Here is a 72089-nt window from a genome sequence, read left to right on the forward strand (position 1 = left end):
ACTAGCATTGTCCATATGTCCAAACTTTACTCTAAATTTTCTCGTGGACAAATATTTGATAATCAAATATATGCATATCACACATAATTTGAAAATAATAGATCGAAAACTTACCTTAATATTTTGAAAACTGAGAGTTTAAATCATCAAAGAACATATATTTTATTCTTAGTAGTTTAGTAAAAATGGTACATCTAAAACCTTTAATATCTTCATATTTATGATTTCGATCAGATCCGTATTTACCATTTTTGACATTTTAAACAATATTTTTTTGATCCCTCCCAATGTGCCTACGTACCCTTATTTATAGGGATCAAGTTCTCGTACTTCAATTTGATTTAGGGTTATATTTCTTTGGGAGCAAGTAATTTCCACGTATCCGGATCTTTTTAAAATTAGGTTTCCGATGCAATAATATTTCTCGACCGCCTTAAGCATTGGACTCAGTTTCGTGGGCTGTTCATCGGATCGGGCTCAACATGTTTTAGGTTTGTTGATAAAGCATTCTAGCACAATATTAATGTGGCCTTCAGAGTGTTAATTGATCATGTTGATCCATATGGGCTCATACAAGAATAACCTTCAGATACGCATAACAACTAGTCTAACCATTGAAAGCATATATTAGTATATATAGCCGTTGGATGGTCTAGTCTTTGGAAACATTTTAGTCAATGAAAATTTCTATATCCTTCGGCAACATCTCTAATCTTTGACAACATGTATCAACAAGTCATTATTCATTTCAAATAAGCCCATTTAAATATAGTCTTTAGAAGCGAATTATAATCCAATTCATTGTAAATAAATTAATTATATTTCTTGTATCAACATGTCCCCGGTATTTTTTAAAGATGGCGACTTCAATAAATACTCAAAATATTTCGTAACCTTTATATTTATCTTCAATCATCCCATTGAATCTTGAAGATAGGCAAGACATCCTTATTTTGGCACAAGCAACAAACTCATTATATATAACAAAATTATTGGACGCAAAATTTGTTTGGACTTATGAAACACACCAAATACATGATTGTATCTTTATATCAGAGTGATATTCATGATCCGTGATTTATAGAATGTTGTTAACTTTCACGGTGGAGAATATTTTTTGTTTATAATGGTTTTCTCTTTTTTTATCAGTGCTTTGCTTTGTAATATTGACCAACCATCGGATACAAATTGTTCTCATCTATTATAACATTGATTGGCCATTAAATTTTACTAATTTTCTTTATTAATCTTCTTTTAACAAGTTTCGGTATTAATTAACATGATATTTGTCTTTACCTTTATATGTGTCTTGAGTTACGGCCGAATTAGGGGAGATTTTTTTTGTTTGAATCCGATGACATATCTTTGTAGAATATGGTAAGTTCAAACACCACTAATATTTTTTATTTAAAAAGGAGGATTCTCCATGATTTTGTCACTAGAACACAAAAGTGATTTCATTCTTACTTTTGCTCTCTTCACCCGATAGCAGATTAGTACATGTAGAGTTGTAGCATTTATGATAGTTATGCCATGGCGATGTTGTAGTTTAGTGTATTAGATTAATAATTGTTCCTAATATAAACTTTATTAAGATGACCCAATTATTCCTTAAAAAAATGTTGCTGATATGAACTTTATGCTTTAGAAAAAGAAATGAGCTCCTCCATTACTCTTCACGAGGCATGATAAAATACATTTTTAATTCAAAAAGTTCTCTAAAGCTCCTCCAAGTGTTTCTTTATAATGATTTTTGTATTAGCTTAGGATATAACATCAATTAACATTATAATCAATATTCGTATTGGATCATTTAATTATAATCAACGTTGATCCAATGACTTCGTAACCGTGGCATGATTGAATATTCTAACTAGTTGAAATCTGGCTAAATTATTTCATTTGTCTCTGAACCATTATAGTGTTGGAAGCAGTTTTTCAATTCAGCTTATGCTTCCAATCCTTAAATTTTTGTATTTGTAATAACCCGAATTTTTGGGACATTGTAATACGTTGAATGAATAGTAATTCTGACGATCGATCAAAAACTGTTGTGACCACACCATATACGAGTATCTAATTTAAGTTTCCAAGATGATATTATGATTCTATGTTCCAAATGAGTGTATGTAGAAGTCGTTAGTTCTCAAAAAAAACTGATATTTCAATTGACCAAATTTTACGAGTTATCGAGGATAAGAGGATTACACCACGACCAAGAGAATTATAAGAATTGGAACAAAATAAATTATGACCAAGTACGAGTACTAAAAATGGTAAGGATTTATGAAAAAATGATTTATATCGTGAAGCGCTTACGAAGATTAACTGGATTTAAAAAAGGTGATTTAATTAGTAACCATTAGTTAACAAATAATTAAGTGAGGATTCTATGCAACTTCCATGCAAACCAAACAAGTACAATGTTAGATATATTTGATAATGTCATGGCTAATATGTTTTATGTTTAGCTTTCAGATCTTACTGAACAGGATAAATCAGTACTTAACTGTTGATCAGTACTTATACTGGAAGTCAGGACTTAAGGATATCAGTACGTATGTTATCAGGAGATAATCATCAGAAGATAGATATCAGAACTTAAATGCTGAAGGACAATCAGATAAGGACAGTAGCTGATTAAAGGAAAGAAGATCAAGATAAACATAAGAAGAGATATGCATGAAGAAGGAATTCCGTGAAGAATGGAATACTTGGAAGAAAAGATATCTGATTGATATATTTTAGGAAGCAGAATTATATTCCATATCAATTAGCGATTATCTTGTAACTGTGTAGTATATAAACACAGACATAGGGTTTACACTATAAGTGTTATCATTATTAGAAAAGATTATTCATTATAACCCTAGCAGCTCTCGTGATATTTATTCATCACTGAGAGGTAACAGTTCCATACTGTAACAGAGTTTATTGTTTTAATAAAGTTTGTTTTCTGTTACTTAAGTTCTTAAAGTTCGATTTGAGTGTACTATACACTGTATTCACCCCCTCTACAGTGTGTGTGTGACCTAACAATTGGTATCAGAGCTACTCTGTTAACACACATACAGTTAAAGATCCAAACACAATCATGTCAGACACAGAAACTCCAACTAAGCCTACCACAACTGAGGAACCACCAAAGACATAAATTCAGAGTCGGTATGAGACCATCAGAGTCCCCATACTGAGACCATCTGAATATCCCATATGGAAGGTAAGGATGACCATATTCCTGGAAGCAACAGATCTAGAATACCTTGATAGAATCAAGGAAGGCCCTCACAAACCAACCAAGCTCGCTGTTGCAGTTGCAGGTGAAGCAGCAAAGACCGTACCAAAGGAGAAGAGTGATTATACTGCTGAAGACATAGCATCAATTGCTAAGGATGCTAAGGTACGACACTTACTGCATAGTGCCATTGATAATGTAATGTCAAACAGGGTAATCAACTGCAAGACTGCTAAGGAGATATGGGATGCTCTGGAAACAAGGTGTCAGGGAACTGACACAATTAAGAAGAACAGGAAGACAATACTCACTCAAGAGTATGAACACTTTGACTCAAAGATTAATGAGTCATTGAATGATTTATATGATAGATTTGTCAAACTTTTGAATGATTTGTCATTGGTTGATAAAGAGTATGATATTGAAGATTCAAACCTTAAGTTCCTGTTAGCTCTTCCTGAATGCTGGGATTTGAAGGCAACGACAATAAGAGACAACTACAATCTTGATGAAACAACTCTTGACGAAATCTATGGAATGCTCAACACTCATGAGCTGGAGATGGAACAAAGAAGCAAGAGGAAAGGAGGAAAGTCAAGGACAGTTGCTCTTAAGGCTGAAGAAGAATTCCCCAAAGTAGCTTCCTCAAAGAAAGACAAGGGTAAAGCTCTTTTCATAAAGTCTGATACTGAGTCATCAAGTTCTGAGAGTAAGATGACTCAGATTCTGAAAGCTTGCCTGAGACTGATGCTGATGAGGAGATGATGAAGCTGTGTGCTCTTATGGTGAAAGGAATCACAAAGATTGTATACAGGAAGTTCAGGAAGGGAAAGAAGTTTTCCAGGAAAGGCATAAGTTCTGATAAAAAGAATTTCAGAAGATCTGAAGGCAGAGGAGGAAAGTCTAACAGAGGAGATTACACCAATGTTAAATGCTATAACTGTGGTGAGAAAGGCCACATATCTCCTGACTGCAAGAAGGTAAAGGGTGACAAAGGCAAGGCTCTTGTCACAAAGCAGAAAAGCTGGACAGACACCTCAGACTCTGAAAGTGAGGAAAACTATGCATTGATGGCAAATGCTGATAAAGAAAGTGCTGAGAGCAGTTCTGAAGCTGCTGAAACAAAGGTACCTCAGACTACTTATGCTTTTCATACTGATGATATTAATGAGTTGAGAAGATATCTTAAAACCATGTTTGTTAGCTATAGAGATCAAACTTTAACATGTGAAAGATTAACTTCTGAAAATCTTGCATATAAGAAAAGAAATGATTTCTTAGAAAAAGAGTTAGTCATGTTCCATCAAACTCAGAAGGATAGAGATGATGCTTTTTATGTTAGGAATGAAGTGCTAAAATTAAATGAATCTCTAAAAACTAAGTTAGAAAAGGAAAGAGAGATTATCAGGACTTGGACTAACTCTGGCAAAACAACTCAAAATTTGCTAAGTAGTGGAAACTGGAAAGAGGGCTTAGGTTATGGAGAAGATAAGAATGATAAAGGAACTGAAGAAATTAATCCTGTTGTTAAGCAAAAGCCAAAGTTTAAACCTGTTAAGTTTGTAACTGTAAAGTCTGAAAATGAGAAATCAGAAGTTAAAGAGGAATTAACTTCTGACAAACTAAAACAGGAAAAGACAGCTGAAGTGAACATAGGCTTAATGACAAAGAAGCAGCTTAAACATAAGCTGAAAGATGTTAAGAATGCAAACAAGGTAAAATCACCTAGGAAAAATAGGAATGGAAAGGAAGGTGTGAATAAAAGCAATGATTATAAACCTGTTCCTGATGCTCCTAGGAAAACATGTCATAACTGTGGAAGTTCTAACGATCTGGCTTCTTTTTGCAGGAAGAATAAGAATATTAACTCCTTACCTTCAAAATCAGAAGTTAAGAGTCAGTCTGTTAGATACAAACCACAAAATCCTTGTTTTTATTGTGGCAGTTTATGGCATTCCATTTATACTTGTAAGGAATATCATAGTTTGTACTATGATTATTATCAAATAAAACCTTCTTTGAAGAAAGTTTCCATTGTTCCTTCTAGTGTAAATTCTGATTCAAAGTCTGATAGTGTAAGTTCTGATAAGAAAAATGTTAACATAAACTCTGATGTTAAATCCGCTGCAAATGTTAACAAACTTAATAAGGCCAAAAGATCCAAGCAAGTCTGGGTCCTTAAAACTAATAATTAGTGGTCTTTGTGATTGCAGGGCAACAGGAAAAATATTCTAGTTCTGGACAGTGGATGTTCAGGACATATGACCGGAAATAAGGCCCTGCTATCAGACTTTGTGGAGAAAGCTGGCCCAAGTGTTTCTTATGGAGATGGAAACATTGGAAAAACATTGGGATATGGCAATATCAATCTTGTAAATGTCACAATTAAACAAGTAGCTCTGGTCTCAGGACTTAAACATAACCTACTGAGTATAAGTCAAATCTGTGACAGAGGTTATCATGTTGATTTCTTTGAAGAACACTGTGAAATTGTGAGTAAATCTAAAGGCAAAGTTGTTCTGAAAGGATACAGGCGTGGTAACATTTATGAAGCTAAGCTTTCAACAAGTACCGATGGTTCTGCAATCTTTCTAATGAGTAGAGCATCAATTGAAGAAAGCTGGAATTGGCATAAGAAACTCTCTCATTTAAATTTCAACAATATAAATGAACTGGTCAAGAAAGATCTTGTGAGAGGATTGCCAAACACAGTATTTGCTCCTGATGGTCTTTGTGATTCATGTCAGAAAGCCAAACAAAGAAAATCTTCATTCAAGAGCAAGACTGAATCATCAATTCTTGAGCCTTATCATCTAATACATGTTGATCTATTTGGTCCAGTAAATATCATGTCTATTGCAAAGAAGAAGTATGCGTTGGTCATAATGGATGAGTTCACCAGATACACATGGGTGTATTTCTTGCACACAAAATGTGAAACTGCATCTATCTTGATTGATCATGTCAAACAGCTGGATAAAATGGTTAAAGATTCTGTGAAAATTTTAAGGAGTGATAATGGCACTAAGTTCAAGAATTTGATAATGGAAGAGTTCTGCAAAAGCCATGGAATAAAGCGGGAATTTTCTGCTCCTGGAACTCCACAGCAAAATGGAGTTGTTGAAAGGAAGAATAGAACTCTCATTGAAGCTGCACGTACAATGCTTGAAGAAGCAAAGCTTCCAACCTATTTCTGGGCTGAAGCTGTGCAGACTGCTTGTTTTACTCAAAATGCAACACTCATTAACAAGCATGGAAAAACACCATATGAGATGGTGAAGAAAAAGAAGCCAAATCTGAAATATTTTCATGTATTTGGATGCAAGTGTTTTGTTCTCAAGACTCATCCTGAACAGCTATCAAAGTTTGATTTAAAAGCTGATGAAGGAATCTTTGTTGGATATCCACTTTCCACAAAAGCCTTCAGAGTCTATAATTTGAGAACAAAAGTGGTCATGGAATCTATCAATGTCTCTTTTGATGACAAGAAGATTACTGATCTTGAAGATTTCATTGACCATGATCAGCTGAGATTTGATAATGAAGACTCAAATTCTGATACTGAAAATCCTGACAGTCTAAGTCCTGATACTGTAAACTCTGATGGATTAAACTCTGATGTTATTGACACTGTGGTGACTACGTCAAAGGAAGATGCACCTATGCAGGGGGAGCATACTCAAGATCCTACCACATCTCAAGAAATATCAGAACATGCATCTGACTCTTCAAGTTCTGATTCGTCAAGTTCTGATAAGCCAAGTTCTGATAGTGCTGAAAATCTAAATACTGAAGAATCCACTCAGAGAGCATAGTTTCAGGGGGAGCATCAGAAAATGAAAATGAAGATAGCATGCATCATGGGGGAGCATCCAGTTCTAGAGAAAAACCTTCCATCTGCAAGGAAGTGGACAAAATCACATACACCTAATTTGATAATTGGAAATCCTGTTGCAGGTGTCAGAACTAGAACAGGTACTTCAAATGAATGTCTTTACAATTCTTTTCTCTCTCAGACTGAGCCAAAGAAAGTGGAAGAAGCTCTTCAAGATGCTGATTGGGTGCAAGCAATGCAGGAAGAGTTGAATGAATTTGAAAGAAACAAAGTCTGGACCCTAGTGCCAAGACCAAAGAATAGATCTGTTGTTGGTACAAAGTGGGTATTCAGAAACAAAACTGACAGTGATGGCATAATTACAAGGAATAAGGCAAGGCTGGTTGCAAAAGGATATTCTCAACAGGAGGGAATTGATTATGATGAAACATTTGCACCAGTTGCTAGGTTAGAAGCCATAAGGATATTTTAGGCTTATGTTGCTCACAAAAAGTTTACTGTCTTTCAAATAGATGTGAAAAGTGCTTTTCTCAATGGAGAATTGGAGGAAGAGGTATATGTTGAACAACCTCCAGGTTTTGTAGATACCAAACATCCAGATTATGACTACAGGCTTGATAAAGCACTTTATGGACTTAAGCAAGCTCCTAGAGCATGGTATGAGACTTTAGCTCAGTTTCTTCTGGAAAGTGGATTCAACAGAGGGACAATAGACAAAACACTGTTCTACCTCAACCATGGAAAGGACTTACTTCTGGTCCAGATTTATGTTGATGATATCATTTTTGGATCTACAAATGACAAACTTTGCAAGAAGTTTGCCAAACTAATGCAGTCAAGATATCAGATGAGTATGATGGGGGAACTTAGCTATTTTCTGGGCCTTCAAGTCAAGCAGAATGAGGAAGGCACTTTTATTTATCAAACCAAGTACACCAGAAACTTGCTGAAGAAATTTGGAATGCAAGATTGTTCAAGTGCATCCACTCCAATGGCCACTGCTACAAAACTGGATAAGGATACCGGTAAATCAGTAGATATTACTGACTACAGAGGTATGATTGGCTCTCTACTCTATCTAACTGCTAGTAGACCTGATATCATGTATGCTACCTGTCTTTGTGCAAGATTTCAAGTAGATCCAAGAGAACCTCACTTAACAGCTGTAAAAAGAATCTTTAGGTATCTTAAAGGAACAGCTGCTCTGGGATTATGGTATCCTAGAGAATCAGATTTTAAACTAATAGGTTACTCAGATGCAGATTTTGCAGGGTGCAAAATTGACAGGAAAAGCACAAGTGGAAGCTGCCAATTTCTTGGAGGCAGATTTGGTTTCTTGGTACAGCAAGAAACAAAAGTCAATTTCCACATCAACTGCAGAAGCAGAGTATATTGCTGCAGGAAGCTGTTGTGCACAGATTCTTTGGATGAAGAATCAGTTACTGGATTATGGGTTAACATATTTCAAAATCCCTATTTACTGTGATAATCAAAGTGCTATTGCTATGACAGGTAATCCAGTTCAACACTCTATGACAAAGCACATCAGCATCAGGTACCACTTCATTAGGGAACATGTGGATGAAGGTACAGTGGAATTGCATTTTGTTCCCACAGATCAACAACTGGCAGATATCTTCACAAAACCACTATGTGAAGCTACTTTTACAAGATTGGTAAATGAACTTGGAATGGTTTCAGGTTCTTTCTCTAAATCTACTTAGACTTGTTCTGTGTTATCAGACTTTATGCTCAGTATTTACAGAATTAATCTCATTGTGTATTCTGTGCTTAATTGATAAATGTCTTTAAGTACTGACTGTTGTCTGATATATGTTTCTAGACTCTGATAAGTGATATGTCTGTTCAAGTACCTATTCAATCCTATGAGGATAACTGTGCTAGATACTGACCTAGTGGTCTTCAATAAACAAATGATTCCATGTAAGAAGTAATTATTTCAGTGGAAATCTTATGACACTAGCAAATTCTGATAATTGAGCTTAGTTAAGTTTACTTTGTATATCTTATTACTAAGTCACAAATTAGAATAATGCTACTCATCTGTTAAGTTCTGATACTAGTATAACTGCTGAATGTACTAAGTGCTGATAAACCTCACTTATCAAAAGAAAAAGCAAAAAGATCAACGAATAAAATCAGGTACTCCTTTGAGATCTAGAGTAAAAATATGGAAGGGACGACCCAAGTGCATTGCTGGTATTAAGTAAATATGCATTAGAAAAGCAAAATATTTTCTTGGTGACTTTTCACACTCTATGATTACTGGAGAAATACTCTGATAATAGCATAAATTCTGATAAACAGTCGTGACTCACTTACACTGAGAAGCCACTGTAAAATAGAATTGCAAAAGATGCATAAAATTAGCACAAAACAGTTGAGGTGGACTCAAGCATAAACTCATTCATCAGTAGGTTTCAGGACAATGACAGCTCTTTAGTAAAATTTTAGTTATGCCTTATTTCTAAGATGTACTGAAGTGAATCAGACTTTACTCTTTGTCTGTTATTTAGCTTAATGCACACACTAATCACTCCATCTGAATGATGAAAATTTTTGTGGTGGTCTATGTTATTTTAGATAAACAATCATTGTGTCATTATTGCACAAATTCTGAGGACAAGTTCTAGTTACACGTTCTGATGATTAAGTTCTGACGTCTATAACTCAGAACTTGTATGAGGATTTACTAAGTTGGGCATTCCTTTTTCGAGTTAAGAAATTATGTTCTGATGACAGTTAAGTTCTGGTATAGGTCTAAGTTCTGATTTCTCAGTCTAATCCTTTACTTGGCTTATCTGTGAATAAAATTTGGTAACAGTCTCAGTTCGAACTAGAATATGTTGAAGTGGAAGATTAATAGTCACTATGATTAGGAATAATGGTATTCATCCTTGAACAGTCCACTGTTTCTTGTGTCTTGTGCGGTCTAGACCATGATTCCACTTTCCAATGACTGTTATTCTTTTTTAAAGTCTAGGGAGACGAGGTAGAATTAATTCTACCTGTCAGCATTCAATTTCTTTACGTCTCCTGGCATTCTCTTGTCTATATAACCAACCACTTCACATCAGTCTTTCCATCACATTCTTCTCACACACTTATCCTCCTTTTTCTTTCAAAAACACAATGGTCAGATACAACATGCTTTTTGAACTACCAAACCTTCAATATGGAGCTAAGTTGTGCCGAGTGGCAGCAAGAATGGCATGTCACAGCCATTCCTGAGGAGATATGGGACTCTGTCCCACAGGAGGTACTGACACGCCTCCTGTTCTTCTATATGGACTACCATCGCCATCTGGAGCGATTGGAGGAGGAAAGGCTGGAAGCTCTCCGCCAGCAAGAGCGAATCATCCGGCTCGCCATTCTGTTTGTCGAGAGTAGGAAGAAGAAGATGACTTAATCTCGTCTTCTTCCTATTTTTCTTCATCATCAGCTTTGTCAGGCTTCTTAGCTAAGACTAAGGCTGTTGATGTTAGGATTAGAAGCTTAGAGAAAATCTTGTATAAGTATTGATGTAATTTCCATTTCATAAATGTATTGTCTTGATATATTAATGAAAGTTGTTTTTACTTCAAGATTTTGTCTTTGAGTTATTTTATCTTGTGTTGATAAATCCTGATTGATATTCTGATGACCATATAACTTTTGTTTTATATTAAGTTCTGATTCATTTTCAGCACTTACATATCTAATTTATCTTGGTCATTTTCATGTGATGTATTTTCAGAATTTCAATGATGCAGTGAAAAATAATTCAATCAGTGCTAACGGTTTAAATTTTGAATTAAAACTGTTTCTCTTGATAAATGGAACGGTTTTTCCTTGAAACTAGGCAACTGGGTAAGTAATGATTCCTGTTTTCTCAAGCCCAGTAACTGTCCGTTATTACTGCATGTATGACAGGTGTCCAACGGTAATATTTTTGTTCAGAGTATAAGTACAACAGAGAGAAGATTTCTTTAATCTTTTATTTTCTTTATATTTTATCTCTCTCCTTTCTTTTACTCTCTTTCTCTTTCTTTCTCACGTTGGTTTTTCATACAGACATTATCTCAAATACCTAACAGGCATACTTGAATCTCAATATTTTTTCACATGGCACCAAAGGATTTAATCATTGATGGAGATAAGTTTGTTCCAAACAACTATGCTGCAATTCTTGATCATGCTGAAGCTCCATCTGAATTGCATTTTGTGCAAGATCTTCTTGCACACAGTGAGATTGGGTACGCATTAACACAGCCTGAAGTCTTTTCGAGTCAACAAGTTCTGACGTTTTGGCGGACTGGGCACTTTGATGATGGTGGTAAACATGGCACTCCCAGTATTGTTTTTGAAGTGGGTGATTCATCTTATGTAGTCACTCCTGGTACAATACGAAAAAGCTCTACATCTCCCAGAAAATTGTACTTTTTCAACTCCATAGGAATCAGCACTTCAGGAGTTAATGGCTGATTTGGGATATGAAAAGAGTTTGGCAAAGCTTGGGCAGTTAAAAAGGGCTAATATCAGAAGAGAATGGAGTTTCTTCTTTGACTGCATCACCAAAGCTTTTGGGAACAAATGTTCGAATTTTGATGCTATCCCAATTCTGAGTCAGCACATAGGGTATGCTATTATTCATCAAACTCATTTTGATTTTGCAACTGGAATAATTGGTTTTATTGGGGATAGGATGACAGAGAATAGAAATATTGTCTATTTTGCTAGATTCTGTCAACTTCTATATACTTTTTGTACTGATGAACCTCAATTAGTCAGTTCCTCAACCCCATCTTTTAGAGTTGCAAAACGATATTTTAATGATCTGGTAAATACTGATACTAAGAAAAAAGTGGTTAGACCATTACAGATTCCTCAGTCTGTAAAACAGATCCTAGTAAATGCTGATCCTGATACTTATAGATCTGTTTACTTTGATTTCCAACCAACCACAAACACCCAAAAACCATCATCCTCGGCACCTACCACTCATTCTACTCAACCTACCCTCAGGAATTATCTCAAATCCTATCTCTCTACTTCACAGACTGTTCAACCCTCATCCTCCAAGACAAAGAGGACAAAAACTATTCCTCAAACATCTCAAAAGAGAAGGAGGATTGTATTGAGAGATGAATCTGATTCTGAGGAACAGGTTTCTTCTAGAGAACCTGTTGTAACTGAAGCTGAGAAAGAGGTTTCTCAGAAGGATTCTGAAATTGGGGGTTCTAGGCTTCTCAAGAGGCTTAGACGAATGATAGTTCCTGAAACTCCCAAGGAATCCAAATCAACAAGGAAGTACAAGAAATAGAGGGCACAAAGGCCAGTTTCAGATGATGAAGAGGAAGCTGCTAAGGAAGGGGATCAGGAATCTTTGATCTCACAAGACAAGGAATTTGCTCCAGTCACTTCTTCTCCATCAACTCCATCTCAGGAAGCTATATCTGACAAGGCTAACTCACCATCTGTGTCTCTTGTTGATCCAGGCACAAGTGCTGAAATTGATATTCAGAACCTGGTTGTGCCTGAAATACTTTTCTTAGAAGCTCCAACAGCAAATAATCCTTTCACAACACCTGTTACTGATGCTGTTCAAACTCCAGAGTTATCAACAACACCTTCTGTGCATCAAGATGCTGATGATCAGACTTTAGGTGAGCATCAGGATTTGGCTGTTGATCAGAACTTAGTATCAGATCAGCAATTAGAGGATGCTGAAGCCTCCATTGCTACTCACACTGTTGTCTTATCAGAAGATACTGATTCTTTTAAGTTCTGATGCTGCAAATGCTGGAGATACTGGTGATGCTGCTCCAACTGTAGATGCTGATGAAGCAGGTCCTTCAGGACATACTCCTCAACAGACTCTTCCTAAGTCTGAACTGGTAAGGAGATTTGTTATCAGGGTTGCACCAGCACCAGTACCTTGGAGTGAAACTCCTGCAGGTCAGGAGTGGACTAAGGAATGGAACTCAGTTTCATGTGTTCCAAATGCATTACATCTTGCTGAGCACTTGACTAAAGCTGATGAAATGTTAAATTCTGATGATTTTAAAACCTAGCTTAGAGTCACTGCATTGAGTACTAAACATCTACAAGGTCTTCATTCAACTACTCATGCAGAGCTACACAAGATTCAGGAGAACTTTATCAAACAAGAACAAGTTTGGAAAATTGATAAGAAAAAGTTCTTTCAACCTACCATTGACAGGATTGCTTATATTGAGAAAACTCAAGAGAAACAACAAGCTCAGATTGATGACATTCTGACAAATCAAGCTTCTCAGCAATCTCAACTTACTGAAATCCAATCCTCAGTGGAATTACTTATCTCTCTTTTACTACCTGCTGATGCCAAAAAGGGGGAGAAGGTAATTAAGTCCAAATGCAAAACTAACAAGACACTGCAAGGAAAGGATGATGGAAATGATGATCAAGGATACTCTGGAATGGGTAGCGGTCATAGTCAAGGTAGAAGGTTTACATCAAGACAAGCTAGTCACAGGACAAGTTCTGATACTGGGAAAAGAATAAGTTCTGCTGCTGGTAAAAGGATAAGTTCTGATGAACTTCTAGATCTTGATGAAGAAATGTCAAGACAGTTATTTCTTCAAGAAAATCCAGGAATGGACTCGGAAAGTTTAAAGGAAGAAGAAGCCAGACTGTGCATATTACACTCAGAACATTTCTCTAATCAATCAAGCAAAAGACATGACTCCCTATCAACTATTCAAGAGAAGAAAACCAACTTTAAACTTTCTGCATGTCTTTGGTTGCAAATGTTACATCTTAAGGAATCAATCTGATCACAAAGGGAAGTTTGATGCAAAGGCTGATGAAGGTATATTTGTTGGTTATTCTGCTGGAAAATCTTATAGGGTCTACAATCTAAGAACCAATATTGTCATGGAATCTGTGCATGTTGTGTTTGATGATAAAAAGATTGATGGACTAACAGATGAGGGACACCATGAAGGACTCAAATTTGACAACATTGAGATATATTGTGATGATAGTGAAGATGAGAATGATGAAGAAGGCATCTCAAGAAGAATTCAGAATCTGCCTTTAGATAATGCACAGAATGTTGCATCCGTTGAAAGTCATAATTCAGCTTCCGTTAAAAGAAGCAATGCAACATCCGTTGAAAGACAAAGTGCATCATCCGTTGAAGTTCATAATGAAGCATCCGTTGATCACAGTCTGTCAACGGATAATCAATTCACTTCATCAGTTGATAGGACTCCCAATTCCTTTCAAAGGATTAGCAACTCAGGGGGAGTTTCAACCAATCAACATTCTATCTCACATCATGACAATACTGAGGCAACCTCTGTTAGATATATTTGATAATGTCATGGCTAATATGTTTTATGTTTAGCTTTCAGATCTTACTGAACAGGATAAATCAGTACTTAACTATTGATCAGTACTTATACTGGAAGTCAGGACTTAAGGATATCAGTACGTATGTTATCAGGAGATAATCATCAGAAGATAGATATCAGAACTTAAGTGCTGAAGGATAATCAGATAAGGACAGTAGCTGATTAAAGGAAAGAAGATTGAGATAAACATAAGAAGAGATATGCATAAAGAAGGAATTCCGTGAAGAATGGAATACTTGGAAGAAAAGATATCTGATTGATATATTTTAGGAAGCAGAATTATATTCCATATCAATTAGCGATTATCTTGTAACTGTGTAGTATATAAACACAGACATAGGGTTTACACTATAAGTGTTATCATTATTAGAGAAGATTATTCATTGTAACCCTAGCAGCTCTCGTGATATTTGTTCATCACTGAGAGGTAACAGTTCCATACTGTAACAGAGTTTATTGTTTCAATAAAGCTTGTTTTCTGTTACTTAAGTTCTTAAAGTTCGATTTGAGTGTACTATACACTGTATTCACCCCATCTACAGTGTGTGTGTGACCTAACAACCTCATCTAGAGCTAATCTACCATCTCAAAGGAAATGGACCAAGAATCACCCTTTTAAACTGATCATTGGTGATGCTACATCTAAAGTGCAAACTAGAAGGGCTACTCAAGATGAATGTCTGTACAGTAGCTTTCTATCACAGGAGGAACCTAAGAGAGTAGAAGAAGCTCTTTTGGATCCAGATTGGATTTTAGCAATGCAAGAGGAGCTAAACTAATTTGAGAGAAACAAAGTATGGAAGCTGGTACCCAAGCCAAAGAACAAGAGTTCTATTGACACAAAATGGGTATTCAGAAATAAGATGGATGAAAATGGCATTATCATAAGGAATAAAGCCAGATTGGTTGCTAAAGGTTATTCTCAACAAGAGGGAATAGATTTTGATGAGACATTTGCTCCAGTTGTCAAACTTGAAGCCATCAGAATCTTTCTAGCCTATGCAGCTAATGCCAATTTCAAAGTCTATCAAATGGATGTCAAGAGTGCATTTCTAAATGGGGAATTGGAGGAAGAAGTTTATGTAAGCCAACCTCCAGGATTTGAAGATCCAAAATTTCCAGACTATGTGTATTATCTGTTGAAAGGACTCTATGGACTAAAGCAAGCACCTAGAGCCTGGTATGAGACTTTGTCAAAATTCCTTCTAGATAATCACTTCACAAGAGGTACTGTTGACAAAACTCTCTTCTTTAGAAATGTTAATGGCTCTAAAATACTTGTACAAATTTATGTAGATGATATTATATTTGGATCTACAGATGATAAGCTTTGTAAAAAGTTTGCTAAGTTAATGCAAAGTAAATATGAAATGAGCATGATGGGAGAGCTAACTTATTTTCTTGGTTTACAAGTTAAACAAGTTAGTGGTGGAATTTTCATTAGTCAAACTAAATATATTTATGATCTTTTAAAGAAGTTTGACTTAATGGACTGTTCAACTGCAAAAACTCCCATGGCCACTACCACTAAGCTTGAATTAAACAAGGCTGAAAAGTATGTGGATATTTCAAGTTATAGAGGCATGGTTGGCTCACTTTTATATTTAACTGCTAGTAGACCTGATATAATGTTTTCTACATGTCTCTGTGCTAGATTTCAAGCTGACCCTAAAGAATCTCACTTAGTGGCTATTAAAAGAATTTTCAGATATCTCAAAGGGACTCCAAATCTAGGAATTTGGTACCCTAGAGAGTCTGGTTTTGATCTAATTGGCTACTCAGATGCAGATTATACAGGCTGCAAAATAGACAGGAAAAGCACAACAGGCACCTGTCAATTTCTAGGGAACAAGCTTGTGTCATGGTTCAGCAAGAAGCAAAATTCTGTTTCTACATCAACAGCTGAAGCTGAGTACATTGCTGCTGGTAGTTGCTGTGCACAAATACTATGGATGAGGAATAAACTATTTGACTATGGTTTGACTTTTGACAAAATTCCAATATTCTGTGACAACACAAGTGCCATTGCCATTACTGAAAATCCAGTGCAGCACTCAAGAACCAAGCACATTGATATCAAGTACCACTTCATTAGGGAACATGTGATGAAAGGTACAGTGGAACTTCACTTTGTTCCAAGTGAAAAGCAGATTGCAGACATATTTACCAAGCCACTTGATAAATCAACAGTCACAAGATTAGTAAGTGAGCTAGGTATGCTTAATTATTCATAATTTATGTCATCTATATAATCTACCTTGAAGCCTGAATGAATTTGCTGCAAGAACAAAGTTGGCTTTAAGTAAGACTTATCCTATCAACGGATATTCCCTATCCGTTGAAAGCCAAAATTGTTCTATCAACGGATGTTCATTATCCGTTGAAAGACAAATACATTTCTGGTAATTTTATCCTTCAATGGATAAAATAGTGTTGATCATCAACGGATAACTATTTACCTTATCCGTTGAAGTGTCACATCAGTTACTTTCAGTAAGTCACAGCCGTTGATTCTTTTCCTTAACCGTTGATACAGATATGCACTGTTGTATGTATTTGTATTAAAGGTAGGTTACAGAATTTCTACAGTTTTCTTTCCTCTTAAACGGCTGTAATTTATTTAAAAGTATCGTTTAATCATTTTATTTTCGTTTTAATTCAAGAAAGTATAAAAGCCCAATTGAACTCTTATTTTCACTTTACGCTTTCTAGCAATTTTTATTCTCCTTCTCTCCCAAAATTCTCAAGTTTTTCTCTGCAACCTCTACTCACAACAATGGTACCAGTAGTCAAAATTATGTCTCAATCTGGATTTGTTTATGAAAAGAATAATTTCGTAGCCTTGGTTGAAAAGAATGAAGCCCATTCTGATTATCACAAGATGATGGACTTCATCAAAAACTGCAAACTAAGCTATGCAATGCTGGAAGCCCCAACCATCTACTGTGAGGTGATTGAGGAGATTTGGACAACTGCAGAGTTCAACTCCACAGATATGACTATTGTCTTCTCTCTCCAAGGTAAGGATTATTGCATTAACTATGATGATTTACAGTCTTGCTTTAAGTTGCCTGAGAATAATGCCATGACACCACACACTGATAAAGATGTATCTGCTATGTTAGATTCCATAGGCTATGCTTTTGATTCTGCTAGTTTAGGTAGTATTAGAAGGAAAGGCCTTAGGAAAGAATGGAGTTTTCTTGGAGATGCCTTTATCAAGGTTTTCTCTGGGAAGATTAGCAATTTTGATGCCATAACTTCATCTCTTGTTAATATGCTCTATATGCTAGTTTCTGATAGGTACTTTAATTTTAGCAACTGTGTCATGCTAGAATTAGGTTCCAGATTAGGTAACAAAGCTAATAGACCACATAACATCTACTATGCTAGATTCTTTATGTTATTGGCTAACCATGTTGCTGAAGGATTGGTCATATCCAATGAGAATAATAAACTAAAATGCTGGGCACAAGAGAAAAGGGTCCTTTGAGACCTTGTGAGAATGAACCTCAATAGTCAGGTGCCATTGGTATATTTGCCAATCATGAATGCACCACAGGTAAGTGAGGTAAACACTTCTATAACTCCTATCATTTTCAACCCCATTGTTTCTTTGCCTTCTAGTGTGGCAATGGAATCTGTGTCTTTGTCCAAACAGGTTCCTACCAAAGCCACCAAAATTAAAATTTCAAAACTCAAGTCAAAGAAAACCACCTCTGTTGTTTCTCAAAAGACAACAGTTGTAACAACTACCATAAACCCTGAAGGGAGTGAACAGGGTATGAGTGGTGAGGGGAGGGGTGAACATCAAAAAACCCCCCAGGATAAGGTGGGAGAGGTGAGTGGTACCCAAGCCAGCCAAGCCATAGTCTCTCAAAGACTGTGGTGGTTCAAAAGGAGTCAAACACATCCCTAGTTGCATCCTCCCAAAAGGGTGTAACTATTAAAAATAGTCCCCAACCAGGGACACAGAACAAAAGAGGGAGGGATACTGAAACCACACATTCACCAATTAAAGCCTTTTCAAGGAAGAAGAAAGCCAAGACCCTAGTTTCCACACAGGGGGCACACACAGCACATATACATCCACATGTATCTGCGCCTTCTCAAATTCAGCTTGATGTGATTCCAGCAAATGTGGAGTCACAGCCCCATTCTCTCATAATAGAAACACACCAATCATCAAACTCTCCATCACCCTCTCTGGATGTGGATATGATATTCACATCAATTCCTGATTCTCCCTCATTAAAACTCAGGGAGGAGCCCCACTCAAAATCTGATGATCATCATCTTTTAGATGATTTGTTGGATCATCAGCCAATTCTTTCAGATATGGTTGAAGAATCTGTGTCACCTTACTTAAAATCAATTCACACAGATTCAATAATTATGTCACTTTCTATATCTACATCTTTTCCTTCTTCAACAGATATCTCTCATCCGTTGACAAGTGGTTGTTCTTCAAAGATAAGCTTAACAGCAGTTATCCGTTGATACCATCAGTTTCCACTTCAACGGATACTCTCTATCCGTTGATGGTCTCTACACACTTAACAGAAACAATTCCAACTGTAGAGGACATGGTTACTGTACAATCACTTTTAGGTTTGAGGGAAGGGAGTGATCTTTTGAGTGAGAGGCTGGGTTGCTCCCAGGAAAAAGGAGAGGTTGAGAGTCACCATATGCATGCTATTTCTTCCAGCATGGCAAAAGTGAGTGAGGGGAGTGCCACCTTAGAAGGTGAGGGTGAGGGTGTGAGGGTGTGTGTGAGCCAGGGGGAGCCCCTGATGCAAGAAAATAGAGAAAATGAAAGAAAGGCAGGTACAGAAGCTATAAGGGTGGATCCAGCCATTGCTAGTGAGTCAATGAAAGTGGATGATGCAGAAAGGGAAAGACAATTTCAGCAACATTACAAAGTTGTAATTAATAACACTTCCTTGGATGCTGACACTTTTACTCACCCTGTTCCAGCCTATCAATTGTTGGCTGCTCAGGGCAATGTGGAGGCAGAACAGACTTTAAACATTGTACACACTTCAGAATCTCTTCTCAGAGACAAAGCTGCTGTTAACAGGCTGCCTTCTCAAGCTGGTGAGCCATCTGAAGAATTTGGAGTAAATTCTAATGATGCTGACTCTTATTCTTTGGATGAGAGCATGAACTTAGGGGGAGTAGCAGGCCCAAGTTCTGTTCCAGATCTTCCTGAATGGGCATGGGCAAAAGCATCAACACCAGGAGAGTTTGGTGTCACTTTGGTCAGACAAGTCATGACAATTCAGAAGGCCCTTCAGGAGACTACAGATGCTGGTACCAAGGCAATTCTTCAAGCTCATCTGGAATCTCTGCATCTTTTGCAGTTGCAGCATTTCAAACAGAATCTAAGTATGGATGAGCTCAAACAGGATATTGCTGATCTGAAATCCTACAATGCTGAGAAGTTGGATTCAGTCATACCTTATGGTACTATGCAAGATTTGTTGGGGAGACTGAGGAAAGCATCTGATGCTGACAAGAGGCTGGCCAGGTTGGAAGATAGAGTTCAGGTCATTGAAGACTCTATGGTCACCATTCTTCAGAATCAACAGACTCAAACAAATCTACTCATGCAGCTGGCAAAAGCACAAGGCTTAACCCCTACCCTTGATGATAACAAAAAGGGGGAGAATAAAGGGGAAAGGGAAGGAGAGCCATCAACAACAGTTCAAATATCCCAAGTGCTAGTTCCTGCCATCACCACTTCTCCAATTATTCAAATCAAAGGAAAGCTTGATGGAATTGATCTAATCCAGATAGCAGCAGCTGAATTGCAAGTCAAAGAGCAAAGGAAGAAGATTGATGAAAAGATGCAATAAATTTTTGGTTCTACAACTTCTCAATCACAATCTGTGAAGCATAGCACAAAAGTGGAATCAATTATTATGGAGCTCAAGCCAGTAGGGAGGAATAAGGTTGGAGAGACTTCTTCCATGAATTTGAAACCTATGGTTCTCAAGCCCAACAACAGATCCAACAAGGACTCTACAAAGAACCCTCTAAGCCTTGCTCAAATGAAAGGAGTGGATTTTCCTCTTCCACAGCCTGATGAAGACAAGCTTTTGGGTAGAAGTATCACAAAGCTCAAAGAGAACATGGATGTAGCTGTAAGGAGGAACATGGCTATTATCTTCAGAGAGGGAAAGAGCATCTGTGTGATGCAAGGACATCCCAAATTCTCAATAGCCAAGAGGGAAGAAACCAGAAGGTTGAAGGAAGAAGCCAAGAAGCTAAAGGCTAACAAAAGAGCACAAGCAAAGCTTGAAAAACAGCTAAAGTCAAGTCAAGCTGAAGAAAAGAAAGAAATTGAAGACAGAAGTGAAACTGAAGGTATGAGGGACTTGGTAGATAATGGTATGGAAGAGAGAAGTAAGGAAAGAGAGGAATGGCAGAAAGGAAATAGAAAGAAGGCTAATGCAAAGAGAAAGATGGTAGATGAGACTGAAGAAACCCAATCAAAATCCAAACCACTACCTTCTATTTCTGAACCCATTGTGCCTGACCCCTTCATAAACATTCATGGTGAACCAATCATTCCTAAGGAGGAACCAATTGATTGGGACACCATCAAATTGCCCACCTTCTTAACCTCTTCTCCACCATCAAAGAAGCAGAAAAGAAGAACCAAATCAACACCTCCCAAAACCTCAATCAAATTCACTCAGAAGCCTAAGCCTAAGCCACAAGCCTCTAAGGATGATTATGTTCACATTTGTGACATAAAAGAATTTTCAGATATTGAACTCTATCTGGATTAGCTGGAGGAAGTAAGGGGAATAGCTGCCTACAGACAGCTGCCAGAAAGACTAGTGTTCAAATACAAAGGAAGTGGGGAAAGAACTTGGCCTCTCTACAGGATTCTGAATGAAGGCTACTCTACCTTGGTTAGAGTCTACTCAGCCATACAAAGGGATTCTGGCTTTACCAGGACTGCCAAGACTGAGATTCTCAACAAGATTGCCAACATAAGGAAGACTTGGTGGGAGCCCAATGTCTTGCCTAGAACATTACTCATTCAAGAAAGAGGAATTACAGTTCACAAATCACCTCATTGGTTGATGGAGTTCAGAGACAACAAAGGAGTCAGAAGATTTTTCAGAATTAAAGATCAGCTCAAGATTGCCAGTAATGAAACTCTCAAGGATATGCAATCTAAGTTGGACATCAATGAAGAAGATGAAGCTGAATTCTACAGACAACTTCAACTTCAAATAGAGGAGAATGACAGGAGGCTAGGAAAGAAAACAAGGGATCAAAGGAAAAGGAAGTAATTTGCTCAGGCTAAAGGAGCACCCTTGGAAACAATGTAACTCTTCAATTACATCTCAGCATACACATTTTTGTAGCACTTTTGAATTTCTGCTTTATTACAGTTAACATATTTGTCAAGTGTTTTGTTATCATCAAGATAAACCCAAATTTATGTCTACAGTTCTAGTAGACATAAATAGGGGGAGATTGTTAGGAATATGTGTGTTAGTTTGATGATAAGTTAAACAAAACACTTAAGTAGAAATCTAGTGATTGTAGCCTCAACGGATAAGACCATCTTGGCTATCCGTTGAAGGAGTAGCTTTACTTAGCAATAAGTTTAGTATTGTAGCACATTTCATTCTCTGGATTCAAGTTGTAATTCTTAGATGTTGTAGGAAAGTATCAGTCATGTTGACTCCTAGTGGATATGCAAATAGGAGGGCTAATTGTAAATATTTCATGCCTTGTAATTTTGTATAAGTGAAGAAGTATCAACTGATATTGAAGACCTTCAACGGATAAGAAACAAAGCTTCAACGGATGTCTCTAATGCTTCAACGGATAATATCCATCAACGGATAAATGCTTCAACGGATAAAGACTTCAACTGATAATGCATCAACGGATAAAGCTTCAACGGATAAGGCATCAACGGATGAAAGCTTCAACGGATGCTTAGTTCATTAGCAGTTGATAGTGATAATTCATAAGCTGACAGAGGCACATGGGTTGACAGAGACAAATTAGAATGTGGAAGCCTCTAAGAGGAATCAAGAAAATGCAGCATTCCCATTCTGATGCAAACAAGGAAGTATTCAAAGATCTACAGCCAAGCCTAAATTGCATTTGATAGAGAAATGAAGAAGAAACATGTGAAGAATCTTTTTAATTGTATTTTACAGTTTTGTCTTCACTTGTAAACTTGGTGATATATAAACCAAGTAGCAACTAGTAATTAGAAGTATTTTCCTGAGCTGTTTAGAAATATCCAGAGAGAAAATCATCTAATTTGTACTAGGAAGCAGCTGTGATTTAATTCTTTGAATCACAGATTTTCTGAAATAACACATCTCTGGTGGAACAACAAATCCACCAGAAAAGTTTTTAAGATCTTTGTGTTCTTTACATTTGTGTTTGAATATATATCTGTCTGCATTGGCTTTAAGCAATTCACACACACACTTGTTCTCAGAAACACTTAGCCTTAGAAACTGCTCAAAACTTGAAAAAGTTTTGAGATTTACATTCAACCCCCCTTCTGTAAATCTCATTGTTAGTCCACTGGGAATAACAACTTTGTTCCCGGACTCTCTTGAGAGGAGAGCATGAATTTTATGACGTTTTATAATCTAGAGGGTCGCTGACTTTTTTACTTGAGCGTATAACATTGAGGGACGTATAACTTGCCCGAGCTACCCTACTTGATAATTTTAGTTCACAAGTTTGAAATATTTTTTACATACATATATTGTCGCGACGTTATATGAAAAAAATTATTTTGAACGCAATCCAAACGCAATAATAAATATGTCATTTTAAGAAATGTCGCGATATTTACTTTTTTCAAAATAATGTTTTCTGTAAAACACTTTATTTAAAATTATGCATTTCGCATAAATATTTATTTTTTAGAGAGATGCATCTCGTACGGTCTTCTAAATTATTCACAAATTTTCAAAAATAAATATCTCGTACGATATTTTTAAAAATAAATGCGTCATCTAAATATTAGAATCACGCAATAATTTTACAAGCACAATAATATATTTAATCGTACATATTTTTAATTTATAAATATTTTTTTGCATAAAATAAATTTAAAAACAAAATTCATGGTTACATGCATGGCGTAATATAAAATCAATAAAATTTCACAGAAAATTAAAAGATAATTTGAAAACTTATCTATTTTTTATGCCGGGTCGGACTGATTAACTAAAGCAAGTGTCTGATGCTCTTGCTGCGTCCCTGTGCAAAACCGTGTTCCTCCGTTTTTTTTGTTGCGCGGGTCCCCTTGTCTTGGATCTCCACGCTTCCACATTTTTGTTAATTATTTTTCTTTCCGTCCTAAACTTCCTGACCATAATTTTTATGTTGTTCTTCTCTTACTTCCGTTTTTTGTATTGTGTCAAGTGTTACGTCGTCCTTAGGTAATGGTTGTCGTTGGTCCGCTTTATAATTACATCTGACATGTATCTAACAACGGTGAAGCCCCCGTAATAAAACCCAAAATCCCTAAATTATGAATAAAATTATCCGTTCCTCCGTCAGATAATAACCCCCATCCTTCTAAACCAAACGTTGTTGGAGGAATTTCGTAACAACACGAATTTGGAGGTTACTGGAATCACGGAACAAATTATATTGATTTGAAGCTGTTTTCACGAAGAACGCGCAGAACACGGGACGAACATTGATGAATGTTATAGCTGATCTTGTTTGATGATTTGTAGAATGCCAGAGAAATAATGTTTATTCTCTCATATCTCAAACCGTTGTCCATCCGTAAACAAGAGGCATACGTACCCTTTTATAGGGGTTCAAGCCACACATAGTACTTAGAGGACAAGTTACCCAGATGAGCTTGGGTTTGGTCCAGTCCATCAAAGCCCATGTTCGTTGACCGTTGGATAGTTCGTAGAAAGCCCATATTATTCCATGGCCCAAGCCCAGTTAGGCTATAATAGGTTGTCATGGTATTAAGCGAAGATATCTCGTTGGTGAGGCACGAGAACACCTAGAGGTCTCACATGCGACCCCATAGAGTCCGGTCATGTGATGTGGACCCAAAAATATGTAAGTAGTGCTGACCAAGATGAGGCCCTTCCAAGCGTAACAAAGTCCCGCAATATTTCCATGATGTGCCCCAATAGGGTCACGTAGTCATATATTCTTGTAATTATATCTCCTGTGCAGTTGACATATCAGTAAGAACTCCCACTTGTCTATTCAAGTCTCTTTAAATATGAGGTGATGACTCCCAACTTGTTCATATGGGGGCAGGAATACCCTACTGTTGATGGGGAGGCAACCCGCTGTACATGGTAATATAATGGTACGACGTCTCTTATTGATATATTCCCACGTGTCAGCTAGTGAGGTCTTCGTCAACATAACGATACATAGTTTTTGGTCAATATACCAGTACGAGAGTTCAACTTCATTTTCGAATCCAATTATTTTAACTTAATAATAATTACAATTCTTGTTATGGGTCTGTTTAGAGTCCATGTCAATTCCCGGGCATAACATTAACAATAAAATTATCTTAAATTATCAAGTCATAAATATCACTGTCATTAAGAACAAATTTTGATATTTGAAACACCTAATACTACCGAATATTATACTTCACAATTTTTTTAAAAAAAACAATTTACTAACAAGAGTTCTTACAGGATTAATAAATACAATACAAAGTGTACAAACGTTTAAATATATCGATGTTCCTTCCTGATTAGAGAAGTAACCAAGTAATTTTTTAAAGATTACATGAATATATGTACTTGTCATTGTATTTGACGTGACTAAATTGTTTTGAACAATCAACCCCATCTAAACTTTTATCATAGAATTAAAATCATGAAAATTTTCCCGGACATGAATAACATCAGAATAAATCAAACTATAACAAAAATAGACTAACTAAAACCCAAATAGATTAGAAGAGTATTGATAAAAGAAAACAGAAAAGAAATAAGGCTATTTTTACTACTAGAAAAACGTCAATAGACATCGGCTAAAAACCGATGTCTATGAATGCAAAAATCCGATGTCTTCGTGGGTGATGTTAAAGACTCCCCCCATTTAACATCGGTTTTAAACTGATGTTAAAAACAACATATAACATCAGTTCTTTGTTTAAAACCGAATTCTGTATCTTGATATTAAAATTCTCATGCATATCTAATCTTCATATATCATCATAATATGATATTTTTATCAATTTAAATATATGTTAGCTAAGCAAAATCTTTCAATTTAACCAATAAACTGATGTTAGTAGTACCAGTAACAACATTTTTCATCAAACAACCGATGTTAATAGTACCTTTGACATTGGTTCTTCATTGGTAACTGATGTCTATTTGTGACAAACTGATGTCTATAATGCTTAATAACATCAGTTTTTTGTTTCAAGATTTTTTTGATGTAGTCTTTAACATCGGTTTTTACTGATGTCAATGGTCAACTAGAACTGATGTATCAAGCTTTGATAGACATCATTTTTTTATTTTGTAGCAGATGTTTATAGTATTACATTAACATCAGTTTTATGTCAAAAAAATGATGATAAATGGCTTTGTTTTAAAATCAGTTGATTTGTATAAAATGATGTCTGATCACCTGTTTTATCCATGTAAAAATCAGAAACACAGATGCCAAAAAAATGCCAGAAAACCAAGCAATTGCCATTTAACAACCAAATTCAGCTCCAATATTTACCAAACTATCATTCCAATCTCCAACCATCCAAATTAACATCCCAATCTCCAAACATCCAAATTATCATCCCAACATACTAGCTACATAGTTTCAAATCTAAACCACCAAACATGAACTACTAGACATTCATCCATAATCTTTTCTAATTACTAGTTACAATCTGAATACATGCAACCAAATAAAGGTGTTTTTCAGATTGTAATATAGGTACCAGTCGCCAAGCTAGAGTCGCCAACAATTACATGATGGATTGGATATAATCAAGCGTCTCATAGCGAACGACGTCAAGGTCCTCCTCTGTATAAGACTTGTGACTCTTGGAGGCCCACTGGAACACAAATTAACCTATGTCATTCCTCAACCAACTGAAAAGTAATATTCATAAAATTAAAAGTCAAAACAATAAACGATGGTTTTCCTGCTAGCCACCTTATCGTTTCAGAAACACCTTCGACTTTCTCGTTCAATTAAGTCATAACTTTGTTCTCAAACCAATCAACAAATAGCCTATTATGCTCCCCAATCATCCACTGAAAAGCCTTTTTTTCCTTCATAAATTTTTTCAAGCAACTCCTTACGCATCCTTTGAAAATACATAAATTTTTCGGTTACAAACTAAAATAATGCTTATACAAAATTAATCAAGAAAAGAAAAAGAAAAGTGACTTACTTAATATATGGAAACACTTCACTATTGTTTAAGAGGACGTGTAAATGCGCCTCATCTCGTTCTTTCTCTTCAACAGATTTAATTGTTGCAGCCGATAATGGACCAGAAAGTTTGCCTTGGTCCTTCGGAAGACCGGCAGTTGTGAAACTATTTCTAGAAAACTCAGCGCAAAATTCTACAAATTCTTCTTTCAAGTATGCTTCGGCTATACAACCTTCTGGAAAATAACGGTTTCGCACGTAACTTTTCAACACTTTATTAAAACGCTCAAATGGATATATCCATCTATAGAAAACTAGTCCACATAAACGCAATTCCCTGACCAGGTGTACTATTAGATGTATCATTATATCAAAAAAAGAAGGCGGAAATATTTTTTCAAGCTCACATAAGGTTAATACCACATCGGCTTGCAATTTATCAAGTTTTGATACGTCAACAATTTTGTTGCACAAAGTGTTGAAAAAGAAGCAGAGTCTTATTATGCTAACTCTAACATTCTTCGGAAGTACAGAACGAATTGCGACCGGGAGTAATTGTTGAAGGAGTACATGGCAGTCGTGAGACTTCATCCCAAATATCTTTAAATCCGCCATGAATACACAATTTATGATGTTTGAGGAATGCCCATATGACAACTTCATTGATGAGAGTGATTTCAGCACTTTTCTTTTTTCAGCTTTTGTTAGAGTAAAACTGAAAGGAGGCAGATAAGTTCTTTTTTCTCCTACTTCTGGAGCTAAATCAGTTCTAACCCCCATTTTTATCATATTTAGCCGAGATGCCTCACTATCTTTGGACTTGTGTTTTAAATTCAGTAACGTCCCAACTAGACTATCGCACACATTTTTCTCAATATGCATAATATCGAGGTAGTGACGAATGTGATGGAATTTCCAGTATTCCAACTCAAAAAATAACGACTTCTTCTTCCAAGCACAGTCCACCTTCTTCGACTTCTTTACTTCCTTTTCATAAGAAAATTTAATGTTTTCTTGTTGTGCCAACACCTCTTGTCCGGAAAGGGGTTGCCTTGGCTCTCCAAACTCTTGTTGACCATTAAAGGCTGCCTTTTTCTTCCTGTATGGATGATGCCTAGGCAAATACCGACGATGACCTTGGTAACATATTTTCCTACTATAAGGTAAATAGTTAGTAAAGGTATCATCACCACACACTGGACAACCCAAATAACCCTTGTTGACACAGCCAGACAAATTACCATATGCCGGGAAATCGTTAATCGTCCATAACAAAGTCGCCCTTAAAGTGAAAAAAGTTTTTGTGAAGGCATCGTATACATTCGGTTCACTTTCTTCCCAAAGCTTTTTCAAATCATCAACTAACGGTTGTAAGAACACATCAAGGTTGTTACCTGGTACATGTGGACCGGAGACCAATATAGTTAACATCATAAATTTTCTCTTCATACATAACCACAGAGGAAGATTATATGTTACCAATACTACCGGCCAACAAGAATATCGATTGGTCAGCCCATTGTTATGTGGGTTAATACCATCAGCCAACAAAGCTAGTCGAAGATTTCTTGGCTCACTTTCGAAGGCAGGCCACCTGTAATCGATATTCCGCCAAGAAGGAGAGTCAGCAGGGTGGCGCATCTGGCCATCATGAATTCTTTGGTTGGAATGCCATGTCAACAACTCAGCTGTCGAAGAAGATTTAAACATCCGTTTAAATCTCGGGATGATCGGAAAGTACCACATAACTTTTGCCGGGATTTTATACCATTCTTACCCACCTTCCAGCGAGATAGCTTGCACTTTGGACACTCCGAAGCAGTCTCATTTACACCCCTGTATAGAACACATTCATTGGGACACGCGTGGAATTTTGTATACTCGAGGCCTAAATTCGAAAGAGTCTTTTTTGCTTCATATGCGTTAACAGGTAATGCATTATCCTGAGGTAGGAATGAGCCAACTATAGAGAGAAAATCGCTAAATGCGCTATCACTCACACCGAATCTCGCTTTCCAGTTAAGTAATTTTAACACCGAATCTAATTTTGTGCAGTCGCTGCCCTCAAATAAAGGTTGTTGAGCATCGGCCACAAACCTCTTAAAATCATGTGAGTCTTTATCGTAGTCATCGCCCCCTGATTTACCCCCCGGATTACGATATGCTGCTTCATAAACCACAACAGCTTGTGAAGCACCAGCAGCCGCCGCTTCCGATGCAGCAGCCGCTTCTGATGCAGCTTCAAAGGCTAATTTAAATGCATCTGCATTCTGCTCCTCTTCATGAGGAGGCACTGTGCTACCAACAAACGGCCTACCAGTCTTGGATCTGTGCCAAATCCAATCAATATACCCAAGACTAAAACCATTCTCGTAGAGATGACCCCTTATTACTTTGACCGGAAATTTCTTGAAATTAACACATTTACAGCAGGGGCAAGGTATTTTTTTAGGATTTTTACAATTTTTTCGGCGTAAATCAAAAACTTTTCAACCCCGACTTCATATTCCAACGAATCCCTCTCTTTTGAAATCCAATCTATCTCCATATTCGTAGGATAACCTATTTCCTACCTAATTTTCATATCAAATATTTCAAAAAAAGCAACGTATAATTAGTAATATATATATATATATGTATTACTATGTATAATTACCGGCAAAGCAGAACACGACACTGATTGATTAAAATGATGAAACGAAACACAGAACAAAGCTGAGCACGACCCTAGACAATAAACATAGCAAATTAATATAATTTGTAATGAGCAGAATCAACCACCACCTGACGCCGATGCTCATAAAGAATTAGCTTCCATAGGCCAAGAAAACTCTATTCACATGCTAACTATCATTTCTGAAACAAGAATCAGAACTTTTAGTGGGTTTATTAAGTACTTGCTCAAAGATTACATTCCCAAACCAACCACTTCTGCTTTTCTAACTCCTCCCAGATGACCCTTCTTCTCTACCAGGTAATTATTTTCTTTATAAGCACCATATGTATGTGTTAGTGAAGTGTTCTTTTATATTTTTTTTTATTCCAAGTATGAAATCAAAAATCAAAGTTGATTTTTATTACTGAAAAGGTAATGTCATTATCCTTTTCAGTAATCTGCTTGTATCAATTTGGTAGTACAAGACATGACATGCATTTTAATGTTTACATTATACTATCAATAAATGAAAGATGTTTCCATTATAATATAAATTCTACATAGAACCATCTTCCTGTCATTTTATATGTAAAATATATGCTGTAACAATATATACAGAACAAAAAGCAAATTTTGTCTATCATCCCCTTACTATAAAATAATGTTTACATTATTTAACTGAAAATAACATGCATTTTCTACAAAAAAACAGAGAAAAGAGCAACAAAAATCCTATCATTTAAACAAAATAAAATAAATAAAGACACAATCATAAGCAAATTAGGGTTTGCTATATGGCAAACAACTAATTTCCATACTATAGAATATGTACCAAGCAACTCAAACAAGCAGATGCAGATAGTTCAAGCTTAAATTAATTAAAAATTAAAAAATTAGAATTTCAAATTGAAACCCCCAATTCTGAAATTAGGGTTCAAAACTTACCTAATTCAAGCTTTAACCTCCAACTTAGCTTCAATCTCCGACTTGAACTCCAACCTTAAACTCCGAGTTGAACTTCAACTCCGAATTCGACTTAATGCAATGAAACCCCCAAATTTACGAGAGCGATGAGGGAAATGAGAGCAACCTTGATGAGAGCAGTTGGGTGAAATTTACACAGGAAGGTGAAATGAGAGCCGAGAGAGGGATAAAATGAGAGATGAGAGAGTTATGAAATGAGAGATGAGAGAGTGATGAAATGATGAAATGATGAATACGTTTTTTATTTTTGTTTTTGTTTTTTTTGTGTTTAGTTTTTTATTTTAATTTTTATTTTTTTAATAAAAAATAGGGGGAAGATGTGGGTGGAAAAAGGGGGAAAATTTTACTAAGTCAAAAAACAAGGGGGGAAACACTTGGAGGGAATGAATAATTTGGTTAAGGGGGGAGACGGGGAAGGCGCGTTGATTAATTTTTTTAAAAAAAACATATAACATCGGTTGGGCTAAAAAACTGATGTTTATAACAACAAAAGACATCGGTTGCCAAAAACCGATGTAGAAAACACCTTTTACATCGGTCAAAAAAGCAACTGATGTCTAAGAGGTGATGTCTATTCTACTTTTTCTAGTAGTGTTTCAAATAAAAATTTAACTAAAGAAAAAAAAGAATATTTTAATTTCTTTAACTTGTTTACCGAGTAAATATTTAAAAAGGAAAGAAAGAAATTTAAAAATTTGGGAAGAAATTTCTTCAATATTTATTTTCAAAATTTTCTTTCCATCTTTAAAAAAAATTGAAAAATAACATAGTTTATTTTTCGATTCTTTCTTTTTTCCATGAATTCGCATAAAGAATTGAGCTTTTCTACCGACGAAATTCGATGGTGAGAAATTTAGGGGTTTAGGAGGAGAAGGTTTCGTGTAAAATTATTAAATACGGATGAAATGAAGTTAACTCATAGTTTTGAAAGAAGTTAAAAAATAATCTAAGAACAATTAAAAAAATAAAAAAATAAAAACATTTTCCTGTCTCTCTAAAATTAAACTTGGGTAAAGATTATTAAAAATCGATATAAGGCTAGATATTTTGATTAAGAAGCAATAAATAATCCGGTGTTTTCGGCTTTAGAAGAGGAAATAAGCATCTTCACCAACCAAAGTACTCTCTCGCTTTTCTCGCTAATGTGTGGGCTACTGTGTGCTTTGGATCACCCATTGGCCATTGTGTTTGTGTATTTATTTTAAAGTTTTAGCACAAAGGATGATTTCATATCATTCATTCGACTTTTGTACCAAACAATAGGCCACAATTCAACATTTACAACCTGGTCATATCCTACTTAAACTAGTAATAATTCATCCAACATCATTGTGTAATGGATCATTCAGGTACAAGTAATCAAAGACGGTGGATTGCAATATTTTTAAAGTTAACTAAGAAATTATTCAGGTACAAGTAATCAAAGATGGAGGTTGCAATATTTTTAAAGTTAACTAAGGGTGTGTTTGGTATTGATGTTGCAGACAGCAACAACAGCTTTTCGCTAAAAGCGGTTAAAATACTGTTTGGTAAAATTTAAAAGCTATTTTTCGGAAAAGTGCTTTTGACCCAAAAGTTGTTGTTTGCCCCCATACTTTTAGAAAAATCTGTTTTTTAACTGTTGCGGGAAACAGATGCTGATTTCACCATCAAACATTACCAAAAACATTATTATTTTTAATTTTTTGCATTAAAACATATAATTATCAAAAAAATTACCAAACAGTCATCTGATTTTTACAACAACATTTTTTTCAGCAGCACTTTTTTTAACAGCACAACAATTTTTAACAATAATTCCAAACGGAACCTAAGAAATTATTCAGTTACAAGTAATCAAAGATGGTGGATTGCAATATTTTTAAAGTTAACTAAGAAATTATTACATTACTCGTCCCAAATTACTGGGCTAAATTGATTTGTACATATATTTTAAGATATATTGATCTCTTAACTTTATAAATTAATGAAAATTAAACTGGACAAGTAAATAATGACCGGTCCGAGAGTACATTTTTATTTGTAAAGGATTTTTTTTTCTTTCTATAACATACACACACTCCAAAATCGAATTTCTGGCATCCCGCAAAATATAAGATCCCTTTGTTGATTTTTACTTGTAAAGTTAAACAACTTAAGTTATGCAACGGTTCTCTTTAATCTCTTTCAAAGTATTGGTTTGCACTTTTTGTGAACTTTGGACTAATCAAAGTCATATGCAGATCACGAGCAATACAAAACTTATTTGAGATAAGTAAGGATGAATTCACGTAACAAGTGCACGATCCATATGTATTTAGCACAGATAATGTATGACTTTCTTTTTTTACGAAGGGAGCTATCGGTGACTCAGTATTGGGGTTGCTTATGTTCTGACTTTTTACGCAAAGTATATGAATGCCTTTTTTTACGATTTTTGTGGTGGACAACAGTTGTAACTTGTAAGTTAATTGTCAGTTGTCACCGTCTTGAAACTAAGGGTCTGTTCGGCAAATATTATAAGCCAACTTATTGGCTTATAAGCCCGTAACAGCTTATTGACGAGTGTTTGTCGATCCAACTTATAAGTTGAATTTACAACTTATAAGCCGATAAGTTGAATGTCAGTAACGACCTACTTTTCCTTAACTTATTTTTCATTTTTCGTTTTTTTTTAAATTTAGTTTTAAAATATATTTTTTTAATGTTAATCTAACTTAAAATATAAGAATTAAGATAATTATATTTAAAAATTATTTATTTTAGTTCAATTAAATAAAAAAATATTCTGACTTATAAGTTAAATTATCCAAACACTTATATAACTTATAAACATTTATCAACTTATTACTTATTAGTCACTTAATCAATTTAAGTTATCAGTTATTTATTTTAAGATTTTCCAAACGGTCACTAATACTGCGGTATCATAGACTTTATACTGTTACTTAGCTTGCCTTCAGATTTTGTTAATAATAGTTAATAATAGTCTGCCTTAAGAGAAAATATGAGTCTGTTTGGCCGCCTGTGACTTATATGTGCCATGAGCATATTTTTCGTGTGTGTTTGACCGCCAATTTATACCGAGTAATATATCCATAAGCGAGAATAGTAGAACACGGTTGAATAACTCAAGTAGTTAAAAATTTATTCTATGTTGTTTCAGGTCAGGATTCGATCCTCGCTCATCACGAGATTTTATGAGAACAAACACTAATTTGTAAGGCTATAATCAATATTTGTCAAAAAAATAAATAAACGAGAATAGTAGTACATTCATATCGATCTCTCACCACGGAAATATATGAGAACAAACACTTATTTGTAAGGTTATAAATAATATTTGTCAAAAAAAACAAATAAACGAGAATAGTAGTACAATCATATTGATCTTATTTATGTGTGTTTGGCTCATATTGAGTCTATATGTCTATAAATCTTATTCAAAAAACAAGTTGTATTTGATTGTTTTAAATTACAATTGTATTTTTAAAAATAGTAAAATGGTAAGAAAATAATTAAAAATTACTATTATATATTCTTGATAAATTTTAAACAAGTTAACAAACTTTAGGCTATTAAACAGATTTAGTAATTCCAGGAAAATTAAAATAAAAATGGGACCGTTACAAATAAGACCGGGGGAGCAGTGTCTACATAAACGGACTCTCTTTGACATTTTGTGAAATTTATTAATGAAAAGGCCTTTTAGCTGTTCTTTATAGACGATCCACACTACCTTTGAATATCTGGGCCTTTAACTTGGGCTCAGCAATGCTATACAGAAAAAAATATATGTAGTTGTTGGTTTTTCCCTCGAAATATTCATCAAGTCGAGGTTTAAGGATTTATCAAAAAAACAAAATTTATACTGTACTATAATAATCGGAATGGATTATAAATTTGGTAAGCTTTTTTTTGGTTGGTTTGGTTATCCCCATCTCTGACCGTCGAATCTTTTTAATCAAGTGACCATGACCGTTCAATTCAAATACTAAAAGAATATACACTACTCAAACTCCCACATTCGAACTCCGTCAACGAAAAATATTTATATTATTATTTATACAATACTAAAACTCTGAGTTTCGAAACCCACCACCAACAAATATTTATATTATTATTTATACACTCCCCAAGATTCAGGTTGGAATCCGGCTAATAACAAATATTTATATTATTATTTATAAATATATTAATAAGATAATGATTCAAAAAATTTATTATAATTTTAAATAATATAAAAATATTTATAAAGACACGAGTTGTAAAACTAGTATCAGTAACCAGAAAAACTAGAAAAACTGTTATTTGGTATCAGCCTATGACCTATCAGGTATCTCCCAATGCTAAATTTTTTTAGATTAACCCGAATAAAAAATATAAGTGCCTTCTTGCTTTTCGTTTAAGTATTTTCTTATGTAGTGCCTGCCTAGATTGAGCCTTGATATGCAAAAAATCTACCTACATATAATTCTTGATGTGCTGCATTTCATTTTAAATCTGCTCGCTAATTTTCATATTACCAAATCGAGGTAACTGGAAGCAATATAAGATCGTTGACCCGGCCGGACATTTTTCCCGATTTGAATAGGTACAAACTAGGTTTTTAAGCCAGTAAAAAAATAAGACCGTTGACCCGGATCGGGTTAGTCAGATTTTCACTTACGGTTTTTTTACATCTCTGGCGGTAATAATATGCACATATCTAACTATGTAAAATCCTAGATTTTTTTAATTCTGTGTAAAATACTAACCCATACTAGTTTTTATTATAGAGACCGACCAATTTTTCAAAAATCATTCATAAATCGTTGATAAATTGATCAAAAATATTTGACCGATTCATTATATGACCGATATTATCCGATTTTTCAAAATTTACCCGAAAAGTCACAAATCAGTATCACACCCAATTCGTTCTGATTTTCAGAAACATGTAAACTTGAATACAGTAATGGCTATTTTCTAGAGTCATTCAGTCTCGTCGTCCATAAATAACAGTCATTCAGTCTGTAATATCTGCAAATTTCAACTTTAACAGCGGTACCAAACAGCCGTACGGGGTAAAAGATAGGACAGTGGGGGTAAAATGGAAGCTTATCACAAGAATAAACCGCTGTATAAATCAAGAATACAAGTATGGCATAACATTTTCCACACTTGTTCATCCTTTTTTGTCCTAACAAACAAGTAATACTCATTCCATGTAAAAAATAAAAAACTTTTCACATTGTTGATTTGTTTGCTTCCTAATTTTTAACGTTTTCGAATTACAAGTTAAAATTGTCAGAAGTGCATGTATGATTGCTCGAGACAACAACAACACTACAAGGAAACTACCATACAGAGCAACCCATGGTACCGACCTGTATGGCTATATATATATACAGACCTATAACTCGCGCGATATAAAAATTGTTCTTAACATTTGATAGTTTTTAATAATATATTTTATAATATAATTTTCAATAGTTGAAAAATAGATTGAAGAATAAAATAAATTATAACAATATATATTTTATAATAATTTGAGACTTGACTGAAAATAAAAAATATAATATATTATGTTGTTCACAGGACCCGATGCTTGAACCTGTAGAAATTGTTAAAATAAAGAATATAAAAATTTAAATATAATAAGTTGTTGACGGGGTTCGAACCCTGAATTCATGAGAGCAGTTTAAATATTAATATAATAATATTTTATTATTGCATCCAACAGTTCTCATTTTTATGACTTTAGATCTAACGATTGTTATTTGTCCTACCATACAACTGTACCGAGCAACTGACTACCAAATAGAGGGTGTTCTGCTTATAATATAGATATACATAAATAGATCACAGACGCGGTGGATCTAATAACGGGCACAAGAGAACACAATATTAAAATTTTAAAATATATGAAAGTGTTTAAAAAAAATATTTAAGGATATCTTACAAGTGTCATGAGTCATGACCCCTACGTAAATACGAGCATTTAATTGAAACCGAAACCGAAACCGTGATAAGTCCATAAAATTGCCGTCGTGAGTAAGTGGTAACTATATATGCATATGAGGACTTGGTTATAAAAATCGGTCGATTTTTAAAAAATTATCGATAAATCACTTAAAAATCAGTCAAAAATATTTGTCTAATTTGATCAAATTCTGATAAATTGTCGATAAATCATCCAATTTTTTTGAAAACCGTCCTATAAATCCAAACCAATACCTCAAACGAATAATTTCGATTTCCGAAATCCGTAATATCAAAACGAGTAACATATATAGGTAAGAAAAGGCTGCAAAACAGTACAGTTCGGGTGAATGAATGAGGATAGCAAAGTAAAGGAAAAAAGCTGGAAGAGAGAGACGAAGTGGTGATTCTTACTCATAGTCGCTGAAAAATAATTGCCAATAGTGAAATACATAAATATCGAAAACTGTAGACAACAGAAACAAACAGTTTACAGCCATTCAAAACTTGCTATATCTGGTGGAATGGCTTCATTATCATCTTTAACTTTAGTACTGCAACAAAAAAGTAATCTCAACTACAACCTACATTTACTTGTTCTTTGTTTTTTTGCTTTTGACTTAACTCACAAACGTTTGATTTATAATCATTCTCTTTACAGGCATGATTTTGTATAGTTTCGTAGATGTGTCTGTGAGCTTGGCAGTGTTTCTTAGATCCTGTACAAAGTTAAAATCACCTAAGCTGCTTCTGCAGGCTACTCTCCTTTTTACTCCTCCTATTTATTATGTGTGTATATTATGTTTCATGGAATGAATGTAGTCATTTCGCTGATTTTTTAGTTTCGACCCTTTTTTTAGGATTCACCAATATGGTAATTTTTGTTGTGTCCACATGACATCACACTTTTATCAATTTACCTTAGCACCTACATACCAAAGCCTAGTGTTACCCTATATATGTAACAATATATTAAATTATTGCATATTCCGAATTCGTATTTGTGAGAATGTCGAGGAACTTATGACCCCTAAAGTCCAAAGTTCTGAGAGCATCCCCATAAGGGATTGTCAAGTAGGTTGCCAAACTTATGTGACATGACACCCTTGATTACTTAGCTATTGGAGTTGGAAGGTTGCCAAGCCTATTAAGATTGCCAAAATTTGGCAACCCCTTGACAACTTCCTAAATTAGCAAAAAGTCATAAAAATATCTAAAATGTATATCACTCGACCCATTTTTATATTGAACTAAATATAAAATTAATATAGAGGGACCACACGGGCAACCTTTAAAGTTGCTTAACTATTGTAGCAAAATTTTAATAAATGTTGCCAAGAGTGACATGAATGTGAGAGAAAATTAAAAAATAATATATTTAATGATTTGTCATGGTTTGACAATTTTGTTAGCAACATCTATTGAAGATGCTCTTATACCATGTTGGGTTACCAAAAAACTTAAAACCTCGGTGAAACGCCCCAACACGATCTTATGTTAGTAGGTGTTCAAATCCCGCCCACTAAACTCCTTTCGTCTCAATTTATCTGTCCTGTTTATTTTTTGCGGTCAAACTGACTCAATTTTGACTGAAAATTTCATATAGTATATAATTGAATATATGTATAAAAAGTATATCACTAGAAAATACATTTAATATATTTTAATATGCAATTTTCAGTTTTTCAAAATAATGAAATAATGAGTTTTTATTTACGGTCAAAGTTGAAACAATTTGACCATAAAAAATCAAACAAGATAGATAATTTGGGAAAGAGAGAGTATATTCTAATAAGTTGGGCTCGATATAATGTGAAAAATGTAAACAATGTTGTAGGTGCTTAGAAACATAGGTGTGCTATAAATCTTAGTCCATGGCTTTAGACTTGTAAATCAAACAAATTATTAAGAGTAGGGTTGTTGGCAGTTGAAAGAGTAACAAGTGCCTCATAAACATGTGCAAAAAAGGTATAAATGTGTAAACATGATCTTCAATGTATAACCTAAAAACTACAATGACCCCTCAAGATGATCTAATATGAATTCTAATTCAGTTAGAAAACAAATTATACGACTGGTCTATATTTATTCTAGTTAAGAAGTCAAGCTGTCTGTTTGAGATTGTAGGTAGGTTAAGTCCCTCTCCTTGTAATGCCTTTATTGTTTGTCATAAAAATACTGCACCACATTTTTTGCAAGGACATCAAAGATGGCGACCCTTCAACACAATTCCCTCGTATATTACCTCCCTTGGCTCTCTTTTACGTGTATTGTAAAAGTTACGACAATATATTATACTTCATCTCACATTTAACCATTTATTGGATAAATTTGTGGTCGGATTAGTCGAACTCCAAACAGATAAATTTGAATGGTTATATGACGAGTTAAAACGGAAATGTGTTGGCCCTTCTTCAAATTAGTCGAGGTGCACGTATTCGAACACTTGATTAACTAAAAAAATGTAAAACGTGTATATATATATTGTTTGCCGTTTAGTTGAGAACGCATATCGACTAATCCCGAAAAAAGAACGCATATCGATTAATCCCGAAAAAAGTTAGCACCACATCCCACAACGAGGATCTCATACTTAAATACGTTCACATGAAATCAAACTTAAGAGTTTGAAGTGGTAAACCTCTAAAGTTTCGGTTTGAGCTTTTCGGGGTGGGAAAACTCTAGGGTGAATTTCTACTTTTGGGAAACAGCAATTTTTGAATCAAAAGTTTGAGTAGTGATCGATTTATGATCACTTTGGATGCTTGATGAAACTAAAGCTAAGGTTGAGTAATTACTATAGACTACAATGAGAGTAGACAGGTACCAAAAAATGAGTCCCATCACAGCTCAATGGACACTAACAGGGGGGTTTTTAATTTACCATAACAAGACATGTAGTGTGAATAGCTGAGCATCTCATAGAAAAGGACCGACCAAGCAATTGGCCACTGACTCTCCAGCTCTTATGCACGAACCATTGATATAACACTGCATTTATCTCACACATTTTATGAATAATCATTCACTCTCAAATTCAAATTGTAGCAAGCAGTAAATACATGCACAGTGTTAATGATAAAGCAGCTCTGGAGTATATACCAAAATGCAACAATATTTGAGTAGTTTACCAATCTGCAAACTGTTATTTGCTGTAAATCTATGCTATTTCTGTCAAATAGAGAATCTTTTATATAATTAGTTATAACTTTCAAACAAAACAAGACAAGAGGATTTGAACTATAAACAGCTTAAACACAAACATGTTTAGTCCTTGCAATTTCAGGAAATGCATGATTTTGCACCATATATGTACTAGAACATAGTAATTTGTTATGCTTCATACAGCTTGATTAATTCAAAACAAGCTTTTTCTCCTAATTCTAGTTGATTAATTCTAGTCTCCAAAAGCACAGTGTGAACTATTAATCATAATTGATCAAAGTGATTATACTAATCCAAAAGAAACTACTTTAATTTCTTGGTCATGAAGGTCTCATTACAGAATGAAACCCGTTTTTCTGCAGCAAATTCCTGGGTCTTTCTATGATTTGTGGGAATCCTGATGATGCTGCAGCAGCTGCTACGACTTGAGGAGAGCTTGTCCGCCATTGATGATGACCATTGCTCGATTTGTACATATAAGATTCTCCTCTTTCATTCCCTCCATTTCGTGGTCCATTGCTGCTGCTTGAAAACTGATTCTGTACCATAAAATTAATATTATTAATGTAAATTTACAAACTACGTTGAATTTTAATCATAATAATAATATTTCATCGTTTCTGTAGTTACCCACTCGATAATTTAATGTGTTAAGGTGAGGTGGAAACATCTGAAGCACTTGTGACTCGCTTGCCTTCATAAATTGCTCATATCTATGCATGTCATTACGACTTGATGAGCTCGAAGACTGAAGGTTTGTGTGGCTTAAAAGTCGCAATGTTTCTGACTGATGACTTAATTCATGTCCTCTGCCAGAATCTAAGTTACTGCGAATGGATTCTTGCTGCATACTGGGCTGTTAATAGTTCAAAGCCAGATTTGTATCATAGAATGTCCAAATGCAATACTTGAATTAATTTTATTCAATTTTACGAGTACCTTGGGCCTAATTTCCCGATCTTGCCATTCAAACTGCGTCGAGGAAGAGAGTTGATTAATTGCTGTTTGATTGCCAATTCCATGTTCTTTCTGCTTTGAAGCTGAACTACCTAAACTCAAATCAAGATTATGGTCCGGCTGGCTACTAGGTGATTCTAAACAGCACAAATCACATTGATTTAGTATGATGAAAATTAATATTCAACTATACACTGAGTTTTAAAAAAAAACAAGCCTGCACTGCACCTGTATCCGCGGCATTAAGCTCATTCTGGTAAATACTAGGATCAAAATTAGTAACAGCTTCCTTCCCATTACACTTAATCGCGGCTTTGTCATAAGCCCTAACATTTAAGGCCAACAAGGAAAAATTCAGAACTTTCGGATAGTATAAACACAGTGAGGAAAAAAATTAACATCATGCAGCAGTATATTACACACCTTGCTGCTTCAATTTCATTATCAAAGAGTCCCAAATAAACATACCTGCATAAAAAAAATTATCAGTCCATGAAAGACCTAAGTTCCTCCGAACCGGCAGTTCCGGCAGCCGTAACGGTGTCGACACGACACGGGATACGTGCCGGATTCGTGTGCGTGAAATCCAATATATACAATCAAATAACAGAACTCTACAAAAGGGTACCAAATTTCAAAATTTGAAAACTACTTAAAGGATCAAAAAAACAGATACTTAGAAATGCATGTTGTCTTACTTTTTGCCCAAGAACTGACCCATTCTAGCTTCCCATCTACCACATTTATGCAAGGTAACTCCTCTATACTTAGAGCTTCCTCTAGGAAAACCAGTACTCTGTCTCCTCAGTACATGCACAAACTCTTCTTTGGTTAAGTTGCACATCTGTTACATTTCAACATAACACATTTCACCATTAAAATAAACATCTTTTCCCTTGTCTCCCCTAAAAAAATGCACGCTATCTTCAAAGAATCAGAATCCTCAAACAAAAAGAAACACAGAAACATTAAAGATAAGATTTTAGTACTGTTAAAGATAAGATGCTTGTGTGCTGACACACACCAACCTGTTTCAAGTCATCTTCATAGTCTCCCAGACTAAAGTTTATGTCAGCTTCCACTCCTCTAAACTTGATTGCGGCTCTATCATATGCACTAGAGAGTATAAAAACACACAAAATTATGGAAAATTCGAAACTTTTTAAATGAAACAAGAGAATCAAATAAAAAGAGATTTGAGTTGCGCTAACCGTGCAGCCGCATGTGCCGTGTCGAATCCACCTATTCACAAACAACCAACACCATACTATTTATCAAAATTGACTTGTTTTGAATTTTATGAAACAATTAAAGTAAAGGGGAATAATCTTTTTTCATCCCCATAATCAAAAAACATAAAACAGACAGAATCTTTTCTTTCTCCTGCAATAATCTAATTCTGGCCAAAACCAAAAACTGATCGAATAATCTAATTCTAGCCAAAACCAAAAACTGATCGGAAAAACAGAAAAACATACCTAGATAAACTTGTTTGCCACAATCCCTGTATCATCCAACATAAAAAAAATTAAAAAAATTAACAACAATAAAAAACATAAGCAAAACATGTTTGCATGTAAATTTGTGTATGGGAGAGAGAGAGGGGGAGAGAGAGAGGGAGAGAGAGGGAGAGCGAGAGAGAGAGAGAGAGGAAGAGAGAGAGAGGGAGAGAGAGAGAGGGGAGAAACCAACCAAATATGCGACTCCCAACGACCAGTTCGTCGGTAAAAGGTAACACCGCGATACTGGGAGCTTCGAGACCTGGGCCCACGACGACTCTTCTTTAACGGATGCGTAAAGTCAGCGGCCTTTTCACCGTTTCCGACAGCTTCCGAGTGACAGAACTTAACTCCAACCCAGTGGGCCCTAGGAAAATCAGTACTAGCATTTCCAGCAGCACTACCACCTTCCATAGTTTCCGACGACTCAGTCACCGGGAAAAACTGCCGTGTTATCACCGGCGTCTCATTTCCCGGTAAACCCTTATCCTGACTTACGTAAAACCCAAAAATTTTACTGTCTCTCTTCTCACCATCACCATAATCTTCCTCCTCGGATCCATCTTCAATAAGAACAGCAGATGAGCTGGAGTTGGATATGGATCCGACCCGTTGACCCTTATAATCTAAAATCACATCATTTGTATTACTAACTGGCGTTGAACACCCTTCTTCTTCTGATTTTTCATCATCCATTTTCCGATGAGGAGAGTTGTTTAAATTCCACATATCAGTATATATAAATAATTTAAGATGGCTACAGAAATAATTTAAAAAATCTCGTTAAGACAACGTTTGTGTTTGTCTCACTCTGCGTGCATATGTTTTTATAGATGAATGAAAAGATAAAGGAGGGAAAGATCAAATGAACAACGAAAGAAAAATGGAAACCTAGGAGCTTTTGTAGATTAGCTTAGCTTGTCGTAGATGTGGTGTGCGTGTAAGTATATAATATACTATTGTATATCAGCTAGATCGATGGATGTTGCATATCTCTAACTAGAACTCCCAAATACAGCATAGACGAGGCCCTGTTTTAGGATGCCTTGTCCAAAACCACCCAACCCTACCCCCTATTTATCATCAAATTAACTTTATGTGAAATTATAATTATATTAAAAATATAAATCGAGTTATTTTGCTGCCCTGTTTCTGCTTTCCACTACAATCATGCATGCATCACTCTTGAAAATATCTTTCCGTCCATGTATATGTTGAGAGGGTTATATCGGAAAGTCGAACATTGTCTTTGGGTCCAGACTCGATCTCGACTTCGATCGAATCTTAAATTTTTATCTCAAATCCCGGCTCACAAAAGTTCGATAAATTTGAGCTCGACTCGAAAACATGGATCGATTTGGTTCGAGTTTGATTTGAATAAATATATTAAATATTATATTTCCTAAAAATATATTTATATATATATATTTTATAAATATGGGAGGTTTGTAAGACTCGTGAATCTTAAGAGTAGATAATTTGAAATTCGAGCTTGCCTCGGTAAAAATTTTGAATAGTTCGTACTGGTCTCGATTATTACTAAGCCGAATTCGTATATTATCACTAGCCAAGTTTTATTAGACCACGAATAATTTGACTCTCATTTGCACCCCTATCTAAAACCACCCAACATTTACCAAAACATATACCAGATAAAGGATGACAAGTCCAAAATTTAATTTGTGAGCGAATATATATATACAGAAAATTACCGAGAACTTAAGAATTTAGGAAAAAACTTATAACCTTTTTTTGGAACTCTAGCATTTTTTATATTTGTAAAATCTTGTGACAGAATCAAAATAATTACTCCTTCCGTCCCATTCAACTGTATACGGTTTTTTTTCAAAACTTGACACACATTTTAAGGTGAATATAAAGTATATTCTCATAATTTCTTTTAAAAAAATTATTTTTTATTAAACTTTAAACAACAAATTTTTATTTAGAAGAAAAAAATAAAAAAACTATTTACAGAACTATACTTTTGAAGGAGTTTTAAAATACGTGTCAAGCCCCTCCCCAACATATACTACCTAGGGAACAAAGGGAGTATAAAATAGGAAATCGGAAACTAACATGTATAATTATAAAATATATATGTGTGTAATTTATAAAAATAAATTATTTATATTAAAAATAATTTAAATATAATAAGTTAAAATATATGTATATTTTTTATTTAACAAGTTCAACCGAAAATTCAGTTTATCCTGCATTCCTGCCCTCCACACCCAGAAACTAGAATGAATGTATGGATGTGTTTAAATATGTGTAAATGCCTCTTTGTCTGTTATTTTCTATATTTAACCACTTTACCTTTGGTCAGTGTTTGTGGCCTAGTTTCCTTTTGTGTGGACAACGAGAAGGTGATGCATGTTTAATTTCCATTGTCAAATTTTAGGTGGGGTCGGATTTCATGAAACAAAATAAAAAAAGTGGTGCAAGTTAGAAAAATAATTAAAATACACAAGTCTTTTTCTTACACAAGTTTCTCACGTTAACCAAATCGAAAAGCATCCTTCTACAAGTGGTAATAGACAGCACCAAGACTAAAACATTTCACTGATTACTCAATTACCTTTATTAGCAAACTAATTATATCCCTGCTTTCTTCTTCATTCATTCATTCAACCACACACGTCACTGTTTCCTACCTACTGGGCCCTACTTCCGTGGTTGAGTTGGTAATTAGATGGAAGACAAGAGGGTATTTTTGGGTGTTGGAGAGATGAAGTATTATTGAGAGTTGGGGGGGACCAACGCGGAGGTCTCAGAAAAGGAAAATGAAGAATAATGGTAATAAAAAGGAAATTTTCCAGAAACAGTCCAATCCAGGAGTACGGGAACTGGCCCACCATTTCCTCTTTTGTTTTCCTTCCCACCAATCAACCTTCTTCCACAAGGGGAATAGAAATATAAAATTTTTAAACTACCCTTTTGTTTTCTACTCCCTCTGTCTCGTTCGATTTATTATATTTTTTTTATTTTGCAACTTCCCTCTTATTTTTTCAATACATCAAAAATAGTAAGTTTATAATAATATAAAAACAGTTTATATTATATTTCTTAAACATGTCTTAACATTGTGTTGTGGAATAAAAACTAGGACACGTTAGTAATTAATGTTAAGGTTTGTGAGTTTCGAGTTTTAATGGATGTTCTTGCGTTTGGGACTGTCTGTCCTCGCAAGATGCCTACGTATCTCTGTATGGGAGAGAATCAAGCCAAAAACATATATGTAGGTTGAGTGATAGAGCCCTTTATATGGAGATGAGTCTAAGGTTAGACTTGTGTTGGGAGACTTGGTGGACAAGTCTCCAACTTAGATGGTAATTAGGACTCCTCTAAGGGAAGGAATTCCAAATCATTCCTTATTGGAATGTGTGTTCGTTTTGGACACATGTATCTGCTCTTTTAGCCGCATTGGGCCTAATTCATGTTCTTGGACCTTGACGACCTCTGTTAGTGGACCTTGACTACTTGGGCCGTCATCAGTCCGCTAGGATCTTAGACTAACCTGGTCTATATTGGGCTTTGGGCAAGAAGCCCAAGTATAATTAATGTGTCTTTAGGATGTATTTTATATTCATATCATTTGCCCCCCAACTTTTGGGGTAACTACTTGAGTTTCCGTGGAAGTTACAATAGTCTCTTTGCGACTTGGGGTACTTTCATCCCTTCTCGGGTATCGACTCTTCATGGGTATCGGCCCTTCATAGGTATCATCATTTTATTGTAAAGTATGGAGCGGCCTACACGTTTACAGCGACTTATACAGTGCGAGTATATTTGCACAGGCTAACTGAATAATGTTTAACACTAAACGGTCCTGATCGGGACTAAAAAGCGAGCGTTTATCACCCCTTAACCTTCGTCAAGGTTAATTATAGGGTGAAAGCTGCTAACAGGCCCTAATCCGGGCTAATTTCCATGTGTAAGCTATTAACTAGGCTTAGAAGAGCCTAATTTAAAGCTAGAACACTTTAATTGGCCTTAATCGAGGCTAATCTGCCCTAATCAGGGCTAATTTATCTTAATCAGGACTAATTAGTATGCACAAGATACTAATTATCCATAATTCACGCTAATTATATGAGTGAATAGGTTAAACGACACTAATCGGGGCTAATTATGTCACACGATTCACTAATTCCCCTTAATTCAGCTTAATTACGTGTAGTATACACTAATCGGCCCTAATCGGGGCTAAATCTCATTAATCAGGGATAAAATTTAAAATCCTGAAAATTTTAAAAAAACAAAATTTTTCCAATTTTTGAAAAAATATCAAAAAATTTCGTAGGAGGGTCTCCGAGAAACTTGCAGGACCCCCTGGACCAGCCTGTAGGAGGTCCTGCTCGGCCAAAAAGTCCCCCATGTGGACTGGTCGGCCTCTCTTGGTCGGCCATGGGGCAGAACCCCTTGCTGACCAGAGGTGGATGTTTTGTATTTTTTTTGCAGAACCTTCTACCCGGCTTCAAGCCTTTCATGCAGCCTGCTAGGCTTTTTTCTGCTCTTGGTCGGCCTTGGAACCAACCCCGTGGTGGTCCTAGAGCGCCTTGTGGTTCTTCTGTCCTTGTTTCAGTGAACGTTCTAGACTCGTTCTACTGAACGTTCCGTACTTGTTCTATTAAACGTTCAGTACTTGTTCTACTGAACATTCTATACTCCACCTAACTTGTTCTCGTAGACGTTCTCGTCTTTACGAAACTTGTTTTTGCTGAGAGCCATACATTCCAAGAATTTTCAAGAAATTTCACAGGAGGGCCACCGGAAAACCTTCAGGAGGTCCTGGGCCAATCCTTCAGGAGGTCTTGGTCGGCCATAAGGCCTTCAATGTAGCCTGGTCGGCCAATCCTAGTCTTGGTCAGCCATGGAGCCACCTTTATGATGGTCTGATCGGTCGGGAGGAGAACGTTCTTCGAACTTGCTACGGTGAACGTCCTACTCTTCACAAAACTTGTTTCCGTGAATGTTCTAGTCTCCACGAAACTTGTTCCCGTTGACATTCTGATCTTTATGGAACTTGTTCTTGCAAACGTTCTAGTCTTTACGAAATTTGTTCTCGCTGACATTCTGATCTTTATGAAACTTGTTCTCGTAGACGTTCAAGTATTTACAAAACTTGTTTTTGTTAAGAGCCAAATTCCCAAGAATTTTCAAGAAATTTCCTAGGAGGGCCACCGGAAAGCCTTCAGGAGGGCCTAAACCAAATCCATAGAAGTTCCCGGTCGGCCAAAATGGCCCCCACGTGGCTTGGTCGGCCAATCTTGCTCTTGGTCGACCATGGAGCCATCTCCAAGGTGGTCATGGTCGACCGGGAGGCGACCGTTCTTTGAACTTTTTACGGTGAACGTCCTACTCTTTTTTTTCTGGACGTTCTACTCTTGTTCCCGTGAATGCTTTATTCTTTACGAAACTTATTCAGCTAAGAACCTGATCTTGCTCTAATCTTCATAGTTATCACTAATCATGGTGATTAGCGTAATTAATCTTCAGTTAAGACTAACGACTTGTGTTTAGCCTGAACAAAGCTTTTATTGGAGGACTAATACGATAAGTGACGCTTAACATCACTTTCTTTGATTATTATGAAGAGTTTTTAGCACATAAACGCAGCGAAAAAGTAAATTTAAATCTTAAAAAAAACCGAAACCCTCCGCAGGATCCATGCGAAAAATAATATTTAATTCGTAGTTCAGTATGTTTACCTTAAGAAGCTTTACGTTAATAGAAAGATGGAGGTCTTTAATGGCGATCCAAAAATGATGAACGGAGATCCTTAGTAGCTGCTCCTCAAGTGTGAAGCACTCCACCGGTATCCACCAAGAAAACGATGTAATGAAGGAGGAGGAGATGGAGAGAATTAGGGTTTTGTAAATCTTTTTGGTTGAGGCAAAAATAGGGTCTATAATAGTATATTTATAGGCAAAATTTTCAGCTGAAAATTTTCCATAAAATATTATTATTATTAACCCTTTAATTGATTATTCTTATTAACCAATTAACTAATAATTAAAATACCTTTTAATCATTAATCCCTTTTCTAAACACTTTAGAAAATAATTCTCTCACTTGATTTAATTTCCAAAATTAAATTCTTAATTAATAATATTAAGAATTAATTAAATCTCATTTAATCAATTATTAAATCTGCTAATTAATTATTTATTTCACAAATAAATAATTACCAGCCATTATTAATTAATTCCTCCACCATTAAATCATTCTCTTTTATGGTGTGACCCTGTAGGTTCAATATTAAGCCGGTAGTGGAAATAAATAATAATAAAACTATTTTATCATTATTTATATAAATTTTCAAATTCATTAAATATGATTAATTAATAAATTAATCATATTTATTCTACATCGTGAGAGATACTTCTCAGCATATCGCGACTATCCGGATAATACGAATTCACTGCTTAGAATACCAAGAACCTATTCAGTGAGTAGTTACCGTACAATCAATTTCTTCTACCCTGCAATGTCACGATTAAATACAAGGCAGGAAACTTGTGTCAACCCTATCTTATTTAATCACTTGCTTTCCCAGTCACTATGCTTAGTTCTATTTAATGTAAATTAGAAACTCCTTTCTAATTTCATTCACTCTGGCCAGAGATTCCTGAACTAGCATAAGTGGATCAGCATTGAACATTCTCTTCCTTCACTGGAAGGGGTAGATCCTTTATTGATCATACACTATCTTCGTGTACAAATTCCTATACCCAGTAGAGCCCTTATAATTGTCCCTTGAGACTAAGAACTAAACCAAAGCATAGTTCAGTGTACACAAGATGACTATGATGACCTCAAATCTAAGGATACTTATACAACTATTACTATGTGAACAACTACTGACACGTGAGTGAACTCCATCAGTTATTCAGCTGTGTGAGTCATGTTCAGTGAACTTATTCTATAATAAGCACCTACATACTAGCTATAGGTCACCACACAAATGTCTATGAGAACAGACATCCTTCATAATGAAGCAAGCATAGTATGTACCGATCTTTCCGGATTATTAATTACCAGTTAGTAATCCTACGACCAGGAACTATTTAAGTTTAGAGTTATCATCTTTTAGGTCTCATTATTATGATCTCATCACAATCCATAAAAAGCTTTACTCTAAACTGTGGTATATCTTATTTAAACATTTAAATAGATAGAGCCCGCAATAAAAACAAAACAAGTCTTTTATTAATATCAATGAAATCAAAACAGATTACATAAAAGTTATTCCTAAATCCTCATACATGATTGGACTTAGGACATATATCTTTCATATTATGTCCTTTTTCTGATTTTATGATCATTTTATTCACCATTTTCTGATGTTTTTTCGATAGGTACCTGCTAACGTGAATCAGACAGAGTTGTGACCTGCTGCAATATGTAGCTCTTTTCATATAAAAGAAGATGAGAAGTGTTCATTTTCATTCTCACTTTCATTTCTCAACTTCTCTCAAATTCTCTCAAGATTTACAGAAGCTCTCAACTTCTCTCAAGTTCTTCCAAGATGTCTCAAGGTCCTAGCAAACCTTCCATCTCTACCAAGGAGGCCATGCATAAGAGGGCTACAATTCGATCTTTTAAAGGTATAGTTTTCGTCTCCCCTTACTCCATTAATCATTGTTCCAATAGCTTGAAGAGTATGTTGGACGAGCAGTCTGATGAGTACCTAAGCACTGTCCATTTTGATGCATTCCACCATAAGAGTGTTCTTGATGAAAAGGACATTGAGAGTATTCGGGCGAGTTACCCCTGACCTAAATGCATAGAGTTTTGCAAGGCTAAGCCTAACGAGAGAACTTGCAAGCTCAGTCCCCAAAGATTATACGTGTACCAGGAAGCCCTAAAGTTCGGGTTAAGGTTTCCATTACAGCTTTTCATCCCGAGGCTCCTCGCCGAGTTAAATATCCACCCGTGTCAGCTTTATCCCAATGGGTGGGCCTTCATCATCGTCTTTATAGTGGGGTGCAATGACCTGGGCATCCCACTGAGTGCACAATATTCCGAAGTATTATTATGCTGAGGGCGTCTCCTTTGAACATGTCTGGCTGGGTCATTCTACAACATAGGCCTCGTGTTCCTCACATTGTGAATATGAGTTCTCTCCATGACTCTATTCATCGTTGGAACAAGAAATTTGTAGTCTTGGAATGAAAAGAGGGATACTTGGAGGTATACTTCAGACGCGACTTCAGAAGTACCGTTGATAGCTCTCACTACATTCTTCGTCTTTCAGATGCCAAACTTTACAACCGTGATCGCCTTATCGATGACGATGGTAGAACCCCCTACTAGGAGTTCATCACAGAGACTAAGCTCGTCGAGACTGGCATTAGCAGCCTCTCTAGAGAGGGTATTTATTTTTATTCCACTTCAACTTTGTGCAAGTTTGTTCTTATATCCATTTTTCTTTCATCTCATTTTAACTGTCGAGGCTTTCTTGATGCCATGACAGCATGACCGATAAGAGCGACGTGGTTATAGGGAGGATGGAAAGGGATGCAGCCAAGCAAGTGAACCGCATTCCCAAGGTCTCTATATTTCTTGAAGCTTCTAGCTCTGGCAAGAAGATGGCCAGAGATTTTGACGGGAATATGAAGATTCCTGTTGAACCTTCATGGGGCATCTCTACCAAATATTCGGTATTTGGGAGTCCGACCCTAGCTCTTGAGTGGTCAAAGAACTATGTTACTCCTCCTGACCTTCTGTTCGTCTCCTCCGGTGAGAAGTTGCTTGAGGCCGAGGTGCTAGGGCCTCATGCCTTGTACCAGGTACATTTCAACTTGTATAAATTTTTGTTCAAGTGCACTTCTTTCGGAATTTCCAAAAAAATTCATAGGAAGTATGGGTGTGCACTGTTCGGCTCGGTTTTTACCGAAAACCGTTACCAAACTGTGTATGTCGGTTCGGTTCGGTTTCTAGCTATTAACTATAAGTGAACCGCTTGAAACAGTATTTTCGGTTCGGTTAACCGAAAACTGTTTCATTTCTTTTTCCGTCTTTATTTTTTTAATTAATTATATAATCTAATGCTAAGAAAATTTTATAGGTGGATTTTATCTTTGCAGTTGCAAAACAAAAATAAATACTAACCATGCAAGTATATAAGTGCTATTGTATTATATAAACAATTAGCATTGTTCATCCCAGGGATTCACATTGATAGGTTCATCTGCTCAAATGTGATGATTTTACAAATTTTAAGTAACTAAAACAAAACTTTCAATTAATAAACCACATACGTGATGTTTGTGAGATTTTAGTATAACTGCTCTACAAGTGCCTCTACAGAATTAGCATTTTAAAACAAAGATGGTCTGGACCGTGGGGCTATCATGTCCAAAACTTTTATCAAATTCTAATATAACATGGTATAAGTGAGATATACTCTTTTATTTATAAAATGCAAATATAAATATATATTAAATATTTAAAAAGTAATATAAGCGGTTCGGTTTTTCGGTTTGGTTATAGGGGTAAAACCGTAACCGTTACCAAACCGTTCCATTGGTTCGGTTCGATTACGGTTTTTTCGATTTTTGTCGGTTTCAGTTTTTTCGGTTTGGTTTTCCGGGTTTTCGGTCCGGTTTCGATTTTATTTGCTCACCCTTAATAGGAAGGCTTCGGAGAATCCTTCAGGGAGGTCTAGACCATCCTTGCAGGAGGTCCTGGTCGGCCTACTTAGCCTTCAATATGGTTTGGTCAGCCCATTCTGGTTTTGGTCGGCTATGATCATTCTTTCAAGGATGTGTTGGTCGGTCACGGCTCTATGTGTTTGGGACTCGGCCCTTTTGAGTCTTATTCGGTCTTAGTATCTTGACCCTTATTTGACTTAGCTTTTTTATGACTCATTTTTTATGTTTTCCTTGTCAGTCCAACGCATACTTTTTTGTGTTCCCTACTCAAAGCATCAAGATGAGGGGTGACTATACGGCATTGCAGAATTCCATGAACAAGATGAAGATCTCCTCAGATGTGTGGGAGTCTAAGGCTCACCAGGCAGAAGACAAGGTTGCTGTCTTGGAAAAGAAATGCTTCAAGGAGATGAAGAAAAGACAGAAGGAGTGGATGAAGCTTTTGGATATATACCATAGATCCCATGAGTTTACTCAGATGATGGATGACCATGACGATCAGATGCATCCCATAAACTTGGCCTTATAATGGCAAGGGGCGTTTAAGACGTTCATAGCCTGTATGCGGACGTGGTCGACCCGAGTCTCATCTCCTGCCCTTGGGAGATCCCTGTTATGGACCCATCCGGGCAAGCCTCCGGGTATGTGCCCGAGACTTCCCGCCAGCGGTCTCAATCTAGTTCAAGTCACAGGGGTTCTGGTTCCAAGAGTAAGGCCCCTTCAGGAAGTTTTAGCTCTAAAGCGGCCTTCTTTGAAAAAATCAGGGAGCCGGTTCGAGGGAGCATCGACTCCTCCTTTGAGGCATGCTCGGATGAAGAGGATGATGAGGATGAGGATGGTCAGGGTGCGAGGAATGATGAAGAGGAGGACTCTTCCGACGAGGAATGATGAAGAGGAGGACTCTTCCGAGGAGTGACTGTGATAGCCCTGTATGGCTTTGGATGGCACATGTGGCTTTATTTTTAGAATTTGTTTATTTGAACTATATTGGTTTGGAAACTGCTGGAACTTCGGGACTTAATTTATGATCCTTCGAGATCTTTATCTATGCATTTCGTTTGGTTTCATTTCATACTTGTCTTTTATTTTTGGCATTATGTCCTTCGAGACTTATATTCTTTAGATGCTCGTACTTAAATAAATTGGTAGACAGGATGACAAAATAAACTTGCATAAATAGATATTATCTCTGAAAAACGGGTTCAACCCTTAAATAAGATGGTTTCGTCGACCTTATTCATATATTTAATAATAAGTACCAGGAACATATTACGAATGTCCTAAACATGATAAACCATCAGGTTTGAAGCGTGCCAAGTGCGGGGCACTTCATCACCACTCAAGGTTTACAACTTGTGGGATCCTCGTCCTAATATCTTTCTGACCTTATAAGGCCCTTCCCAATTAGGGGTTAGCTTTCCTCTCTCCCTGACTCCCGATGCCTCAATCTTCCTTAAAACCAAGTCTCCTTGCTGAAAGAACCTTTCTTTAACCCTTCTATTATAATAGAGGGAGGCTCTTCATTGATGCTCTGCATTGCGGGCGTTGGCCTCATCTCTAACCTCGTCAATGAGATCGAGAGCGAGCCTCATGCCTTTTTTATTTATTTCTGGTTCATAAGCTTCAACCCTAGGTGATTTATGAGTGATTTCTAGGGGCACGATATATTCAGCTCCATAAGCCAGCATGAATGGGGTAGTTTCAATTGTCACTTTGCAGGTGGTACGATATGCCCACAGTATAGGCAACAACTCGTATACCCAAGTGTTCCTCGAGCGTTCAAATATTTTCTTAAGTCCATTAAGGATTGTTAGAAACTTCCATCTGCTTATTTGCTTGTGGGTGTGCAACCGAGGTGAAGTAAAGTTATATGCTGTTATCATCACAATATGCTCTAAACTTTGCATTATCAAATTATCGCCCATTGTCCGTGACAAGGATGCATGGGATACCAAACCTGCATATCACATTCTCCAAGAATAATTGGGTAAATTGCTTGGTGGTTATCTTGGTTAGTGCCTTAACCTCAATCCACTTTGTGAAGTAGTCTATGACTACCACAATGAACTTCCTTTGTCCTGATGCCGCGGGAAATGAATTTAAGTAAATACATTCCCCACATTGCAAAAGGATGGGCATACTGATGGATGTAAGCCTCTCTAGGGGTTGTCGAACTATCGGAGCGTGCCACTGGCATCTGTCGCATTTCTTTACGTTAGACTTTGCATCGGTTAGCATAGTCGACCAGTAGAATCCCAATCGAGTTATCTTGTGAGCGAGGGCCCTACCCCAAAGTGGTGTCCACAAATCCCCTCATGGGCTTCCTTAAGTGCCTCATCTGCTTCAAGATGTCTCAAGCACTTCAAGTATGCAGTAACAAAAGACATTTTATAAAGAAGGCCTTCAATCAATAAATATTTCAATGCTCTCACCGACAGCTTGCGTGCCTCCCGGGCGTCGTCGGGAAGCCCCCCAGTCTCAAGGTGGATTTTGATTGGATATATCACCCCTCTTTTTTTTACTCACACGTCGTAAACCACAAGAATTCTTATTCAAATTCTGATTCCGAATAGTAAATATTAGAATTGGCCGACCAATAATATAAAATGAATATCTATTCATGAGAGAATGGTATAATATAAGTGGATCAACCAATAATTTTAGGAAAAAGGATCTTTTAGATCTCTTTCCCTCTTTTATTTTACAACTCTCTACTCTAATATCTTTGGCTATAACAACTTGCCACACCAACTGGTGCTATCAAATTTATGACATGTATAGTAGGGGTCTTCAGGACCTAGAAGTAGATACTTCTCGGATAGTTCTCGATTTCAGACGAGGCGAACTTGGATAGGGCATCAGCCTTAGTGTTCTTCTCTTTCGAAACGTGTTCAACGTACCATTCATCAAACTGAGTCAGTATTCCCTTCACCACTCTTAGGTACTAGGCCATAATATCATCCTTGGCCTCAAACTCTCCATTAAATTGAGCAACTACTAGTCTTGAGTCTCCATAGTTCTTAAGGTTTTTGGCTGTTAGGTCACTCAACACTGTAGAAGGGGGTTGAATACAGTGTAGAATACAATCAAATCGATTTCGAACACAAGTAACAGTAAACATATATATTTGATATAATAAACTCTGTTACAATGGAACTGTTCTCTCTCAGTGATGAACAAATATCACGAGAGCTACTAGGTTACAATGTATAATCTTCTCGATAATGATAACACATATAGTGTAAACCTATGTATGTGTTTATATAGTACACAGTTACAAGATAACTTCTAATTGATATGGAATATAATTTTGTCTCCTAAAATATATCAATCAGATATCTTATACAATTCTTTCAGTACTCTAACTCTTTCCATGCATATCTTCTTTTTGTATTAGTCTCGATCTTCTTTCCTGTAAATATGCTTCCTTCCTTAACTGTTAGTCCTCCAGTACTTAAGTTTTGATATCCATCTTCTGCTATTATCTTTTGATAATTTAAGTCCTGATATCCTTAAGTTCCGACTTCCAGTAAGTACTGATTCCAGCAAGTACTGATATTTCCTGTTTGTTAAGATCTGAAAACTAAACATGAAATATATTTGACATGACATCACAAATATATCTAACAATCTCCCCCAACTTGTAAATTGTGCAAAATATACAAGTTAATAGATTTGATGATGTCAAAAAACATTTAAGTTCAAATGCAATAAGAGTTTAATAAGACTATTAACTACAACTTACAGTCCTTTTAGCATTACCAACTTCACTGGATCAATCTGAATCCATAATGATTCTTAAGAAAATCTCTTACCAGCTTATCTTCAGCTTTCCTCAGAATTTCAACTAACTGTGCTTTGACCTGCATCAGTTTTTCATCTTTACAATCACCAATCTGATAACTGGCAGTTCTGAGAGCTTGAATTGATGTTCTTTCAAGTCCATCACCAAGTATGATAACTCTAAGATGTGAAGAGTTTTCATTATAACATAAGCATTTTCCTTTCAGAATAACTTCTACCTTAGCAGAATTCTTCAGCATAGGAATTTCTCTTCCATCATCTTCAGTAATCATTGGTATATACTGAGAAGTCTTTGTACCAGAGATTCTGAATAGATCTCTTATAGCCTTCAAAATGTATTCTGATCATCTCCTTGTAACATCATATTTTACTTCCAGAAGATAGTGAATATGTTGAAGTTCTCTGACAGACTTCTTTAGCTCATCAGTATCAGCTAGTCTGTAAGTTAATCCATCATAGAGAAATACAATCAATTTCTCCTTTAGAGTTTCCTTATCATGAGCATCTATCACGATTTGAGCAGACAACACCTTGTCAAGGTGCTTTTGTTTGATTTGTTCATATGGCTTGTCTGTCAACATGAAAGGATCTCTTACAGTAACTTCTACTCCTATTTGTATTTTCTCTTCATCAGAACCTAATCCAGCTTTATCTCTAGGTTGCTTGGATCTCAATCCAAATGTTGCAAGTTGATTCATCAAGAGATTGGATTTTGGTTCAACTGGAGTAGCTTTCTTTCATAACAGCTTCTTTTTATCAGCAATTGTCATCTTTTCCGAATTAACTTGATCAGAATTTGATGTTTCTTCTTTAGCTTGCAGTTCTTCTTTATGAACAACTTGAGCAGTGTCAGAGGTTGTTTTAGATTCTTCAATTACCTTTCTTTTCTTCAGAATTTGAACAGTTTCATTTTCTATCAAATCATCATCATGCATTGTAGTTTGATAGACTGGAATTGAAGAACTTATCCTTTTCTCAATCTTTAAAGGTTCACCAACCTTTTCTTTCCCTTTTGACTTAGGATCAATCTCAGTTTGTGAACTAGTCTTGAACTTTGAAATCTCAGATGTTGACTTTTCCCTAATCACAATGCCTTTTTCCTTAGGCCTTGAAGGTTTCTTTGCATCAGAAGTTTTAGACTTAAGATTTGTCTTCTCAGCAGCAAATCTAGCTTCTTCCTCCTTAAGGGTTTCCAAATCCATTCCTGGATTTTGTTTCAGAAATAATCTTCTTGCTATCTCCTCATCAAGTGTCTGAATTTTAGGATTTTTGTAATAAACAGTAGTCTGCTTCCCCTTTAGCTTCAGAGTTTGTAAAAACTTCTAAAAGTCTTTAGATCCTGACTGAATCAGAATATCAGAACTTGACATCATACTTTGCTTATCAGAACTTGACTTCAGCCTTTTAGCATTCACAGCATCAGAACTTGACTTGTTCTCTGTAGAATATTTTCCTTGAACTTTTCCTTGACCTCTACTCTTATCAGAGTTTCCTTGAGCATCACTTTTATCATCATTTTTCTTCAGTATTTCAGTAGGTGAGCATTTGGACTTAACTACCTTCTCCCCTTTTTTGGCATCATCAGGAAGTAAGAGAGAAAGAAGAAGTTCAACTAAAGATTGGATTTCTTCCAATTGAGCTTTCTGAGAAACTTGGTTAGCCAGGACCTCATCAATTTGGGCCTGTTGCTTCTCTTAAATCTTCTCAATGACTTCAATTTTCTTAAAAAATGTATGTCTGATATATCTGTTCTCGTCAAGCTTAAGTTGTAGATCTATCTTATCAGCTTGTTCCTTTAGTGTATCAACCTTCTCAAGAGTAGAAGAATGTAGACCTTGAAGATGTTTGGTAGATAGAGCAGTGATCTCGAGTTGTTTTTTTAAATCAACATTTGTGAGCAACTCATCAGCTTTAGCAATATGCTATGTCAGAATGTTAGAACTTGGAATGAAATCAGTGTCATTCCACTTCTTGGTCCACTTCACACCTCTGTGAGTATCTTCCCAAGGAATAGGTGCTTCCTTTTCAACAAATTTCTTCACCAATTCTTCATTTCCTAGTATAGGAACTGGAGTCTCAGCAGAATCATTTTCTTCAGAACTTGAGGAAGACTCATTATATTTTGACAACACAACAGTGTGTAAAGCAACTGTAGATTCAGGAACAACTTCATTTAAATTCTGAACATCAGAATTTATCTCCAGAGCTGGTGTGATTGATGTAGATGGTATCTCAACATTTAAATTTGAAAAATGAGTTTGAAATTGCCGAGCTTCTATAGATGGAGCTTCTAGATAAATAACATTTGGTATATTCAAATTATGAATATCTATTTCATAATTGTCAGTGTGTTCTTCAACATCATCTGTAGCTTTAATAGGTGAGACATGAGGGGTTACAATTGTATCAGTAGTAGTTTCTTTGGCTTGAGCTGGAAGGGCTTCAATAATAGCTAGTTCTTATGAGATCAGAGATTCCTGATCCCCATCCTCAGCTTCTTCAGTATCTTCTGATGGAGCCTTAGCCAAATACCTCTTAGCCTTCATTTTCTTCAATCTCCTTGCCAATGAAGGAGTTGTTTTAGCAGCTTCAGAACTTACAGATATCTTTTTGAAAGTATCAGAACTTTGAGCTGCAGTTTCTTTCTGAGAAGTAACATTCCCAGCTTCAATTATCGCAGGTTCTTATGCATGAACCCGTGCTTCAATTGTTTCCTCAAATTAACAAAATTTATTATTGACCATAATTGTAATCAAAACATTCATCACAAGATAATGTTAAAAATAGATGAAGTAAAGATTAACAAATTGTAATTAAACATGCACAGTCACATAATTTGAGAAACAGAGACTAAATCTTGCAATTAAAGAAAATTTCATTAATATATCAAACAACTACATTTCATAAAATTTATCGATTACATGCAAAAATTACAAGATAGTCCTATTCTAAGATTCTAAACATCAGCAACCTTAGTCCTAGTCTAAGAAGCCTGACAAAGCTGATGGTGAAGAGAAACAGATGGATGCCATTTAATTCTTCTTCCTACTTTCAACAAAGAGAACGGCAAGACGAACGATTTTCTCCTATTGTTTAAGAATACGAAGATGAACTTCTCTTTGGAAAGACAACAAGTTATTTTTGATGTTGTCTGGAAGTTGAATCCAGATGTCGAATGGAATGTTGTTGATAGGATATTAAGTCGGAATTCCATTTCGAAAAATGGTCACAGTGTCTGTGTCATAGCAGTAAAACCAACTAAAATGTGCCATTATTTGAGAGAAATGAAAAGATGTGATTTTACTGATGAATGATCAGACATTTAAATAGCCAATGGAATACCAAGGGAGTCGAGGACTGTTAACAATTAAGAATAAAAATAATGATGCCTCGTCTCCCTAGACCGATGTGTAATAATAACAATTAATAAAAAGTTAAAGCAAGAGTTAATGAGCACGCAAAATAAACAATAATTACTGTGCACATGCAGTTTTCAAGACCAACACGTTTATCACTAACCCATAATGATTATGACTATTTTTATCTTACCCAAATATATTATGATTTAAATATGACTATTTCAGATTTTACCACAAATAAGTCAAGTAAATAATAATGTCACGTAAGCATCAAGGATTCCATCAGGATTTAATATTAGAACTTAACTTATATCAGAATTTACCAGTCATCAGAATATGGCTTCTGAACTCAAAAAGTGAATATCTTTTTCTGTGATTCTTCATACAAATACTGACTTGTTTTCTTCAGAGTTTAATCATCAGAACTTCCATAAGAACTTGTCCTCAGAATTTATGCAAATGACACTTAACTGTTTGTCAAAAATAACTTAATCACCACAGTAATTTTTATCATTCATATGGAGTGAAAGTGTGTGCATTTAGAAAAATATCAGATAAAGATTAAAGTCTGATAAACTTCAGTACATCTTAAAAATAAGGCATAACTAAGAAAAGTGCTTAAAATCTGTCATCAATCATGAAGTCTATTATTGAATAAATTTATGCAAGAGTCCACCTCAACTGTTTGTGCTCATTTTATGCATCTTTTGAAATTCCTTTTTACAGTGGTTTCTCAGTGTAAGTGAGTCACGAATGCTTATCAGAATTTATGTTGTTGTTAGAGTATTTCTCCAGTAATCAGAGAATGTGAAAAGTCATCAAGAAAATTTATTTATTTTTCTAATGCATATTACTTAATACCAACAATGCACTTGGGTCTTCCCTTCCACATATTTACTCTAGATCTCAAAGGAGTACCTGACTTTTATTTTCTTTTCTTTTGATAAGTGAGGCTTATCAGCATTTAGTTCATCCTTAAGATTTACTGACATCAGTATCTAACAGATAAGAAACAATAATCTAGTTTATGACTTAGTAATAAGATACACAAAGCAAATTTGACTAAGCTCAAAATCAAAATTTGCTTGTGTTAATGAGTTTCCACATAAACAACTAATTCAAACATGAGATTTCTAGTATGTTAAAGACTACTAGGTCAGCATCTAGCACAATTATCCTTATTGGATTGAATGGTCACGTAACATTCAAAACACTATCAGAGTTTAAAGATCCATATCAGATAACAATCAGCATTTAATGAATTTTAATATTACGCACATATTATATGAAAGAAAAATATTCTGTAAACACTGATCATAAAGTCTGATGCATGAGAACAAAAACTAAGAAGATTTAGAGAAAGAACCTGAAACCATTCCAAGTTCATTTACCAGTTTTGTAAAAGTAGCTTCACATAGTGGTTTTGTGAAGATATCTGCTAGTTGTTGATCTTTTGGAACAAAGTGCAATTCCATTGTACCTTCCATCACATGTTCCCTTATGAAATGGTAACTATTGTTGATGTGCTTTGTCATTGAGTGTTGAACTGGATTACCTGTCATAGCAATAGCACTTTGATTATCACAGTAACTAGGGATTTTAGAAAATTCCAACCCATAATCCAGTAACTGATTCTTCATCCAAAGAATCTGTGCACAACAGCTTCCTGCAATAATATATTCTGCTTCTGCAGTTGATGTGGAAATTGACTTCTATTTCTTGCCAAACCAAGAAACCAATCTGCCTCCGAGAAATTGGCAGCTTCCACTAGTGCTTTTCCAGTCTATTTTGCATCCTGCAAAATCTGCATCTGAGTAATCTATTAGCTTAAAATCTGATTCTCTAGGATACCACAATCCCAGATCAGCTGTATTCCTAAGATACTTAAAAATTCTTTTCACAACTATTAAGTGAGGTTCTCTTGGATCAACCTGAAATCTTGCACAAAGACAGGTAGCATACATGATATCAGTTCTACTTGCCAATCATACCTCTGTAGTTACTAATATCTACCGGTGAACCAGTATCATTATCTAACTTGGTTGCAGTGGCCATGGGAGTGGATGTTGTTGAACAATCTTGCATTCCAAACTTCTTTAGTAAGTTTCTGGTGTACTTGGATTGACTGATAAAAGTACCTTCTTCATTTTGCTTTACTTGAAGGCCCAGAAAATAACTAAGTTCTCCCACCATACTCATTTGATATCTTGACTGCATTAGCTTTGCAAACCTCTCACAGAGTTTGGCATTAGTAGAACCAAATATGATATCATCAACATATATCTGTACCAAAAGTAAGTCATTTCCATGGTTGAGGTTGAACAGTATTTTATTAACTGTACCTCTGTGAAATCCACTTTCCAAAAGGAATTGAGCTAAAGTCTCATACCATGCTCTAGGAGCTTGCTTACGGCCATAAAGTGCTTTATTAAGCTTGTAAACATGATTTGGAAATTTTGAATCTACAAATCCTGGAGTTTGTTCAACATAGACCTCTTCTTCCAATTATCCATTAAGAAAAGCACTTTTCACATCCATTTGAAAGACTTTAAACTCTTTGTGAGCAGCATAAGCCAAAAAGATCCTTATGGTTTCTAATCTAGCAACTGGTGTAAATGTTTCATCATAATCAATACCCTCCTGTTCAGAGTAGCCTTTAGTAACCAGCCTTGCTTTATTCCTTGTAATTATGCCATCACTATCAGTTTTGTTTCTGAACACCCATTGTGTGCCAACAACTGATCTGTTCTTTGGTCTTGGCTCTAGGGTCCAGACTTTATTTCTTTCAAATTCATTTAACTCTTCCTGCATTGCTTGCACCCAATCAGCATCTTGAAGAGCTTCTTCCACTTTTTTTTGGTTCAGTCTGAGATTGAAAAGTATGATAGAGACATTCATTTGATGTTGCAGTTCTAATTCTGACACCTGCTTTAGGATCTCTAATAATTAAGTCAGGTGTATGTGATTTGGTCCACTTCCTTGCAGATTGAAGTTGACTTCTAGAACTGGATCCTCCCCCATGATCCATGCTATCTCCGCCAGCATTTTCTGATGCCCCCCTGTAGTTATGCTCTCTGAGACTTCAGAATTTGACTTGGATCCTTCAGGATTTGAAGTATCAGAGCTTCCAGAATTATCAGAATTTAACTCATCAGAACTAGATGAATATGAGTTTGAATAGCTAGTATCAGTTTCTGATGCTTCTTTAGAGTCTTGAGATGTGGTAGGATCTTCAGCTTGCTCCCCATGGACATGTGCATTTTCCTTTGGAGTTGTTACCACGGATTCAATGACATCAGTACTTACAGGTTCAGAGTTTAAGTCATCAGAATTTACAGAATCAGAATTTAAGTCTTCATTTTCAAATCTCAGTTGATCGTGATCATTGAAATCATCAAAAGATACATTGATAGATTCCATGACAACTCTTGTTCTTAAATTGTAGACTCTGAAGGCTTTTGTGGAAAGTGGATATCCAACAAAAATTCCTTCATCAGCTTTTAGATCAAATTTTGACAGCTGTTCAGGATGAGTCTTAAGAATAAAATACTTGCAACCAAAAGTATTTCAGATTTGGCTTCTTTTTCTTCACCATCTCATATGGTGTTTTTCCATGCTTGTTTATCAGTGTTGTATTCTGTGTAAAATAAGCAGTCTGTACAGCTTCAACCCAAAAGTAGGTTGGCAGCTTTGCTTCATCAAATATAGTTCGTGCAGCTTCAATGAGAGTTCTGTTCTTTCTTTCTACAACTCTATTTTGTTGTGGAGTTCCAGGTGCAGAAAATTCTTGTTTGATTCCATGCTCTTTGCAGAACTCTTTCATGATCGATTCTTGAACTCAGTGCCATTATCACTTCTTATAATTTTAACAGAATCTTTGACCAACTTATCCAGTTATCTGACATGATCAGTTAGAGTAAATGCAGTTTCATTCTTCTTGTGCAAGAAGTACACCCAAGTGTAACTTGTGAACTCATCTACTATAACCATAGCATATTTCTTCTTTGCAATAGACATGACATTGACTGGACCAAATAGATCAACATGCAGTAGGTGATAAGGCTAGGCTCAAGAATTGATGACTCAGTTTTGCTCTTGCAAGAAGATTTTCTTTGTTTTGCCTTTTGACATGAATCACAAAGGCCATCAGTAGCAAATACTGACTTTGACAATCCTCTCACAAGATCTTTCTTTACAAACTCATTTATGTTGTTGAAGTTTAAATAAAGTCTTTTGTGCCAATTCCAGCTTTTCTTCTTTGTGACAAGTGCCTTACCTTTGTCACTTTTTCCTTTCTTGCAGTCAGGAGATATGTGGCCTTTCTCATCACAATTGTAGCATTTGACATTTGAGTAATCTCCTCTGTTAGACTTTCCTCCTCTGCCTTCATATTTTCTGAAACCCTTCTTATCAGTACTTCCACATTTCTTGAAAAACTTCTTCCCCTTATGAATTTCCTATAGGCTATCTTTGTGATACCCTTCACCATAAGAGCACACAATTTCATCATTTCTTCATCAACATCTACTTCAGGTAAACTTTTAGTTTTTGAATCATCATCATCAGAACTTGATGATTCTGAACCAGACTTTGTGATGAGAGCTTTTCCTTTGCCTTTTTTTGAGACAGCCATTTTAGGGAATTCCTCCTCAGCCTTAAGAGCAACTATCCTTGACTTTCTCCCTTGCCTCTTGCTTCTTTGATCCATCTCAAGTTCATAAGTCTTGAGCATACCATAAATTTCATCAAGAGTAGTTTCATCAAGAGCATAGTTATCTCTTATAATAGTAGCCTTCATATCTCAACTTTAAGGAAGAGCTAAAAGGAATTTTAGATTTGAGTCTTCAAGATCATATTCCTTGTCCACCAGTGACAGATCATTCAAGAGTTTGACAAACCTCTCATATAAGTCAGTTAATGACTCATCACTTTTTGAGTCAAAGTGCTCATACTCTTGAGTGAGTATAGTCCTCCTGTTCTTCTTGATTGCATCAGTTCCCTGGCATCTTGTCTCCAAAGCATCCCATATCTCCTTTGCAGTCTTGTAGTGAATTACCTTGTTTGAAATGACATTATCAATGGCACTATGCAGCAAATGCCTTATCTTTGCATCCTTGACAATTGATGAGATATCTTCAGCTGTGTACTCACTTTTCTCCTTTGGTATGGTCTTTGCTGGCTGATCTGCAACTACAACAGAGAGCTTGGTTGGCTTATGCGGTCCTTCATTAATTCTTTCAAGGTATTCTGGATCTGTAACTTCCAGAAATATAGCCATCTTCACTTTCCATATGGGATACTCAGAAGGTCTTAGTATGGGAACTCTTATAGTCTCATATCGACTGTGGATTTGAGTCTTTTGAGTTTCTTCAGTTTTGGCGGGCTTGGTTGGATTTTCTACTTCTTCAGACATGATTGTTTTGGATCTTTACTGTATGTGTGTTAACAGATAGGCTCTGATACCACTTGTTAGGTCACACAACACTGTAGAAGGGGGTTGAATACAGTGTAGAATACAATCAAATCAATTTCAAACAAAAGTAACAGTAAACATATATATATATTCGATATAATAAACTCTGTTACAATGGAACCTTTCTCTCTCAGTGATGAACAAATATCACGAGAGCTGCTAGGTTATAATGTATAATCTTCTCGATAATGATAACACATATAGTGTAAACCTATGTCTGTGTTTATATAGTACACAGTTATATGATAACTTCTAATTGATATGGAATAGAATTATGTCTCCTAAAATATATCAATCAGATATCTTATACAATTCTTTCAGTCCTTTAACTCTTTCCATGCATATCTTATTTTTGTATTAGTCTCGATCTTCTTTTCTGTAAATCAGCTTCATTCCTTAATTGTTAGTCCTCCAGTTTATGATATCCATATTCTGATATTATCTTCTGATAATCTAATTCCTGATATCCTTAAGTTCTGACTTCCAGTAAGTACTGATTCCAGCAAGTATTGATATTTCCTGTTTGTTAAGATCTGAAAACTAAACATGAAACATATTAGACATGACATCACAAATATATCTAACATTGGCCCTCACGGCTCTAGCCAAACCTAAGCCAGCTATCAATGCTTCGTATTCTGCTTCGTTATTCATAGTTGAGAAATCCAATTTCAAAGCATACTCAATCATAAACCCATCGGGGCTTTGCAAAACTACGCCTACACCACTAGATTTTGTTTTGAACACTCCGTCAAAATGGAGAACCCAATACTCTTTCAGAGTCGTATCTTTATCTTTCTTTTTCTGGGGTTACTATCTATTGCTCCCGACTTCTTGGTCGCCAATGGTGCATTCGACCACGAAGTCTGCTAAGGCCTGAGCCTTGATGGCTGTTCGAGGCTTGTATTTGATGTGAAATTCTCTTAACTCAATCGCCTATTTGATGAGCCTTCCAGCGGCATTCGGGCTATGAAGGATATTCCTTAAAGGTTGGTCTGTTAGGACTTCGATCTTGTGAGCCTGAAAGTATGGTCTTAAATTTCTCGATGCTGTGATCAGGGAAAGCATAAACTTCTCGGTAGTGGAATAGTTTAGATCCGCTTCGTGGAGTACTTTACTCGCATAGTAGACAGGCTTCTGGAGTTTTTGTTCTTCTTTTATCTGGACTGCACGCATGGCTTGTTCAGATACCGCGAGGTATAAATAAAGTATGTCCTCCGGACTTGGTTTGACCAGCAACAGGGCTTCAGTCATATACTCCTTTAGCTGCTCAAAGGCCTCTTGGCTCTCTGCTGTCCACTCGAAATTCTGCACATTCGATGATGCTATGATATCGTTGTGTCTGAGGGATAGGTTTAGGGATGGACACTGACTCCGGCCCGACCGATCCTGCCCCAATCCCCGCACCGAAAGTGGCGGGGATTCGGGGATTTTTGCGGGTACGGGTCGGGGAATGGGGATGATTTCTGGAAATAAGTGGGGAACAGGCCGGGGACGGTTTTTTATGTCTACCCGGCCCGATTCCCGTCCCCGACCCGATTTTTTCCTGCTCTACAATATATTTATATATTGTAATTTATCTTCAAGAAATATGTAGGTGCTACGAACTATTTGCATTTTCTATGTTGTTAGAGATGTTTTTAGATACTATCTTTTTCAAAGTATAAGGTCGGAATGAAGTACTACAAATGTACTTTGATTTTACATAAATATTTCATGTATAAAAAGACGAAATTATTAGAATTTGCAGTTTAATATTTTATTTTGCAACTTTTTTCTATATATATTGCATGAAAAAACCATTTAAGAGAAATTTTGATTTAAATAAAATATACCCGATTACTCGCGGAGATCTCCGTTCCTCGTTTAAGCCGGGGACAGGGAATGATATATAGTCTCCGACGGGGAATGGGCCAGGGACGGGAATTAGGTTTGAAGTCGCAAATCGGGGACGGGGATAATACTACCTGGCCCCAAAGTGACCCGACGCCCATCCCTGGATAGGTTCGATTGATGTGAAGCTGGGGTATATAAATTTTAAAGGTTTATTGAATAAAAAATTCAAAAGTTAATTTTGATAAAACAAAACTCTAAAATATGGGTAATTAAGTAATTTTAACAAGTATCGTGCGACCGACTACCAAATTTTTAATGTTTCGTCTATTATAATATGGTATAGATAAGAGCGAGCATATTATATTTTATTACCCTTTTTTTTAATCTTCGTGAACATATAACTGTTTTTTTTGCTAGGAGCATAAGACCGTTGTTTCAGAAAATCGGAGGACCTGAAATATGAAACTAAATGCGAATACATTTTATAAATAATTATAATTCATTAATGAACAAAAAATATAAAAGATTTTTTTTTTACTTTTTTTAATTAATCTTAGTTAAGTAATGTTTAATTAATTTAAATATTAAAAGTAAATTCTTATCATGTTAATTTTTGAATTCACCGAAAATCAAATCTTTTTTTTGTCGAGCGGAAAATCGAATCTTGATATATTGCAAAAATACAAATAATTTTAACCATTACGATCAAATCGTAATAAATCTCGTATATTAAGTATATAGCCATATAGAACATATAATTCATTAATCAATAACCACGATAACGACTAAAAAAATTGTAATTTATTATTTTAAACATATTTTAGTGTCTATATATTAAACAAACTGAGTCGAATTTAACGAGTTCCAATCGAATTCGGCTCGAACTTGCTTACTTATCGGACACATTTTAATATTCAAACTCATATTCGATTAATAAACAAACCAAGACGAGTCAATCTTAAATAAAGTAAACTCAATTTTGTTAAGGAATAACTATGTTTATTTTACAACCCTAATCCAAACAAAGAACATAGTTTAAACAAATCTAATTTTTATTACTTATATTTTGCCGTAAAGCCTCACAATTTGTTAAATATATTATGTAATTAATACGATCCGTTGACATATTTATTCGGAACTATCAATTTTGACATAAATTTCTAAATTGTTGAGAACAGGCTTGTCAATGGAGCAGAGGTCCGATTCGATCCGGTCCGACCTGAACCTTAATATATGGATATGAATTGTATAAAAATAAAATCGATCCGATAATAATCCTATCCATTAAGAAGCAGATATGGATTTTCACTTATCCGATCCGATAAAGACCCGATCCGAAATACTAAACTTATATAATTATAAATATATATATATATATACTATATTAATATATATTTTAATATATACTATATTAATATTATATATATATACTATAATAAATAAATATAATTAATTTTATATTTATCAATATTAATTATATTAAATTTGTACATATATATTAACTATAATAAATCAATATAATTAATTTTATATGAATCAATATGAATTATATTAATTTTATAATTAATTTAACTGTTATCTCATCATATTAAAATTTCTTGTACACAACAGGTGTTATTATATTCTAATATCATGTGTGTCGGAAATTATTTTCATACATAATATTTTATTTAAAAAATATATTTTAATTTTTAAAATTGACATATATAATTATTTTCAGATATTTATCCAATTACATTATTTTATTTTTATTTATTTATTTCATAATTATTTTGAACCGGACTCTTTTCATATATTTTCATTTTTTTCACAATATCTCTGATTATAAAATAGCTTTGTGCTTAAATTTTTTTAATTATTAAACCGTATTAAACTAATATTATTCATCTCAAAAAACTTAAATGATCCAGAGTCCGATCCGATAATTCAAGATTCTAAAACCATCCCTTGAACAGGGGGAGGTCCATAGATTTAGATATGGATTATGTTATTAAAAATCCGAAAACGATCCGATCTGAATCCGATCCAACAAATTTAAATGGATATAGATATAAATTTAGTTAAATCTGATCTGTTGATAAGCCTATTTGAGAATTATTGTAGATTTAACAAAAGTGAAATTATACTAATCCGTGTCCGAGTAAATTGTAATGTCATACTTGTTACGGTGGGTGGGTTATGAGTAATCTAGATTCTAGATCAACAACATTTTGCTGATAATGGAAGTTTGACGATGGTGTTGATTAAAAATAAAGCTTTCCTCGATGGAAAACTTTTTATTAGGAATTACAACGGGTCGGGTTTGTATCGGGTTTTATAAAATCTAAATCCAAACATTTTCGGATTATTCAAATCCTAATCCGTCGGATTTCGGATCGGATCGGGTATTTTTCGGGTATTCAAACTTACAAACAATGTAGTCAAATTTAATATTATTTATACATACAAACACTATTAATCACATTTATATGATATCTAACAATAAAATACATTAACTAATAAATAGTACTAAACACATTTTATTGCACGATTTGAAATGGTGAGTAATATCTAAGATATGTTGATAATATAATATTTAGTATTTTATCACAATTTTTTTTTTTTATAAATATATACAAAAGTACATCTTACATAATAAAAGTTAATTTTGAAATAAAAAATTATAATTCATTAAATAAGTGTAGACATTCTTGAGAATAATCTATTATTACTAAAATAATAAAAGAAAAATATATAAAGTATATGTATTACATCTAAAAATTACATGTAATTTATAATAAATATGTCGGGTTTTTTTTTTGACGAAAAGCAGGGGTTTTATTAAGCATTCAAATCGTGCAAAATACAATCATGAATCGATTTAGGAACAGAACTCCTATCGATAATACGACCTGACAAATAATATGATTCCCTAGCAACTTGATGGGCAACCGTATTAGCAGACCGTTTGACAAAAAACAAATTAACCTTGTTTAGACATAGGAGGTAATTACGGCACTCTTCGATGATCAAGCCAAAATATGATCTGAGTTTTGCCGTACTTCTAACAGCTTGCACCAGAACCCAGCAATCAGATTCTACAGAAGCTTCCCCCCATCCTCGAGCATCCATCCAACTTAGCGCTTCCTTAAAAGCCATAGCTTCAGCTTCCAAAGGAGAAACCATGGCAGGGTGAAACACAGCTTTTGCTTCTATCAGATGACCTTCAGAATTTCGAGCCACTAAACCAAAACCAACTCCACCACGATCTTCAAAATCAGAATTTCGGGTTTTAATCGGGTTTCGGGTTTGGATTTGTTTTTGGATTTCGGATCGGGTATTAGTTCGGTATAGTTGAAATCCAAATCCAAATCCAAAATTTCCGGATCGCTATATCCAAAATTTCGGATTTCGGATCGGATATCGGTCATATTGAATTAATTTTCTATCCCTACTTTTTATTGTTTAGTTTCTCTTCTTGCGTCACTAACACCAGCAATGGGTTAGTTTTTTAGCAATTGTATATCTCTATCACATTGTCCATGTTGTATTATACAATGCAACGTAACTGGTGTGATTTATGAGTCAAATACTGGATTACCGGCGTTGATCAGCTACCTTAAATTTGTGAGAATATTGAGGGTAGAAGGGAGCCGAATCTAAATTTTTTTAAAATAAAATATTAGATAATTTTTTTTATAAAAAAAATCTGATACTTTTTAGAAACAATTTTTATATGTTTTAAAAGATTAATGAATATTTTTAGTGGGAGCGGGAAATAATCTAATTATCTTTTGTCAATAATAGACAGCACCTCCATTTGCGAAAACAGACCCTTAGGCTACACGTTACATAGTAAGAAAAATGCTAATTGAACAATCTAATTCTTGAATTAAGTAAATTAATAATAATGAAACTGTTTCCTAATCTCTGATACGTCGACTCATACACTGCGTACCTTGCAAAACTACTAAACTTCCTTTTTAGTGTAAGTACTCTATCAATGATCAGTCCTTCCGTATCAGAGTTAATTTTAGCAGTTAGCAATGAATCGTGCTTAATAACTTTTCATTAGCTTAATTATCATGAACAACATACTAACTTCAGTACAAATAATAGTAATAGTATTCTTTAAATAGATACTCAACTCCATCAACATTGCAAGGTAGGTGCGAGGAAAGCTGTGTCATAGATGTAGGTTGAGAAATAAACAACTAGAACTAACATAATAACCCGCACCAGACACATGTCATTTTCTAGAATTTTCTTATGCATCATGCAATTATAATTGGGAAAATGGATTTTTTCGTCACCCAACTTATCGTGTTTTTAGGAACTTACCATTCAACTATTATTATTTTTCTTTTGCTCACTAATGTTAGGTTCATATTTGTTTTTAGTCAGTAATGTTAGGTTCAGATTTGATTATTAGCATTTTGTCAATTTTTTGTAGCATTATTAAAATATTGTGGTAGTCTGTAATATTTTAATGATTCGATATATGTCTATATCTTTATATATAGTACTCCATATGTCCCCCAAGACGTTTACCTTGATGATGAAAGTTTGACAAGCATTTTAAGGCTCCTAAAAGATGTAATTTCATGAATTATTTTAAATTTTTTTCTTCTGAATAGTAATTTAACGTTTAAATTTTTATATACAAAAAAATCTTAAAATAAGTTATAAAACTATGTTTGTAAGAAAAATATGTTGTGAGAGTTGTTTGATTTCATACCAAATTCATATTATTACAACATTATTCTATTTTTGTGTTTATATATATACTTGTTTCATAATTCTATTAGAGTGGATGGGTTTAGAGTTTTGATTTTGGGTCGCTAAGAGTTGCATGAAGGAGTTGTGATTAGTGATTTCATTTGGTTTTTGAAAGTGTCGTTTGATAAAATATTGATATGTAATTTTTTAATATTTTTAGTACTTTATGATCAGTTTGCTAATTTGATTATATTAATTATTTTTTTTTTTTTTATTTCCCAATAATTTTAGTACGGATTAGGTTGTCTCTTCCTAATAAATTTGGTTTTGAGCTTAGTACCCCACCTAAAAAGTAACAGACGTATATGAACTGATTTTATGCGTCTGTTTACAATGTATATACATTTGTTTTTATGCGTCTGTTTACAATATATATACATTTGTTCTGATCAGATGTTTAAAATAATATGCGTCATTTCTATAACATACATATATAATTCAGACATTATACGACTCCTTCATATACATCTAGTAAACTCAGACATATATAAGTTTTTTTATAAGACACATATGACACTTTTTGTACTGTTATCACTATATTTTAATAATACTATTGAAAATTGACAAAATACTAATAATCAAATCTGAACCTAATGTTAGTGACTAAAACAAATCTGAACCTAACATTAGTGAGCAAAACAAAAAAACTTATAGTTGAGTGGTAAGTTTCTAAACACACAATAAGTTGGATGACGAAAAAATTCATTTTCCCATTATAATTTTATTAGTTGTTTTCTTATTTGTAAATGTTGTATAATGTCTAACGTATATTAAATTCAAATTGATTGTTTATCAACATGTATTATTTTCATACAAGATATTACCAAATTACATAACATTTCTAATATAACTCATTAGGCAATATATATATATATATATATATATATATATATATATATATTCTTGTTTGTGTTGTGTAATTTGTATTTAATAAATGAATATAAACAGGATAATCAGTGTACGTTTAAAATGAATTGATTAAAGTTAATCTGTAGAATGTCGTTACAATGTTTACAAGGAGAAAGCTAAAAATTAATATATATGTTCAATATAGAGCTGACCAAAAATTTTGAATTTTATTTAAATAAACTATATGTACTGCTCTATATTATTACTGAGTTCACAACTAACTT

General features: G+C 35.1%; 2 protein-coding genes across 3 annotated transcripts; both read right to left on the reverse strand.

The window, feature by feature from the left end:
* Nucleotides 1-26875: 26875 nt before the first annotated feature.
* Nucleotides 26876-29408, reverse strand: LOC141659684 (uncharacterized). Its single transcript, XM_074466610.1, has 3 exons — nt 29254-29408; nt 28638-29188; nt 26876-28548 (listed from the first exon to the last, which is right to left on the reverse strand). Exons 1-3 carry the CDS (start codon nt 29406-29408, stop codon nt 26876-26878), a joined length of 2379 nt encoding a protein of 792 aa, XP_074322711.1.
* Nucleotides 29409-39677: 10269 nt separating this feature from the next.
* Nucleotides 39678-43205, reverse strand: LOC141662067 (floral homeotic protein APETALA 2-like). 2 transcript variants are annotated; one of them, XM_074469119.1, is made up of 10 exons: nt 42258-43171; nt 42044-42069; nt 41777-41807; nt 41594-41681; nt 41264-41409; nt 40989-41033; nt 40794-40891; nt 40548-40702; nt 40243-40464; nt 39678-40147 (listed from the first exon to the last, which is right to left on the reverse strand). In XM_074469119.1, the coding sequence occupies exons 1-10, from the start codon at nt 42791-42793 to the stop codon at nt 39929-39931; spliced, it is 1566 nt and encodes a 521-aa protein (XP_074325220.1). In that variant the 5' UTR covers nt 42794-43171; the 3' UTR covers nt 39678-39928. The 2 variants fall into 2 exon arrangements, with proteins under 2 accessions (XP_074325220.1, XP_074325221.1); XM_074469120.1 differs by having other exon boundaries at nt 39951-40147; nt 40239-40464; nt 42258-43205.
* Nucleotides 43206-72089: the final 28884 nt, after the last annotated feature.

Source organism: Apium graveolens, chromosome 5, assembly GCF_009905375.1.
Source record: "Apium graveolens cultivar Ventura chromosome 5, ASM990537v1, whole genome shotgun sequence".
Lineage (NCBI taxonomy): Eukaryota > Viridiplantae > Streptophyta > Magnoliopsida > Apiales > Apiaceae > Apium > Apium graveolens.

Coding starts and splice junctions, on each gene's coding strand:
- LOC141659684 (XM_074466610.1), bottom strand. CDS start 29,408: ATGGAGATAGATTGGATTTCAAAAGAGAGGGATTCGTTGGAATATGAA. Junction 29,189..29,253: donor TCAAGAAATTTCCGGTCAAA/GTAATAAGGGGT, acceptor GATTTGGCACAG/ATCCAAGACTGGTAGGCCGT. Junction 28,549..28,637: donor GCTATCTCGCTGGAAGGTGG/GTAAGAATGGTA, acceptor CTTCTTCGACAG/CTGAGTTGTTGACATGGCAT.
- LOC141662067 (XM_074469119.1), bottom strand. CDS start 42,793: ATGTGGAATTTAAACAACTCTCCTCATCGGAAAATGGATGATGAAAAA. Junction 41,682..41,776: donor ACGGCACATGCGGCTGCACG/GTTAGCGCAACT, acceptor TATACTCTCTAG/TGCATATGATAGAGCCGCAA. Junction 41,410..41,593: donor ATGAAGATGACTTGAAACAG/GTTGGTGTGTGT, acceptor GAAATGTAACAG/ATGTGCAACTTAACCAAAGA.